The sequence below is a fragment of the Panicum virgatum genome, chromosome 3N, assembly GCF_016808335.1.
Source record: "Panicum virgatum strain AP13 chromosome 3N, P.virgatum_v5, whole genome shotgun sequence".
Taxonomy (NCBI): domain Eukaryota; kingdom Viridiplantae; phylum Streptophyta; class Magnoliopsida; order Poales; family Poaceae; genus Panicum; species Panicum virgatum.
Window position 1 is genome coordinate 58,605,958 of NC_053147.1, and position 71,565 is coordinate 58,677,522.

Consider the following 71,565-nt stretch of genomic DNA (forward strand, 5'->3'; position numbering starts at 1 on the left):
GGCCTCCCCCTAAAATCATGATTCCCCCTTTGATTCTCTCCCTTTTTCGCTACTTCTCCCTCATGACTTGATTCACTTGGCATGTCTCCTTCTTTAGAATATAATTTTCCTTCTTGGGAAAATATCTCTCCCCCTTTGTTGGAAAACATGCCTTGCTTTGATCCACATTTCTCCCTCTTTGGAATCAAATCACCTAAAAAGTCTTGCAAAACAATATAGCTCAAGAGAAGAGTAGTAGCCTAGGGAGTTAGTTCCATGACTCATGATCCAATGATATGATATCAATGAAGATACCAATTGAAAAATTCACTACGGTGGATCACAAAATCACGAAACTAGCATGACATGAGATAAGCTCTCCATAAGTATGTGCACAAAATGATAATGTGAAAATCAAGTGCACAACTAGATGTTATAACTAGAGAGTTTAGATCATATCCTGCACGGAGGTAGCTCTAAAATAAATAGAATATGACAAAAATACCAATTGAATGAATTTAGAACCTTGCATACCTACGGGAGTAATTTGTTTACCTTGCATGTATCAATTTGAAAGTGACTTGCAAATGATACCAAATGAAGTTGAATACCAATTGAAAGTCTTTGAGGTCAAGGAAACTTGATACACCAAGGTTAAGCAAATGTATGAGCACATAGCCTATGAACTTAGATATGAGCATTTAAATTCAATAGAGCATGGCTCAATATACATGAAAGCACAATTTATCTAATCACTCTTATAGAGTTGTTTGTTCACATTGATTGTGAGAAACATTCTCTTAGAGTGTTAACTCCATCGTGAGACTACAAAAGATAAACTTGGAAACATGATAGTCTCACAATCACAAACCATAGGATGAACTCCCCCTAAATATGTGCATTTAGTGTTTGAATCACCAAGCAAATGTATGGACATTGATTTTGACACAATTAGGAAGTTTACCCTATAGCTTGTATTCATGGTACACATATGAAATACATACCTCATGAGATGCATGTACCATGAAGGGTAATCTTGTGTAGCTTTCTACACACTTATCAAACCATGTAGATTGCTCATGGGTTAGAATCTTGACACAAGCAACCCACCATATATAGCACTAGGAGATGCAATGTATGCAAACAACCTAGCAAAAAAAACAATGGAGCTACATGATACTTGAATTGAAATCTAGCTACCATTACCTTATGGGGGACTTGGGCAACAAATATCCAAGTTGTGAGCTTAGCTTCTTTGGCTTGAACCTTCACTTCAACTTGTAAGCTAAGCATCCAAATCCCCGCAGCCGTTATTGGCTTTAAGTTTTCTTTGGTACCCACACCATTTGAGGCCCCTTCATGTTGGTGATGATATCCTTTGGCACTCAAATGGAGTGGTTTCAACTTCTTTCCTTCTTCCCAACCTTGTGAGCAACCACCTTGTCATTGGTCTTCTTTTTTATCACATAGGAGGTGCTATTGCTTTTGTTCCTCCAGTTGGGCTTGGTGTAGATGAGAAAACTCTTGATTGTGAGCTTCTTTTTGTTCCTCTCATCCGGAAGCTTCTTCCTTGGTTGAGGACACTAGTTGGACTTGTGGCCTTCTTTGTGGCACTTTGAGCAAGTCACGGTGGACCCCTTCTCAAACTTCTTCACCATGTCTTCACGGTTATCTTGAGAAGGTTGGACATTGCTCTCTATGCCTTTGCCCTTCAATCTATACAAATCCTTCATGAGCATTTCCACTTCTTGCTTGAGCTCATCATTTTCCTTGGCAATGAGATCATCACATGATTCTACAACAACATTCTCATAGCATTTCTCATTGCAAGGGTTAGAGCAAGAATCATCAATCACTACATTCGGCAGGCTGGAGCTGGAGTGCTGTGAGAAAAAACATTGTTACCTGGCTGGTGGCTGGAAGCTGGAGCTGGAGGGATGTGAGAGTACTTCACTGTAGCGCTGGAGGCCTCACCACCAGCCGAACGCAGTGAATTAAATCAATGCAAGAAGTTGAAGCATCTATTCTAGAGATAGGAATTGCACAAGGGATAGTTTGCTTTATTTCCAAAGAGTCATTAGTATCATTAATGCTCTCAAATTTTAATTTGAGCTCTTCATGCTCCTCGCTAAGCAATTTGAATTTGCATATCAAATCTTCAAAATTTGTAGCAAGAGAAGCATTTAGTTCTTTGAGAGCATTAAGGTTTTAATTTCTTTTGATTGCTTCTTAATGACTTTTTGGTGCTAATGAACAAGGTCAAGAAGTTCATCAATTGAAGGAGAGTCGGGGTCATCATCACTTACATCGCTAACCATACCTTTGGGCATAAAGCAAGTGTTGGATGATAATCCCATGCGGGTGGTGAATTTCTTGTTTGATTCATCACTTGAACTTGCACTTAATTCTTCACCACCGCTAACCCATTCACCAAATATGGCAAAAGATTCATGCTTGGGCTTCTTCTCCTTCTTTTGCTTGTTCTTCTTGAACTTCTTCTCAACCTTCATAAGTTGATGGTGAGGACCATCTTTGAGGAAGACCACATACCCCATGGAGTTGATTTCCTTCAAGCATTTGTTCATTTTCTTTACTTGCTTGTAAAGGTAGGGGTTCATTGGCTTTTGATCATCACTTGAGGAGCTTTGGCATGCCTCCTCTTCTTCCTCTTCACTTGAGCTACCTTTAATGACCATGATATATTTCATTTGCAACATCTTTCGTGCCTTCATGGTTCTCACTAATAGTTTTCCATAAAACCTTAGCATTTTCACAAGCAAACACACGGTTGAACACATTTTCACCAAGAGAGTTTAAAATAGCACACTTGGCTATAGAATCATATTTCTTCTCTTGTTGACCATTGCTTTTAGATTCTTCACTCGTTAATCTCCAAACGTTTAGGCCCTTTGCTTGGAGGTGTGATTGCATCAAAATCATCCATCGTTGGAAGCCCGTGCCATCGAAACGTGGAGGAGGTCCTAGAGAATCCATCTCTTCCCCTAAAAGAGCTAACTCACTAGGCGGTGAAACCTAACTGATCAAGTGAGCCGGTAAACACAAATTAATCAATAGAATTGGCTTTCTTTGTGAGAGAAGTGAGTCCCGGCTCTGATACCACTTGTAAGGATCGGGTGCTCTAGCCTGAGAGGGGGAGGGGTGAATTAGGCACTCTAAAAAACTTAGACCTATGGCTCCAACTAGTTTGCACAAGCTATCTAGATGTGCAACTATGATTGTTCTAGTGTGAAACCCCTATCCCAAAAGAGTTTAGCAACCTATAGCCTTTCCTATCAAGAAACTACTCTATGAAAGTAAAGGCATACAAAATGCTAGTATGAAATACGGAAGCTTAATGAGCGGGATAGGAGATAGCAAACTCTTGACGCGGGTGTTTAACCCGTGGTTCGGTTGGCCACAAAGGCACACCTACATCCACGTTGTTGTAGCACTCACTAAGAGTATTGCTACTCGGCCACCAAATCTCTTCTGTGAACACAATCACGGTCACCTTGGCCCCGGGTTCCAATAAGGAGCTTCTCCACAAAGGATGGGGGTCTCCACGTCCCCCGCACAAAGTGTCGTCGCCGCTCCACACCAAGTCGGAGGGTCGATGACGTTGCCAGCGAGTTTCACAGCTCCAAGGGGCCGGCGCACCAAGCTCTTCTTTTGGTTCACTAAAGAACCACAGCACAAAGGCTCAAGGCCTTGCAATTTCACTCACTAAGAGCTAATCTAGCACTCACACTTTACAAGGCTAGTGCTAAAGGATAAGGATATGATCAATGGGCTCTTGTATGGCTTGGAGATGATCTTGGGTGTGTGTGTGACTTCTAGCAACTCCAGCAACCTTCAAATGGCCGGGGAATACCATATATATAGGCATCCAAGTCGTGGAGCCGTTGCTCCAACAGTTAGCAAAAAACTGCGTACCATCGGATGAACCGATGCCTCTGCCTGGGGTAGCGTCGGTTCATCCGGTCACTCTCAGACCCGAAGTAGCCGTTGAGCTTCTGACGCACTGTCTGCGACCCCACCGGTTTAACCGATGACATGGCGTCGGTTCAACCGGTCACACACAGCACTCAACTAGCCATTAGCCTTTTTCTCTCCTGCTGACGTCATTACACCGGTGATTTGCTCCGATGCATCACCGGTTCAACCGGTGCTGAAGGATTTTCTCCTGGGCGCTTGACATCGTCTCTGGAACATAGTATGCCCAATGCACCGATGCCTGTCGTGATGCCGTCGGTTCAATCGGTGACTCACATGATCTTCATTTGAGCTTCAGAGATGCTCAGACTTGCATCAAACACCAGGGCATCGGATCTTCCGACAACCATCGGATGCACCGATGCTTAGGCATCGGTTCTTCCAGTGCTACTGATTTCTGCAGAACTCGTCCAATTCAGCATTTCTTTGAGTTCTTTCTTCGTGTTTTGCTTTGCATGGCCTTTTTACTTCATCCCTGGGATCTAGAAATGTTCTCTTAACAAAACCATTAGTCCCATTAATTGCGTTGTCATTCGATCACCAAAATCACTCGAAATGGCATAAATGGTGCCATGTTCGTTACAGAGTGCCGCGACATTAGTTGATTCAATTTCAATATTTGTTGATTCAATTTCTTGCACCACGGCGGCTCGCCCTACCGGCGGTGAGGTAGGCCCCGCTGCCACCCCAAGTGCCGGCCTCTGCCTCCTGCCCTCCTCCTCCGCCGCCGCCACGCGTTGGATCCGTCCTCCACGCCGCCTCACGGCGTGGCGGGCGGAGGTTGAGGAGGTGCTGATCGAGGCGCAGATGCTGGTGAGATCGCTGCTGATCGCCCGCAGCAGGAGCTGGAGGTGGAGCAGGAGCCCAAACTGCACCTCCTTGTGTCCAGCAGTCCAGCTCTAGATCAAGTTGCCTGTAAGCTTTGCGTTCTTCCTTGTGATGGCAGAGGCGTGATGAGGATGAGGATGTACGAAGCAAATGCGATGGCGACGTCGAGCACATCGAAGACGTCATCACCGGCAATGTCGCTGGGTGCCAATTCATCGACGTGGTGATGTGCAATCAGGTACGCGTACGCTTCTCATCACCTCTCACAGATGCATTCATGCATGCCAGATGCTTGATAAAAATACGGATTGATAGAATTGTGCTTGATGAAATCATTACTAACACTGTTTGGTGGTAATCTACAAACACTCAAACAATAATACACTTTTTAGTTTTGATACTCTACTTACATAATGGGCTTCATAAAGGAGCAGTAGCATGTTTGATTTTTGCATGTTGTCATTTACAAAAGAAAATCAAATTCTTGAATTCGTAATAACACTGCAACGTGGGTTGGAGACAATGTTAATTAAAGATTTTCATCCTTTATAGTATAGATTAGATGTTTAGGACGGTGCAACTCACGCATGGAGGGTTCTAAGGGCACGTTTAGTTCCCAAAATATTTTGGGCAAAACTTTTTAGGAGCATTTACAACACTATTTAGGAGTATTAAATATAGACTAATTATAAAACTAATTACACGGATGGACGGGAAATCGCGAGGCGAATATATTAAACCTAATTAATCCATCATTAGAGATTATTTACTGTAACATGGCATTGTCTAATCATTGTATAATTAGGTTTATTAGATTCATCTTGCGATTTTGCCCCGGGGTTATGGAATGAGTTTTGTCAGTTATCCACATTTAATACTCCTAATTAGTGGTCAAATTTCAAAGTTACTGTAGCACAGAAAGATTTGGGGAACTAAACATGCCCTACTTGCTGTTATAATTTATCACTAATTGATTGTGGTTTACTATTTGCTGTTAATAGGTTCTAAGTTTATTTTGGTATGTTTTATAGTTCTGGGTTTTATTCAGAACAACAAAATGCATAATGTTCAGAATGAGGACCGAACTGACACCAAGTAAGATGATGAGGCACGCCAAAGCAAACAGGATGATGAGGTAAGTGGAGACCTCTATTCCTTAAGTGTTAATGTGAAATGTTGATGTTGCTATCTCGTAATTGCACTATTTAGGGGTATCTTTCATTTTGCTATCATTTCATGGAAAATATCTATAACAATTCAACAAGATGTGTTGAATTCAGACATAGTGACATGAGAGAAAGGAAGTGACAGTCAAGCAATGCTTTAGCCATTAAGTTATTCCTTAACTCTATTTTTTCTTGACACCTCTTTGATTATTTCACCATTTATCTCACAGGAAACTCCATTTAACATCATCGTTGGTTCTGATATTTGGGTAGAAGACCCTACTCTAGCTTGCATAGATGGGGAGGTTGTTAGATAAAAAACAATGAAGTACATGTGCAAATGGGAAAAAGATACCATTTGCCTTTTCTTCCCATGCTTTATGCATAAGATCTGCATATTCCTCATGCTATGACAAATTCAAATTATGTTGGTTTTTTTGTACTCGGGATTTCCTAAGGAATATTGGTGTTATTCTAAAAAGGTAATTTACAAATGTGTTGCCAATATTTTGTTTTCTTCTGGACTCAAGATATAGGCTGTATCTTTTTGACAGAATGTGGATTCTGAATTTCATCGCACGTAATGCTTTTGCACAGGATATGGAAGCTCCACCTGGAGGAGTTGATGATATGACAAGAATGCCATACTTACATGAACCTGGTGTTCTTCAGAATCTTGCTACCAGCTATGAACTGAATGAAAAATATGTGAGCTCCTTACCACCTTTGCCTAAAATCTTACACCAAATAAATTGCATAAGTTGCTCATGATAACAATTCTCTTGTAGACAAACTGACAGCATTTTGATTGCTATTGCGGATGTTGCTTACAGGTGAATTCTTCTTGTATAAATATTTATATATATATATATATATATATATATGGCAATATGGCATTTGTCAGCTAGTTTACATGACTGCTCTACTCTGATGTAACATGTGTCAATGTGAGAAACTAGGTCAAGATAAATGAAGGGAAAAGCAACTCTATATTGGTCAGTGGTGAAAGTGGTGCTGGAAAGAGTGAAAGAATCAGACAAAAAAGATGCTTATGAGATATCTAGCACACTTTGGTGGCGATCCGGAGTAGAATGACGTACAATAGAACAAGAAGTCTTAGAGGCAAGGCTGTTTAACCTTTTTCAATCATCTCCTTTCCATATGTATCTTTTAAATCGAAAATATTTGTGTTGGTTGTCAGTCTTATAGTGCTATAACGTACACAATTTCAGTCCAATCCAGTTCTTGAAGCTTTTGGTAATGCAAAAAATGTGCGAAACAACAACCCAAGCTTTTGGTAACGCAAGGTGGCTTTTGATGTACTTTAACTGCCATTCTCGGCGTGTAAAGGTGGCTTTCATTTACTTTAAATGCCATTCTCATCTGGACAATTTGGAACATTTTTTTGGTCAGTATATCATCCAGTGTGTTCAAAATTCACCAGTTTGGAACCCTCTTTTTTTTGTTAATATTCCATTCTTGTGTTAAACTTAGAACTTTTTTTTTGCAAGATTTTGAAATTTATTCTGACTCTGGTAGCAAATTTAGACATCCGTGATTTGAGTTATTTTATTTAAAATGACAGGGAGCATATGCTTTGCTCTCTCTCTCTCTCCATATATCATTATTGAAAAATTGGGGACTTATCATTTGTATTGCAGGGTGATTAGGGAAAGCACAAGAAAGGCGCGAAGATTGTACTCATTCAGGTAAATTTATATGTGACAAATAAAATATTTAGCTAAAAATTGTCATGACTTAACTGCAATGCTTCTTTCAAAATAAAGCAGAAAGACATAGGAGTTCGTGTAGACATTCTTGTTTTTGTATTACTTGAGTTTATAATTCTCTGTATATGTATTTTATTTATGTCATAGGAATTGTTTGAGGGGCACTATTTCTGTCAAGCTCAAAGCATGGATTTCTTTCGTCGCGCTAAGCCGACAACCCAACTATCATAAGGTAGATTTTGTTGTTCCTTTAAGCAGTCAATAATAATGCATTCATTCAACTTCTGTAACATTTAGGGCCTGCTTGGTTTGGAGGCACGCTGTAGCGAAAATGGCCTCTCATGCCATATTCCAATATATTGTTTTGCCGATTGATGACACACAAACACTTGGACTAATATGATTGTTAAGATGATCATTCTCAGGCTTTTAGGTTCAAGTGATGACAAAGAGAAGATAACCAAAGTTAGGCCCGAAGGGCCGCCCCTAGGGGGTTCCGCTGGTAGCACCGGAAGAACCGACGCATGAGCATCGGTGCATCCGATGGTTGTCGAAAGAACCGATGCCATGGTATTTTGATGCAGAAGGAAATCGAAGCCAAGTCAGCTTATAGGCACCGGTTGAACCGATGGTTCAAAAAGGGCATCGGTGCATTGGGCGTACTGTGTTCCAGAGACGATGCAAGTCGCGCAAGAGCCAAGTCTTTAGCACCGGTTGAACCGGTGAAGCATCGGTGCATGTCATCGGTGTAATGACGTCAGCAGTCAGGAGTTCAACGGCTACTTCGGGTTATGAGTGACCGGATGAACCGAAGCTACCCCAGCCAGAGGCATCGGTTCATCCGATGATACGCAGATTTTCTGCTAACCGTTGGAGCAACGGCTACAAGACTTGGTGGCCTATATATACGCCTCACCCCGACCATTTGAAGTTTTGCTGGAGTTGCTGGACATCCCACACACACACCCAAGAACATCTCCAAGCCATACAAGAGCATCAAGATCATATCCTTAGCCCTTAGCACACTTTGAGAGTGTTGTGTAAAGGTTAGCTCTTAGTGAGTGTGATTGCAAGGCCTTGAGTCTTTGTGCTGTGGTTCTCTAGTGAACCAAAACAAGAGCTTGGTGCACCGGCACCTTGGAGCTTTGAAGCTCGCCGGCAACGTCATCGACCCTCCGACTTGGTGTGGAGCAGCGACGACATCTTTGTGCGGGGGACATGGACACCCCCATCCTTTGTGGATAAGCTCCTTAGTGGAACTCGGGGCCAAGGTGACCGTGATTGTGTTCACGGAAAAGACTTGGTGGCCGAGTAGCAATACTCTTAGTGAGTGCTACAACAACGTGGATGTAGGTGTGCCTTTGTGGCGAACCGAACCACGGGATAAACACCCGCGTCAAGAGTTTGCTATCTCCTATCCCGCTCTTTAAGCTTCCGCATTTAATACTTGCAATCTTTGTGCCTTTACTTTCATAGAATAGTTTCTTGTTAGGAAAGGCTATAGGGTGCATAACTCTTTTGGGATAGGGGTTTCACACTAGAACAACCTAGTTGCACATCTAGATAGCTTGTATTAGTTTAAGTTTTGTGCAAACTAGTTGGAGCCTTAGGTCAAGTTTTTTTTATACCTAATTCACCCCCCTCTTACGTTAGAGCACCCGATCACTTTCACACGCTCCGCCACACCACAACTGTGGCTGCCACATGCATAAAGCTGCTGCTTGGGTCCTGCCCAGACACTGTTTCGCCGTATAAATGAAAGGCAAATCTCGCCACAGACCGTGACGGCCAAAAACAGCGCCACGAAGTGTGGCGGAGGCGTGCATGGCGTGGCGAGGTATGGCCTTCAACCAAGCCCGTACACTTACACCTTTGCACCTCCACACCCCCCCTGGTCTACAGGATGCAGCAGTTTGCAAAGGAGTTGGAAATTGTGATACCTGTCAGTTTTTTTGAAGAAGCAAACAATGCCTATTACAATTCAGTTGACAATTACTTTGCAATGCTATTACTATTTATTATTTTGTACTCTAATATAATAAATGATACACAATGATATTTTTAAATATAATTATACCTTAAACATGTGATATTTTTAAAATATAATTGTTCTTTAAATACGTGCCACAGGCACGTGCACCTCCATCAGTATCAGGTAAAAAAATGTAAGAAAACTGCAGGAATCAATTGCTCTGTTGAAGCTACGCAAGAAACTGGGCCACCAATTCCTCTGTTTACCCACACGCCCCTCTCTGTTCTGTTGCGGCCACCAGGCGGGCAGCCGGGAGCCCAGGCGGCGCCGCGGCACCCGCCTTCCTCTCCTCCCCAACCTCCTTCCCCTTCCCGACCTGCTCCCCTTTCCCACCCTCTTCACGACGCCGAGCCATGCCGAGCGGCCGGGCGCGCCTCCCTCGACGTCGACCCCTCCCCTGCCACGCAAGACCGCTGTTCCCTGCCCCCGCGCGGGCAGGGGCTCGGCGCGCGCAGATCCGCGTGCGGAGCGTGGGGCCAGCACTGCTCCAACCGCTGGGGCCACAGCGGCTCGGGCCGCTCGATTCAGCCGGGACATCCATGACCAAGGGGACGTTGATCTGTCTCTGCTTCCAAGTTTTCAACACATCACAGCCGGGTTAACATCATAAACGAGTCCTTTAAGAAATTAGTCTGTGTTCTGTGATCATCCAAGCTGACAGGTTCCGATCTACACACATATCACAAACGCACGTCTAAATAAGTTCTGTATGAGATGTATCTTTTCTATTTTTATTGTTCTATGTTAGTGACCATCTTAATTACGGACTGAAAATATGCATGGTTTAAAAGAGAAACATAATCTGGTTATATGTCTTTGGTAGGTTGTTTGCTGCGTGGCTAGGTACAAACCTACTTGGCCTTTTGCATTTCACAAATCTGAGCTATATCTAAATCGCATTGTGTGTGGAATGAAGTCAAATGATTGTCCCAACGGCACCCATTATGTGTATTTTTTCTTGAGTAATATACATGTAAGAGTGTACTAATTATATTATGTTCAAACGAGTGCCCAAACCACCTTCTTCGTTTCTCTCGTCATTACTTTTTTCGGTCACATTGTACTATAAAATGTTTACATGATGCTCTATTGAATGAGAACTCCCATTAAGATTAGTCTTGATGAAGTGTAGCTGGTTACATTAATTTGTTACAACTTGAGCTGCCCTGACAAGTGTACATAAAAATTGTCAGCTTGCTTGTTCGGTCTTCCAGGAGTCCCTATTTTTATTTGTTACGACTTGAGCTGCCCTGACAAATGTGGATAAAAAATATAATGTCAACTTGCTTGGTACTCTTCCAGACGAGTTCCTCTTGTTCTTTAATTCAACGTTGGCTTTTGGACCAGCGCACCAGCCATTAGCAGCATCAGCTCACATCCACAGATCGAAGCACACAGCACAACAGAGAGCGGATAGCTACTAGCCATGGAGTCCACGGCGCTGAGCTTGGGCAAGTCCGTGCTGGATGGAGCTCTCGGCTACGCCAAATCCGCTGTAGCGGAGGAGGTGGCCTTGCAACTCGGCGTCCAGCGCGACCATGCTTTCATCAGGGAAGAGCTCGAGATGATGCAGGCTTTCCTGAGGGCTGCGCACGAGGAGCGAGACGACCACAAGGTGCTCATGATCTGGGTGAAGCAAGTTCGTGATGTGGCCTATGATGCTGAGGACTGCCTCCAGGATTGTTTCGTTCATCTCAAGAAGCCGTCGTGGTGGCGCCTCCCGAGCACGCTGCGGGAGCGGCACCGCATCGCCAAGAAGATGAAGGAGCTGAGAGCCAGAGTCGAGGACGTGAGCCAGAGAAACCTGCGCTACCAACTCGTCAAGAGCGCTGCTGGCTCCAAGTATGCATACAGCGCTGAGCTGTCTGGATCTGCCGGTGCAACAACAATGTCAGGCATCGAGGAAGCACAGCGGCAACAGAACAAATCCACATCGGATCTCATTCAACTAATCCGCAAGAAAGACGAGGGGCTTAGAGTGATCGGTGTATGGGGAACAACTGATGTTCTCGGGGAGAAATCCATCATCAAGAGAGTATATGATGCTCTCAAAAGGAACAAGAAGTTCCAGTGCCACGCCTGGATCAGTATGGTGCGTCCTCTCAATACAGCAGATATTCTGCAAGATATTGTGATGCAATTCGTTGAAGATTCTCTAAAGGAAGAAACAAAGACACATACACCAACATATGAAGCTGAAGATCTGAGGAGGTTGTGGACCACCAAGGAAGATGATTTGGCTGATGAGTTCAGGAAATTCCTGAATGAGAAGAGTTACCTGATTGTGGTCAATGGCCTGTCCACTGTGGATGAGTGGAACCAGATCAGGCCATGCTTTCCGACTAACAACAAAGGGAGTCGACTCCTAGTGTGCACAGAGCATGTTAAAGTTGCAAGCTTGTGTGTTGAGCCATCAACTTTGATACCAGAGCACAAGCTCTTTGCTGATAAAACTCTCTATGCTTTCTACGCCAAGGTAATATTCTTCCCTAAAAGTATCTTGTTTTCTAGTTCAACTTCTCACATAACTAAATTAATAATAAATGAAATGAACTTATCTTCCTACCAACCCTCTTGCATGTCTTAATCAACAAATTGCTGCATATCGACCTGGTATGGTTGAACAAAGGAATTTGCTTGCATAGAATAGAAACTCAGTACATAAACATTTCTATGATAAAAAAAAATACTCAATGAAATAGAGAGCAACATCTAACTTGTGTGTTTATGTTGTAGGGTTCACAAGATACATCATATTCTATGGATCCGGGGCCTAGCTCAACCATAGACACTCTTGATGACAGTAACTCCGGGGATGGAAAGTGTCTCACTCGTGTGGAGACAAATTTCAGTGGTTTTAAGGAATCTAAGCTCATCGGGCGACAGACAGAGAAATCTAAGATTTTAAACTTGATTTCAAATGAGGTTAGCAAAGATTTTGAGGTTATCTCGGTATGGGGAATGGGTGGTCTTGGAAAAACCGCACTGGTTAAAGATGTCTACCAAAGCCAAGAGCTCAATGCCATTTTCGACAAGTGTGCTTGTGTTGCAGTAAAGCGTCCATTCAATACTACAGATGTTCTTAATAGTTTAGCTGAGCAACTGAGTGGTCAGAAGCAATGGGAGCATGGCATTTTAGATGGGAAAAAATACTTGATTGTTCTTGATGATTTATATTCCATCAAAGAATGGACTGATGTAGAGGGTTATTTTCCTAGAATGGTAAGAGAAAGCCGGATCATAGTTACGACAAGGGTAAAAGAAATTGCCCGGCATTGTTCGTCAAAGATGACACATATCTTGGAGCTCAAAATCTTAGAGGAAAAGGACACACTTGACCTCTTCACGGAGAAGGTATTTTTAGCTTAAATATAATTAGTCATAGAGAATGGTCGGAAAATTGCTATTTGTGAATCCTCGCACTGGTTCTCTCTATCTCTATAGTCATATTTATACAGTATTTGCTCCAAGTTATTTATATATGTATACTAAAATAACAAGGTTTCCTTGGTTCCAAAATGTTAAGGTGTTTACTTTTGTCCTGAGTCAAACTTGAGTAATCTTATAGAAATACACCAACATCTAAAAAATCAAATTACCTTCATTGGATCTATCATGCATGAAAATATATGTTTTAGTAGTTATTCGTATAAAGTTTGATTTGAGTTTGATATGGGACAAAACTAATAGGTTACATTTCAAAATGTAAGTAGTATTTACATACAAGAAGAGCAGCAAGAAAAAGAGAAAAATTAACTAGAAAGTCTAGCCGAAGACCTTTCTTTGTTTCTTGTTGGGGGTGGGGAATATCTTGCGTATAGTAGTATTATTTTCAATACTACCCTGCAAAATTTGAAAGTAAAATTCAACTTGCCTATGAAGAAACAAAAAGACAAATTGTATTATGGGGTGAAATGAACGAAATAGCATAGTTTAGGGGGTAAACTGAACCCCAGTTATAGTTTAGGGGGTTATTCAGACTTAAGCTATACTTGAAGAGAGTAAATTGAACTTTTTCCTATAAGAAAAAATTAGTCTCAGAGAATGGTCAGGAAATTGCTATTTGTGAATCCTCGGACTGGTTCTCTCCATCTGTACAGTCATATACAGTACATGCTCCAAGTTATTTATGTATGTATACTAAAATAACAAAGTTTCCTTGGTTCCAAAATGTTAAGGTGTTTACCTTTGTCCTGAGTCAAACTTGAGTAATTTTATAGAAATGCACGAACATCTAAAAAAAATTAAATTAGCTCCATTGAATCCATCATGCATGAACATATGTCTTGATCATATATATTTTATTTGTATAACTTAGTTAAAGTTTGATACGGGACAAAACTAATAGGTTGCATTTCAAAATGTAAGTAGTTACATACAAGAAGAGCAGCAAGAAAAAGAGAAAATTTTAACTAGAAAGTCTAGCTGAAGACCTTCTTTTGTTTCTTGTTGGGGGTGGGGAATATCTTGCGTATAGTAGTATTGTTTCCAATGTTTTTTTATAAAATCATGTATCTAGAGTCGATGGTAACTTGTGTTGTTTACTCTTTTTTGTTTAAATCTTTCTGAAACCTTCTTAGTCATCATCGCGCTTATTTTTTCCCCATACAAAGCACATAAAACAACAGTTCATCTTGTAATCTAAACTTTACAGACTTTGGACTATTTAATCCTTTTGCCAATTAATATTACTAGATAAAAGTTCATAACTGTTGGCTCATAATCAGCACCACTGCTGATTTTTGAACTGAACATGATTAAATGAAATCATCACTATTGATTCTAGAACCAACAGGGATTCTATATCCCTACTGGTTGATCACAACATAAACTGAAAGGTATAGACGTTTAGTCCACAAACTATCTAAGTAAAACCGCTTTCTTAGTAGGTCTAAAGCAATTTACAGACAGTGGTACTAATATATTGTTTTAGTGTAAGACAAGGCCTTGTAAAACAAACTGTACCAACTGCTAAATAGCATAGCCCTAAAAAACTGCTAATTAGCATATATTTTTTTAGAAAAACATGAACCTGACTTGAAAGAACCTAAAATATCTTATTTTCAAGTCCATACGTACATGCAAATAATTATGCAGTTTAACTATGTTCAGATATTTTTGGAACAATTATAATGCCTCAACTAATATAATATAAACATTTACCATTAAGGGCATAGGTCTGCATTGTACTGTAATCACTTCAAGAAATAAATTGGAAATACTAGTATGCGTCCCTAATGATTCTTTTAATCTGAATCAACTTCAGGTATTCGGGAAGATTACAAATTTAAATGAGGAGTTCCCTGAGTTGTCCGAGGAGGCTGAATTGATTATGAAGAAGTGTAGAGGACTTCCTCTTGCAATAGTGACCATTGGTGGCTTCTTGGCAAAGCAACCAAAAACTCCCATGGAGTGGAAAAAATTAAATTCACATATTAGTGCTGAGTTGGAGATGAATCAAGGGCTTGGAAATATTAAAAATGTCCTTAATAAGAGCTACGATGGTTTACCTTATCATCTGAAGCCTTGTTTCTTATATCTATCTATCTTTCCTGAAGATCAAGATATCAAACTAGGCCGCTTGGTGCGCCGGTGGATTGCAGAGGGTTACTCAACTGAGGTGCATGGCAAGTCTTCCACAGATATAGCTGAGGGTCAGTTCATGGAACTCATTGATAGGAGCATGATACTACCAAATAAAAAAACATATTTCAGTAAAAATGCAATTGACTCCTGCCAAGTCCATGATCTGATGCGTGATATCAGCATCTCAAAAGCGGCAGAGGAAAATCTTGTTTTCAGGCTGGAAGAAGGTTGCAGCTCAAACACAAATGGGACCGTACGACACCTTGCTGTAAGTGCCAACTGGAAGGGTGATAAGGATGACTTTGAGAGCATGGTGGATCTATCTCGTATACGATCATTAACTGTGTTTGGGGAATGGAAGCTATTTTTCATTTCTGACAAGATCAGGTTCCTGCGAGTTTTGGACCTGCAAGATACCTGGGGTCTATGTAACCATCACCTTGAGCATATTGGGAAGCTTCTTCACCTAAGATACCTTTCTCTAAAGAACTGTGATGGTATCTATCACCTTCCAGACTCAGTGGGTAACATGAGGCAACTCCAGACACTAGACATTAGAGGGACAAGTATCATCATGCTGCCAAAGACCATAGTCAAACTTAAGCAGCTGCAGTATCTTGACGTTGGTGGCTTTTACAGTGGTCCTTGTTCCTTACTTCGTAGTTTCCTAAAAAAATGTGTAGCATTTTGCGCACATCAGCCTACTACGGAGACCTGGTGTGCTAGGTGCGCTGAATGTTGGTGTGACACAATGCCTGCCTTAGCAAGGCCTTTTTCAGGTGGTGTTTCTTTGCCGAGAGGTGCGAGGAATCTGAAGGCCTTGCGCAGACTAGGTGAAGTTGACATCAGTGGTGGGAACACCCTAAAGGAAATAAAAAGTCTTACGCGGTTGACCAAGTTGAAGGTCCGAGGTATCAACAAGAAAAATTGCAATGAGTTTTGTTCCACTCTTGAGGTTCTCCACGGCCTGGAATCATTGGCAGTGTCTGCATTTAATCGAGGTGGTTTGCTTAGCTGTTTGGATGACGTATCCTCACCTCCCAATAACCTCCGCAGCCTCGGGCTGTGCGGCAATCTGGTCAAATTGCCGGCATGGATCATGGGCCTCCGGAATCTTGTGAAGGTGAGCCTAGAGAGTACGAGACTATTGGATTCTGATGACACCATGCAATTCCTTGGCAACCTACCATACCTAGCCATCCTAGAACTATGGATTGGTACATTTGACGTTGAAGGGCTCCATCTCGATTTCCTACCGCAGGCATTCCCTAGTCTAGTGGCGCTCAAGCTGACCAGGGCACAGAGATGCACAGACGACGGAGGTGAGATCAACGTCAAATCTGTGCAGTTTAAAGAAGGAGCAGCACCTAAGCTTGAGATGTTGTGCTTTGTTGATTTTGGCGATGGAACAATCAATGCTGGGTTGTTTTCTGGGCTAGCATCCCTACCAAGCCTCAAGAAATTCGAGCTGAGGAACAGCAGCTTCGAGGGCAAGGAAGCGTTCGTGGAAGACGTGCGGGGCCAGCTTGCCCAGAATCCAAACCGGCCTGCTTTGATAAAATGGTGATAATCTCTCTGGTGCCACTGCAAATACTGCAAGTCTTTGATTTATCTACCCCCTCCATGCAATTGTATCTGAACAATTGATGTGCCTCTGTCAGTTTTCCATTTCTTTACTCATGTAATGAACCGTTGATGTCTTTAGTTGTCAGAACAATTCTGAATCTGTCCAGTTAATGTCATGTCATCAGTAGCCTGAGCGGCAAATGTGTCCGCCCCGTTTGCGTCTATGTATGCACACCTTTTTTTTTTGGTGTGTGTGTGTGTGTCAAAATAACAGTTTAATTGACGAGTTTCAACCTCGATCTATTGTATTGCCTTCGGTTTAGCTAGTAGGTTTGCCAGTTAGGATTTTAGTGTGAAGCGGTGATGTATTAATATATTATATCTTTCTTTTACGCTGATTTGATGAATTAGGCATTGAGTGCCAAACGTTTTGGCTACATGCATGGCAATGTTCAGTGTCTACGTTGCATGCTCTAGGAAGCAAGAACCCTTGAAATCGATATGCATGCCAAATCGATATTTAGCCGCAATACTCCAAAAGTTTGACCACTTTCAAGAACTTAATAGCCAGATGAAAACTCCACCTTACAGAGTCTTGGAGAGACTATACTGTAATATGCAACAATTAATACTTTTATCCTTAAAAAACAAAAAAAAGGTTAGAACACAGCAATATACTTTTAAATTTAAAATAGAGAAGAAAGTATTTAGTGTGAAAACAACAAAAAGTTAAAAATATAAAAGAAGGAAATTGCTTTGGTGTAGAAAATTTGAAAGAGAAGGATTTTAGTGAGGACACAGAAAAAAAATAAATAAAAAACAGAGAAGAGAAGGGTATTATAATGAGAAAACAGAAAACGTTAAAAAAATTGTAGCTGTGGGGTTCGAACCCACGCGCACTTCATCAGTGCAGAAGATCTTAAGTCTTCCCCCTTAACCACTCGGGCAAACCAGCCCGTGACAATCCACGTTTTACACTTAGGATATTAAAACTTTCTCTGTTCTTTGCCTACTAGCCGACTATCTGGTTTGTCAATCACTATATATTTGGTACAAATTAAACCTATCTTGACTCCTTTGAATAGGTGGGAATACACTTTTGTTAATTAAACTTACAACTAGAATGCTGTATAACCTGAGAAGAATGAGGTTTATCAGAGGACTGACAAATAATATGGACTGCTTAATGTTAAGCCACCTTTGAACGAAACACGCCTTGTGTCTGATGCCAATAAAACTGACTAGCTAGTGGATCGTATCCGGTCCCACCATAATGTAGCCAAAAGATTAGGCCTCACACCACCCCTGTCACAAAGCACGGTCATTCAGGTAATCAGGTGGGTTTAAAGTTGTAAATTTCATCAAGGTCTCCAATTTAGTATAGAAAGTTTCTCCATCCAACTAAGTATGATTCTTTTTATAAATTTCTAAATATTTCACTACGAACACTCATAAACACTTTTTGTTACTACCTTTAGAGTTGATCTTATATGGTTATACCTAACCTCTGTTACTTCCATTAGAGTTACATTTTACTAAACAACTATTTTATTCTTACCACAACTAGTGTTGACCCTACTTAAGGATCATCTGGACATTATTATTATTATTTCAATAAGCGTCTATTGCAATGGATGTTATATAGTATATTTTAACCTATTTAGTTTTAAAATATTTTTGTTGAAAGTTATCAATACCAAAATTATTTTTGGACTATATTAATATTATCACTCATAGCCTGATAATCGTCTAAGATATTCGTGTTGAACCTTAGGTCTAAAAGGTTATCACTCACAGCCTGATACTTACATTTTTGTAGTTATTAGTAATTAGGTTCGGGCCGCAAGGTAGCACCCATGTAGCAAAAATTTTCACTGGCCATAGATTTTGCGAAGTATTCCTTTGTTGTGTGCTATGCTATTGGCTCTGGTAGATTAGGAATTTCTTTGGAGTTATAGGGATTAACCCTGGTCTTATGACAATCAAAAGATGGTCAAATGACTATAGCACTCCCCTCACTTCACTATTCACTATCCATTATAAAAGACGACCAATAATGAATTTAAAAATGTTCTAGTCAAGGTTTCGGTGCACATTGTTAGTATGACACATTTAGGACAGATACATCGGTCCATATTAACCATTTTATAGGTTGTGTTATGCATTGGCATGCATGAATTTAGATTATGGGGGCAGAGAAACGAGGTCATTTTCTTGCAAAACAAATGTTTCACAAGTTGCAATTTATCGTTACAAGGCAAAGTCATTGGCCATTGTACCCTATTGTGATGCGATGAAGTCTTACTAGTATGACTGTATAAAGGGAAAAAGGAAAATCTATTATAGTAAGTTGGTTTATTAGTCTTTGAAACTAAGTTTTTTTTTTGAACTAAGTAGTATAGGACACCAGAAAAGAGAATTTGGGCCGCACGGGGCTTGGATGCCTGGTTCGAAGAGAATTTGGGCCGCAAAGCCTCCCACACGGCCCATCAAAGTCGTCTTCCACCTCCGTCCAGCAAGTCCGCAACGCAGCAGCAGCGTCAGCGGCGCGGGCGCACGGCTCCTCCCCCTCCTCCTTCCCACCCATTCCCCGGCGAGCCATGTCCGGCGGCGGGTGCAGCGTGCGCGCCATCTGGATCCTCACGCCGCACGACGCCGTAGCCTTCTCCAGGTGCCCATCCGAACTTTTCCGGTCAGGATTTGGCCCTTCTGATCCCTTGGGGCTCACCTCTTTCTTCCTTCCTTCCGTCAGGCGGTTCGCGGTTGTGGAGAAGCGGTGGCGCGCCTCCTGGGAAGCGGAGGGCGGAGGTGGCAGCGAGGGGGACGGGCGGGGCGCTGGGGCGCCGACGCCACCGCAGCTGCCGGACGACCACGAGGTCGCTGCCGCCTTCACCGACCGGCGGAGAAGGTTAGCCGTGGTTCCCTTGGTTCTTCGGTCAGCTTATGGTGTGCGGATGCGTGCAGATTAGTCACTGGACTGTACTTGTGAGTAGAAGTGAATTGGGTCAGAGGATATGATCCATATAATATGGCAGAGACATAATGATACAGAATTTTTTTTTCTTGAAAACACCACAGACTGATTAAAGTGAAACCCTAATACATGTAGCACAGAAAACAAATAAACATTAAGAGTAGAAACCATACAGTTTATGATTCGATATCTGCTGATCACATTTCAGTTGCTGAAACCATGAGCCTATGCTGTTGTAGCATAATGCAGCAATGCTGTAGGAAGTAGGAACGATGTAATACTTAATTGACATATCTTTGTCACTCTGTAGGGAAGGCACTGCACGAGGTTCTGGTATTCGTACAAGCCTATCATCTGTGGGATCAGATTCCTGGGTCGATGATCCAATCACTCGCCAAGTTATATCGCTTCACATTAATAAAGAGGAATCGGATGACTTCATGATCTGGCCGGTGGTTCTGCAGAAGCGCGGAGGGTATTATGTCCTAGTGTTGCCTCTGGTGGATCCTCAGTCATTTAGAGCGTATGAGAATCTCTTAAAAAGGTCTGATTGTGGGAGTTCGGCCAAGGAGAATGGCAACCTTTCTTCCATCCTGCTCAATCTTCCATGCATAACAGGGTAATGTAAGTTTGCTCACCTATTACGTGTTGTGTTTCTTTAAGTGTCTAAGTTTCTTTTTTATTTCACCACCAACCCCACCATCACTTAATATGAAAATGCTTCCTAGTGATATGATGCCATCTTCAGCATCCAATTAAGGATTATGTTCATTACATGAACATCTGATGTTGTGCAAGCAACAACTTGATTAGCTTTCACGTTTACACCTCATTTTTAATGATAGGGCATTTATGGTTGCGCATGTTATTGGAGACATAATTACTGGTGATATTGCTGAACCTGAGGTGATTGTTAGCTCTGGGCCCTCTGTTGGTGGACTTTTGGATTCATTGACTGGAAGTATAGGTATTTCAGCACGATCAAAGCCTATTGTTGCACCTGTGGCTGCACCGACTGCTTCAGTCTCTTCACCTGTTGGTGCTGCTCAGTCGGACTCCTTAAAAGGTGGTGTTAGACCTTTTGACAAGGATTTACTGAGGAACTTCATCATCGGTGCAATGCCTTTTGGTTAGTATTAACAAAGCCTCCTATGATAGCATATAATACTTCATATTGTTAATACTTCACATTGTTTTATTGTAAAGCTTCTTCAGGGATGTACACTGTAATGAACCAAACTTTTTTTTTTTGCAGGCACACCTCAGGATCTCAATTATACCAATGTTACTTCGATAAGGACTACTGGATTTTCTGGTGATCCTCTTCCGACAGACCAGAAGCAACCGGCCTGGAAGCCCTACCTGTACAAAGGGAGGCAAAGGATTCTCTTTTCTAGCCTGGAGACTATAAATGCTGCACTGTATGACCGCGATGATGTGCCAGATTTCCTTTCTGTTTCAGGACAAGTAACCTGTAGGGCTGAACTAGAAGGACTACCTGATGTTTCTTTGCCACTGACTGGGTTAAAAACTGCTCATGTTGAGGTCTCATCATTCCATCATTGTGTTCAAGCTTCAGATCCCACTGATAATAAACAAACCCTCGTTTTTCAGCCACCATTAGGAAATTTTGTATTAATGCATTATCAAGCACCATGTAACATTGCTCCTCCTGTTAAAGGGTTCTACCAGTTGTCCATGGTTTCTGAAAATGAAGGCGCGTTTCTATTTAAGCTGACATTGATGGAGGGTTACAAATCTCCCTTCATTATGGAGTTCTGCATGATTACAATGCCATTCCCTCGAAGAAGAGTTGCATCATATGAGGGAAATCCATCAATTGGGACAGTTTCAATGACAGAGCACTCAATCGAATGGAGAATTGTTTCAAGTGGACGGGGGCTCAGTGGTAGGAGCATTGAGGCTACCTTCCCTGGTACTGTTAAATTTTTACCTAGAACAACACAGAGAACAAATTCATCATTTCGATTAGTTACAAGCACTGCATATACTGAAGACAGTGACAGTGAGCAAGATAATGTTAAGAATGGAGCTAGCTTGGATGACTACATCATGGAAAAAATAAATAAGGATCTTCAGGCAGTTGATTTAGAAGAGCCATTGTCTTGGCAAGCCTATAATTATGCTAAGGTATGTCTCTAACAAAGGGTGTTACTAGAAGACCTTCAGAAACCTTCTTGTCATCTCTGTTGTCTTCTCTTTTCAGCTTGCTTAGTTTTTGCTATTATATTGGTTCATGTAGGATTTTCAAAAATTTGACTTCTGTATTGTTTCATCGTATAATATCTATGTCCAAAACGGATAAAACTATTACTGGCAATCAGTATTACACTTAAGATTTATAGGTGCTGTCGATTGAGTATGAGGGACCTATTAATTTTTCTGCACATTCATGAAGTTTTCTAGTGCCCAAAGACTATTCTTATATTCTTTTGTCTGTGTTTTCTATGGGCATCATTTTTTTTTCTTGTTGGGTTTGCTTCTGCTCCATTTATTGATTATGAATCATTTTTCTAGGTTTCCTTTAAGATCACTGGAGGCACGCTATCTGGTCTTACCATTGATCCAAAATCTGTAAGTTAAACATTACTTTTCTCACTCACTATAGTGAGGTTTGATCAATAAATCCATTCGTTCGTGAAATCTTATTATCGACATAATTTAATTGGCTTAGATATTCAAATGAAATGTTGTTGATAACCACTTTTGTATGTTAAAGTTGGAGAACGACAATCACACGGCAACATGTCACATGTACTGGCATAGGTGTTCAAGTTGCATTTTGCTCTTGTAATACTGTCATTATAAATGTTTTGTGCGATACTTTACCAAAATGCATCTATCAGACTATCACAAATTTACCTCATGTTTTTATTCTTTAATGACCTCCTGCAGGTAAATATCTACCCTTCTGTTAAAGCCCCAGCTGAATACACGATGCAGGTACCGATTTGATCTTGATAGCTGCTCTGCTCTATTTAATCATTAAATTGTGATGAACCCTCTGAAATAGGATATCTGGTTTGCACCAGTTTTGTATTTAGTACTAGAGGATTAGTTTCTTTCAGGCTACAGTTGTGTAAGCATGCATCTAAGTGGGCTTTGTTATGTAAGTGCTGAGATAGTAACAAGCTAATACAGATTTAATATACCACCACACTGCTTCAGAGCTTATCTTACGTAAACATCTCATGCTTGATTAGTTTCCTCTTCTTCGGAAAGCAGACTTGATCTTTTCATTAGTCGACTCACAATGAAATGCTTGATATTTCTCTAATCTGTTTGAATAATGTGCGTGTGTGTGTGTTCCCCCCCTTTTACAGGCTTCTTCCGGAGATTATATACTGTGGAACACCTTGGGAAAATGTCCTACAGCGGCTTTGCCTAGAGATCTTTGAATTTCAGAATGCTTCAGCATACAGTGTCATATGCTGGCGTAGTTTATTTTCTGTACAGACTTAAGAGGCGTTGACTATGCCCCTCCACATTGTTTCTCCTGTTTCATTTGTTCCTACCAGACGTGCTGGAAAGTTTTTGGTCCTCTTTGTTTCAACTTTCAAGGAGGAAAATTACAAACCTGCAGATTTTGTTGTTTCAAGCGGTCGAGCCCCATGAACCTATCCAATCTTGGCATGGCCTTTTTATGGGCAAATGGATTTTCCGTCTCTAGCGACCGTGGTCGTTCTGTTGATTGTTGGGTTACATGCTGGTGTACCAATGCCTTCTGACTTGTAGAGTATCAGAGTATGATCACAGGTGGATGTGTTGTGTGTTGAGCAGCAGCACCATCTACGTCTTCTTTAGTTTGCTATGATATACTGTACTTTCATTTGAGATGGATATATGCTTCTGGAGTTTTAGTGCTACTGCTATACTTGCTGGTTCATTGAAACAGAACATTATTTGCCATGACAAGCTTGATGCCACTGAGATGGAATCACAGAATTGCCTTTTTGAGTATTTTTCACAAAAGAATTGCTTTTGAGTGAGGAATGCTCCTAGCCGCCTATAGCCTGCACACAATAGGCAGATGGACCTGGTCCTAAAAGCAAGCACTGGAAGGATCAGGAAAATCATATGCTGACTTTTCATGAACGTTTTCGCCGAAGCTCATACCAGGGGAAAAAAACAAAATGGTTCCATGACATTTATCTTTGTTTCTAATATTATTTAAACCTTCTCCTGTAGGCCTTTTTTTGTTTTCCCATTCTATTCATTCTATAAAAGAATCTCGTATGCATGGTGTACTAAATGAAATCTATTTGTAAAACTTTTTCAGGGATAGGTGTAACTTTTCACGATGAATCTAAATGACGGTAATTAATCGATGATTTGGTAAAATAATGCTACAGTAACCATCCTCTAATAGCACAGTCAAAGACCTCATTAGATTCTTCAGAGTCACTAGCGCGGGGGTTCTAAAGTTGGTTTTGTAAACTGGTTTTGTTTGACACCGTAATTAGCGATCAAAATATCACTATTTATTATCACAGCACAAACCAAATTGGACCAGATCTTTTTGCAAAGTTAGTTCGTGCTGCCTCAAGGAGAGAAGGTGATTGGCACACTTCACAAAAAGCAGGATTGACCTTGCCACTTTCGCGCAGCCCCCTCGGCTTTCCGCGAAATTTCAACCCCCGCCGCGGCTATCCTATAAAGCCATCTCTCCACTGACTCGTGGCGTTTATCCACAGAGATCAGGTTGTCTTACAGTTGCAGATACCCCCTCAAGGAACGTTAGAAATTCTGAGCGGGACCTCGTCCAACAACCTGCGATGAGCGCCGCCGTGCCCGTGCCCGCGCCGCCGCAGGTGGATCCCGCCGCGGCGAGGGAGATGGCGCGGGAGGCCGCCGCGTGGTGCGCGCTGCACGGCCTCGTCGTCGGGGACCGCGCCGACCCGGTGAGCTACTTCTTCTTAGGCGGCTTCTTGCCCCTCCCCTTGTCTTGCGCATCGAGAGCGCGCTGAGTTACTTCAGCATACTGTTGCTGAATTGAGCCAAGGTCGCGGACTATAGAATGGCGATACGCGGTCTCTGTATCTTCTCTTCTGTTTTGCTGTCTGAATGAGGCAAGGCAAATCAGGTTCTGGTTCTGGTTCTTGACTCCTTGGTATATATGGAAGACATTTAGTTCACTTCTTCACTCGTGCACCGGAGCTAATAGTTCAGCTCCATCATTTTTTTTGTCACTCAGCGGTTGAGCATTGTTAGATCCTGTGATGTACTCTTGTCTCCTTAAGCTTGTACTGAATTATGGATAGAGGGTCTAGTATGTACTGTTTGCCTCTGCTTAGGATCATGACTCATGACCAGACTTTTATGCGCGAGAAATTGCTCTCGAGTGATACTATAACGAAATCTTCTTTTGAAGTTTGGTGGAACAGGGAACGAATACTAGTTAGCTACTTAGCTAGCTGCTGTCTTCCTGATGAAGCATTGTGATTGAACTCTTGCAGAGATCAGCAACAGTCCCTGGCGTTGGTTTGGTTCATGCTCCATTCTCCCTGCTCCCAGCACATCTCCCAGAATCCGTTTGGAGGCAGGCGTGTGAGTTGGCTCCCATTTTTAACAAGCTTGTGGATCGTGTTAGCCTCGATGGGAAGTTCTTGCAAGATTCTTTGTCCAAGTAAGTTTCTTTTACATATTAATTTCTCACCATGTCATAAATTATCATTCAGAGTTCTGTTTGCAGCTTGGATTAATTAATTAACCAAGAGTTTATTTCATCGAATCCTTCGAAATTCTTTTGTGCATTGCCAGAGCGCACTATGTGCTGACTGATAGATTGTTGAAAATTTGAAACGACCCATCAAATTTTGAGTAAACAAAATGACCATCCAGGTCACAAATTCAAAATCTGTCTATGGAACTGTTGGACTGATGATAGTGGTTGATCATGTTGTAATTTCAGAACAAGGCAGGTTGATGATTTCACATCTAGGCTCTTAGAGATTCACAGGAAAATGGTGGAAATAAATAAGGAGGAGGTAATTTTCTAAGTGCTCCTACTCAGTTCAATCCTGAACCTGAGTATTAATAAGCACATCTTATCTATAACTTCTCTGTGTCAACTTCTTAACCTGAACATTAAATATTAGTATAATTTAAGTTATCTCAAAGTTCTCTTTTCTTATCCTTTATTGGGGTGTGTTGGTAATGTTTTTGCTATGGTGTTACTGATCGGCGCTCCAATATTTACCAGAATATTCGCTTGGGGTTGCACCGATCAGATTATATGCTGGATTTAGAAACAAATTCTCTTCTTCAAATAGAGCTCAACACCATTTCAACATCATTTCCTGGGCTTGGATCCTTAGTAAGTAATCTTCACAGGTAAAGTCTGGCATATCATTTCTATAAGAGTTAATTTCGGTAACTGAAATATCCTGCTGTGGATGAAGATAATGTTTCTTTTTTAAGAAAGAGAAAAAACTGTTTCAATGATAGAAAGATATTGTACTGAACACTTTGGTTGTGAAAATTCTGCTATTTTCTTAAATGGCAGATAAGTAGCATTTGCTAAATTACACGTGATAGAACAGTAGGCTTTAGTTATGGCTACTTCATATGTTTATTTTTGCTTTGATATGGAGAATGAATATTGGGGTCCAGTATAGTAGCATACTAAGTAACAATACTAAGTTACAAATATATTTCTCATTTTAGAAGTAATGAAAAGCTAGCGAATAATGTACCTACTGCATTCTTTTCTAGTAGGGCTATAGTTCTCTGGAGAGTGAAGGCATAGTATTGACGAGTTTCTGCTCCAAGTTCTGAAAATAAAAGTGGATAGGGAAAATGCACTCTTAGTTGTATTTGTGCGTGAGTTTTCTCCTTTTATTGGTGGTGCCGTGGTGGTTCTTATTTGTTCAACTGATCAGCATTATTTTTGTGTCTTCAACACAATTGAATTCAATTGAACATTCGTTAATTGTATGCAGGACCTTAATTAATCAGTATGGACATCTATTAAGTCTGGAACCAAAGAGGGTTCCTGGAAATGTGGCTAGCAGTAAATTTGCTGAAGCATTGGCCAGAGCATGGGCTGAGTTCAATGTTGACAGGTTTGGTATGCTCTAGTAGAACGTGCATATTTTTATATGTTACTCCATATACTATACTATCCAAATGAGTATTAACTGACATTCTTTTCCATGAATTTCTCAGTGCTGTAGTTATGATGATTGTTCAGCCTGAAGAAAGAAATATGTATGATCAATACTGGCTTACTAACCATTTGAAGGAATCATATCCTTTTATATTCTGCTTTCTAATTTTCTGTAATGATTGAAACTACAGTTTCCTCTGTTTGATTCCTGCATAGTGACTCGACCGCTTGGTTGACTTTATTAAATTATCACCCATATAACTGTCACTATTTTACTTTCCCATCTATAATCTTGAGTTCAATCTTGTCACTGCCTTTTCACCAATATCTTTCTATTGCTCACGTGTTTGGTAATTTTGAAACACTGTTATATTTGAATTTTAGGAAATATCAAATTTATAAGATCAAATTTGTGACCCTTGACAACTTTTCACACATGGCATAACAACTATTAGGAAAACATTGTCACAGGTGGAGGCTGAAGGGCAGGTTCTCCCAGAAGGAACTCTTCTGGTGTATGTATCCATAATTCCATGTCAAAAATAAATTATGCATGAGTTGCTCTAGGCATTTGAGAAATTAACCTTGCAGTATGTTCATTAGAATTCTATGTTTTGAAATGAAAAATGCAGAGATGGCAAGAAAGTTGCTGTGGTGTACTATAGAGCTGGATATACACCAAATGATTACCCTTCAGAAGCTGTATGAGTACATAGCTTTTGCTTTTTCACACAGCCTTTTCTTTTCAGACACTGAGTCCCACAGTTTTTTTCATTTAAGCTATTTCATTTTTAGCCGAACATGTTTGAATGCTTCTACAGTCCCACATGATTTGGATGCATTCTGGTTGGTTTTGTTATATTAATATTTTCAAATTACCATGATAAGCTTCCTGTATATTCTAGGAATGGAGTGCAAGACTTTTGATTGAACAATCATGCGCTGTGAAGTGTCCTTCAATATCGTATCATTTAGTGGGAACCAAAAAGATTCAACAAGAACTAGCAAAGCCCAATGTGCTTGAAAGGTAATAAGATTTCTTCAGTAACAAAATAGCACACATTTGAACATTCATATGTTGTGCATATGACACTGGATCTTCATGCTTTCGTAGACAAATGTGATGCTTGTAGGCTGCCTGTACTGTTGTTCCAATACTACTCAGCTCCTACTATAATGATCAGATCAATTATTAGCCTTTTATGTAGGCTAAAAACTTCCAAGGTTTCATAACCATTGTTTGTTCTTTCGATAGGTTTCTTGAAAATAAGGAGGAAATTGCTAAGCTTCGTAAATGCTTTGCTGGTCTATGGAGTTTGGATGATGAAGAGATTGTTAAAACTGCAATTGAAAAGCCTGAGTTGTTTGTGTTGAAGCCTCAACGTGAAGGCGGAGGTTTGTATTTACATCAGCATATGCATATAATTCTTTCTTTTTCTTGAATATGCTTTCTATATACAGGGAACAACATTTATGGCCTTGATTTGAGAGAAACACTTACCAGACTCCAGAAGGAAGGAGGGGATGCACTTGCAGCCTATATACTTATGCAAAGAATCTTCCCAAAAGCTTCTCCTGCTTATCTAGTTCGTGGTGGTATTTGCCATGAGGGTCTTGTGATTTCTGAGCTTGGAATATATGGCGCTTACTTGAGGTATGATTTCTTCAAAAACAAACACAATTGTGGCTACTTGATGCGGGCGAAAATGATGGTGTTTTTTTTCCAAATGATAAGTACTACCCTGTTCAATTCTGATCAGGAATAAAGATAAGGTGGTAATCAATGACCAAAGTGGCTACTTGATGCGGACGAAAGTTTCTTCATCGGATGAAGGCGGCGTTGCAGCAGGGTTTGCTGTTTTGGATAGCTTATACCTGACTGACAAGGTGATATGCAATTGATCAAAGTTTTTCACCCACTAATTTTCCTTAAGTAGATGAAAAAATTCTTGAGTGTTAGGCTTTTGCTCAGCAGCCTCAAAATTATATTGACTCTTATTAGCACATTCGAAAACCCTGAATGTAAATTTTGTTAGTGACCAGGTCAAATTGCATTCTAGAGTCATTAAGAAAAATATCCACATTTTGTTAATCAGATCATTAATTTTTACTTTTTTCACATTGCCTTCTTGACATGTACTTCTGTAACCAGTAAAAGAGTTTCCCTATTACGAATTAAATGTGAAATACTGGAATCTTCTGCTAGATTGCCTATGCTTTTCAAGTTTGACTACAAATTTCTGCGTCGCCATTTCATTTTCATTTTCTGTGGGAAAATTACGCTCATGTTCTTGTTTCGTGCAGTGAGGTAACAAAAGGAGTGTCAGCTACAGCTTTCAGCGAGCTCACATCGATAACCGATCCAACATCATGCTCTCCATTAAGCATAGGCAGAGAAGTTGCTGCAGGCTACAGCCATATCATCTGTCATATTGTTTGATGATTTCCTACTCCCCGTTCCTAGGGAGGGAATAAAACGTGTTACGTGTAGATTACATGTACGTGAAATCTATGAAAATAATGATGAATAATCATATCATGTGTCTATCATGCCAATGATATCTGTGGGTGTGCTTCTGTTGAAGACACTTGTGCTGTGCCTGTGTATCACCATGTGCGGAACACAGAAACACTGTGACCTGGTGGTCTTTTTTGTTTGGTGTCACCTTCCTTGCTCACCACACATGGAGAATCTCGGCCGTTTGTTCGGCCCATAGACAGGCGTCCTACTAAAGCGGCCCATAACCAAAACAGACGAAATGGCCGTTGGGCCCATTGGGTTTGTCGGCCTGTTGTCGCCTCAGCGACCAACTCCTGCACCTCCCGACCGCCACCGCTCGGCGCACCGCCACCACTACGGGCCGGCGTTCTAGTTTCTTAGAAGAACCCAACAGGAAGAAAGGGTTCGAAGTACCGGATCTTCCTCTCAAACAATTCGGCCTCTTCCGATGAGCAATCACCGCAACCCTTGACATACAGGACGCTAGACTTGACAGCCTTGTTCATCACGTCGACAGCAACCAGCCAAAATTCCCCGGGATCATACGTCCCATCCTCCTCCTTCAGCACGAACCTGATGAAATCAGGGTTTCCCAAGTCGAAAGTAGGGTACATGAGCAGCTCGCGAGGAAGATGATGAAATCCATCAAGATCCCTAAGTTGATCTGCTGTAACAAAACTTTCTTCCTGCCAAACCATGGTGTTCCCAAATGCCAGCCTCAGTGACAAGCTGTGACGGCTCTAGGGGTAGGCCATCATGTGCGACGACCGAGGGCCCAAGCCAGAAGGGGACCCAAGCTCATGTATGTATTATGTACATACAATACGGCTACTAACCAGTCTATGTAATCGCAGTCTAAGAGGCCAAGAGCTAAGCATTAAAGATGCTGCAAGTAACTTTGCCCGATTCTTTGATGTCATCGCTTGAGATTCTGAAATTTGTTATGGCTGCAGATTGCTATCCAAATATGTTGGTTACTTATCGAAACCTCTTAACTGTACCTATGACTATAGCTTTAGCTTAACAAAGTTTCTTAAAACCAAAGTTATTGAACAACTATTTGAGATCAACTATATCACAAGAAAGATTAGATGACTTTGCAATGTGCAACATCGAGAAGGCTATATTGGACACTATTGATGTCAATACAGTCTTATGATTTTGCATCAAGAAACGCCAGAAGAAGTATCTTTTTTGAGTCAATGGATATTATGGAGTGCAAATATATGGTAATCAAATTAATTCTAGAAGTACAAATAAACTATTATTTTAGTCTACAATGTTTCCCGATAATTATCAAACATGTTAAATGTTGAAAGAATGCAAGGCAACCTTTTAGAGTATTTTCTACAAGACAATGAGAAGATATTTTCGTGGAGTACTCTAGAATTAGTAATAAATAAATTATAAATCTTGTAATATTTAGGAATTCTCTAGAAGGGGGGACACATGTCACCACTTTATTATCCGTCTTGGCCTATAAATAGAGGAGCCCCTCCTTGACATGCCATCTATCTAAGAGCATGGTAGATGAGAAGGGTGAATACTAGAATAGCCACAAAGAGAAGGTGTGTTGTGAACTCTTGTGTAATAATATTGTGTTGTTTTGTAAGTGTTAGTCTCCCATTTTCTGAGTACTTAGTGTATAATTGTACTCTATCGTAGGCTAGCTCTGCCGTCTGGGATCACAAAGGGTCTGGGCTTTATCGTACGAAGGCTTTGCCTCCCGGAAGCCAGTTTCATCTGTTGGCAGGCTCTGCCCCATCTGCCGTCGAGAAAACTAACCGACTCAGTATATTTGTTTTCACTTTACAAGGAAATAATATATATAATAAGATTTTATATAAGGTCTAGACTAGGGCCGGCACTGATGACCAGGTGGTGATAGTGAAACGATTTCGGAATGGATGATATATAGGTCTGATAATGCCATACGGTGAGGGAGATCATCCACTAGAACTCGTGCAAACTTAAGACATCGCTGCCCTTGGTTGCGCCAAGGGCATGATATGCCTCCAACCGTCCTCTACCAACCATATCACGATTGATGCTAGGGTGCTTGATAGGCAATTCCAGGAACAAGATCTCAAAGTTTCCATCGAACACATTGCAGAGCATGACGCCAATGGTGTAATCCACCCAGCACAACCAGGTGCCGAACGGGACGACGGCGTCAGTGTCCCAGTACCACAAGATATGGTCCATGTCGAGGTCGCCGCGGGGATGCACTGGGACAACACGCGGGCGCTTGAGCACCCACTGGTCGGAGGCGGAGTGGTTGAACACGTGCAGCTCGAGCCGTGTGGTCGTCCCCATGTCGTTAGTGATCTGGAGCTTTGCCACGGCGAAGTCCCTTGAGCCGCGGTGGATGATGCTGATGTCTGAGGACTCCATCCTGCGCGCCGTCTGCTTGGAGATGTGGAGGCCCTCGGCCTCGGCCCAGACCACGACCTCGCCGATGGCGCCGGCGAGGGGAGGGAGCCAGTGCAGGGACGGGCCGACGGAGTCTTGACGAAGTAGTCGATCATTGGGAAGGGGAGACCGCCGCAGCCGCGCACGGGGATGGAGTAGGGCATCAGCAGGAGGACCGCGCCGTCGTGGGCCGCAGTAGAATCAACAGGCTCGCCCTCCGCCGGGCCGTCCGGCCACCGTTGGTAGAGGGTGGAAGGCTCCGGCGGCGGCTTCAAGCTGAGGCAGACGTCAAACGGGTCGCCGCGGGAGTTGGTGAGGGAGGCGACGGTCAGGTTGCCCGCGTGGAAGGACTCGTCGTTGCGGCGCCGCACGAAGTGGTCGAGCATCATCCATCCAGCCCACGAGTGCGCCGCGATGAGCCATGGCGGGCGGCGGCGGCAAGGAAGGAGAGGGAAAATTTTTGCCCTCTTCGAATCTTTTTTGTTTTTAGTGGACTTCGATTTTTTGTGTGGAGGGTTTGTTTTTTTTGTTCCGAGTCGGACTAGAGTTGGGCTTTTTGTTTTTCTTTGAGGGCGGACTGGAGTTGCAGAATCTGTTCGTGTCACGGCTGTTTCTTTCCCTTTTTCTTCCCACTCTTTTCTTTCACATACTCCTTCCATCCAAAAAATTATTATTATGGAATTCAAAATTTATTCTAAAAAATAAGTTACTTTATTCTATTTTGAAAGTGTTTGTGCACGTGAGAATTAATTAGTGTTAAATAGGGTTATAAATAAGGGCAAACATTGTCGTTTTTGCCCTTCTTAATCTGTCATAAAAATTTTAGGATGGCGAGAAACTCCACTATAATCCAACAGTATTTTTTTTCACATTTTCATTAACGATGAGAAACTCGATCGTTCAAGAAGAGTCTCAATGTTTTAACACTGTATTTCCAAAAAAAAACCACGTAGTATGTTTCACATGCTAGTGGAAACTATTGAGTCAGGTTCGGTCTGGAAAAATCTTTTGTAGATCTCTAAACTAGAAACCCTAGTTTTAAGTTTAGCTCCTAATATATGAAAATGTTTGCTTGCGATAACATGTCTAGGGTATCGTATAGGTTCTCACAGTACAAACTTTTAGTTTCATATCCCATAACTGATACTAACTCTGTTTCAAATTATAATTCATTTGACATTTTTAACCTCAAGTTTGACAATTCGTCTTATTCAAAAAATTTGGAAATTTAGAAAACACCAAAAATATTTTACTTGCTTTCTTATATGTGTAGTAAGCATGTGTGCTTTTTCCTTATTGAGATGATGAATAGTTGCTCTATTAATTCCGTTCATATGCCTAGTTATAACTTGGTCTTCTACCTAGTTTTGAGTTTACTGGCCAATTTTCAAACCTTAAGCTTGGAACTTGTGAGTAGCAAAAAGCAAAATTTGAATTTGGGTTGTCGTGGGTTATGAAATGGTTGAGTAAAATTGTTATGATCTTCTCCTACGGGATGCTTGATATCCGGAATATTTATTTTTGACAAAACAAAAATATAATAAAGTAAGGTGAAAGGCAAGAACAAGACCAAATTATTCAAAATCATGATAAGAAAACTCGGTTGTGCCTATGGTATAAGTTAGGAATGCAACATTGCAACAACTCCTAATCAACAATCTAAGTCTAAAAATATTGCTTGGGAGGAGCAAAGGGCTAGCTAAGAGGAGTTATTGACGGTTCTTAAATGCAAAATCTGACTGTCCACTATACTCATATAAATAAAGGAAAACTAGACACCACCATTACTTATGTGCCGTGCACTGTAATAGACTAATTCTTGCTTCTTTGTTCCACCGTGAGATTTGTAATATAAAACATGTGGATGGCCTGGCAATGTGTTGGCGAGAGGGCTGCTTAAAGCTGGTTCCCGTGTTTTAATTGCCTACTTTCTCCTGTGAGGATTTGTCATTCTTCTGATAGTCTAGATTATTACAAAGATTCTATCATACTTTATGTTGTCCCCTAGACAAAGATTAGAGGCAAGGTTTCTCACCGTATTCTTTATTGCTGCTTCCAGTCGATCTGACGCATTTTCCATTCAGGTGTTGCTAAATCTGGATTATTATTACTCCATCGTGTACTGGTGGAAGATTATGTAGACTATGACTTGTCAAATTAACGATATGTTTTGTTTTTCTTACCGTTCATCAGGAGATGATCTGTTGCCCTGCTCATTTTCGGCTATTTATAGTCATGCATGCGCTGATGTCCTTTTAATCCCAAAACTGCACCTTCAGTTAGCAGCATATAGGTCGATCTGAATTGTCTGCTTAGGTCTGCATTACAAGGGATTGTATGGGGCTCTACTCGCCACCGCCGGCAATGGCATTTCCCAATAGCGGACCGCGGTGTTGTTCTGTTCTGGAAGGTGAGCTACATTTCTGTCATATCATTTACTGTTGGTATACTTAGCTTTCTATGGTGGATCATGCTCAAAACTTTTTTTCAGAAAAAGAAAATTGTTTCCAGCCTCTGCGAGACTGCGACCACACACAACCAAATCCTTATTACGTCATTCTCAGCTCAAAGATTGATCACAAATAAAATAAAACGAGCACACAAGGAATATATAAAAAAATCAGAACTATACTAACATTAGTACCTATAGATGCTTTACACCACATTAGACTTGCTTTGGGTCGTCATACCATCATTAGCCACAGAAACATTGTTTTTTCCGCATCATGTCGAGAACACCTCAAAAGTGACTCGATATTAGAAATCCATTAATCACCATTAACATTTAGAGAAGTCATGAAACATAATTATTGAAAAGTTGACATGACCATTTGGATACATAATAAAACACCCATAGGATGAAACAAGTACTTTGCATAAAAAAATTGTAGTGCTTCACGAGTTCTATACCTTTTTATTTGAAGACCATTTCATTTCAAGTGGTATATTTTGATTTCAAAGTAGTTATCAAAAGGTTCAGACGATAAGAGGGGTAAGGAATATATTTGTAACTCCAGTCTGGACTAATAAGTGTGATATTCAAGTCCTAAGAATCACGATTTTTTTAAAAAAATACAAATTAAGTTTCAAGTGAATTTGAGTAATGTTATTCGTATCTGAGAAACAAAGTATAGGCTTAAACAAAAACTAAACCAATGCAAGCAAGCAATATATGGCGATGAACCACTGCTTAAAAATGATCGACCGCCTCACTTTTGGGGCACAAAATAAAGCCCAAGGACAATCCTTTTCGTAGTATTGAACACAAAGCTAATCGTCAAAAAGAAACATACAAAACAGCATCAATATCAGTAAAATTCATTGATTCTCAGGTTTCCTTGCTTTGCAATTCAATTAGGTCCATGGAATTTCCGGGGCAAAGGTGGAGTCTATACTGGATCAAAGCTTCAAAGCACGCATCTCGCTGGGTGGAGGGTTCAGGCCAAGAAGAAAGAGAGAAGCAGCTCAATTGCTAACGGTATATTGGCTTAACTTGTGTAGGCACCTGGTCATTTGTGGCCTGCCTTATTATGCTTCATTAAGACAATCCATTCATATGTCATATTTAAAGTTATGAAAAAAACAAGTATGATCAAGCCGCTACAAAAAAAACACTTTAAAACCCCCTAGATCTCTCATCTTTGTGAATACTACCAAAGTTGATCATGTTAGAATGAGAGGAGAAGGATGAAGATGGCTGAATGAATGCCAGTCTATTGGACATCCTCAAATAGGTATATACTAGAAACCTTGGCGTGGCTTTGCCACGCCCTTTTGAGTGTTGGGCCATTGTTTATGTGTCAATATGGCTTGATAGCCTTTATTAGATACTGTTTTTAAGTAGAAAAATGATAGCATATATAAATAGTAGTAAGACTTAGATGTAAGAGTATATTAATTGCTTTCTAATGTGATTATTAGGTGCTCACATTATTGCTTTAAGGAATAGATGAAAACTATAAAAGGGGGTAGTTTAGATCCAGAATTGCTCCCAAGTTTTTGAAACTACTCATTTTGAAGTTTTGTTTCAAAATGCTGATTAACATATACATCATTTTGAGGTGTATACAGTAGTGGACACTTGTAGCAAGTTTTAACCCCGAAAGATGTTAATATCTCTTTTTTAACCTTTCTCCAAAAATGCTTAAGTGACCACACTTTTTCGTATACATAACAGTCGTATCTAGCTAGTTTGAAGTCGTATCTAGCTAGTTTGAAGTCATAAACAAATTCACCAATACATTTGGAGTGCAGCAGCTCACCAGTTGCTCTCTGTTTTGTGGCCACCTGCATGCCGGCCTCTTCTTGGTAACAGCCACGAGTGGATAGCAACTGGCACCTGAGTGCCTTCATCTCTGTTGCTATCTCGCTCTCCATCACGATAGCACATGTGACTCCAGCTCTGCCCAATGAATCTGCTAATACTGCATGCGTCCTTGTGTTGCTCGTGCGATGAGCGATGTGTGTGTTCTGGCCACGGGTTGTTGTGGCTGCTGTGGTTGAGCCTCTGCCTGTCGTCGGGTGTATGTAATAGGTTGATCAGCGAGAACGTATTTGGTGTTACCTGTCCTTACGGTGTTACTGTGTTACCAATTTTACTTACACTTAAATTTGTACATCTAAAATTCCAACAAAAATATGAATGGATAAAGCACACAAACATCTATCATCATGCAAAGTTTGATTGTGCAAGAAGAAACAAAAAAGAGAAACTGCACAAATTTTTGTTCAACCTCAAATTTTGCGTGATGGTAGATGCTTGCATGCTCTACCCATTCATATTTTTATTAGAATTTTAGATGCACAAATTTATGTGTAATTAAAGTTAGTAATATAATAACACCGTAAGGGCCGGTAACACCGGAGATATTCTCGTTGATCAGCACCTTAGGGACAGGCTGCAATCCCAATCGATCTGCTTTTGGTCGTCTCTTTGGCTCAAGGCTGCCGTGGTTATTGCCATGCCCGTGGGCACGTAAGAGGAAAGCAGAGTAGAGGGAGCGGATGCGGTCAGTTGTGCAGCATGGCGAAAGGAGGCCTGGAGTTTGCTGGACCAGACGTCAGGGCCAGCGCAAATCAACTGCTCGCTGACGGCCCGTGTGCTGCTATAGTCTATAGAGTGATGTGGAAGTGGCGGCGGTCGCCTGACCCGTGGGGCGAGGACTTGCTGGGACCTGGGAGCCCACATCGAGCCCACGCGAAGGATCGAGACGACCTAGCGCTTACCCTATCAACCGTTGGCTCGAGATCTAAGGGTCAGGAAAAACAAATGATGTGGCCCAATAAGAGTTGAGAAAGTTCACCGATTTTAGATCTTTAGAGATACTATATGAGAGCCCAAACGCTAGACTATAGTACAATGATAATAATACCCTTAATAGATGCGCCATGCCAGAACCTAGCTATGCCAAGATTAGCATAGGGATTTCTATAGATTTTTCAGAAAAACTAACTAAATGCAGATTTTGAATGCAAGGTCCAAAACTATATCATCTTCGTATCACCTAGTACTATCATGGAAAAGGGAATAGAAAACATAAACAGGATTTATCGACCAACATATAAGTTTGATTTGGTATATTTTATGGCTATATATTTTTGTCACTAGTGGATGATTCCTACCAAGAGGACAGTAAATTTAAGACTGCAAATTGATACTAGATAATGACGGGGTCCTAGTCACTGCTTCATTGACGAAAGAATGGCAATAAATTGAGCTAAATTAATATAAAATAGGGAAAACATACCAAGGGAACTCTCTCTCATGAACCACACCCTAATTAAGCTCATGATCAAGGTGAGAAGCGTATAAAAGAGTGTACGAATGACATAAACTCACCTTAGAGAGTCACCTCCTCCAAGTAAATCAAGAACAAAACCTCCCCCTTTTATTTTTCATTTTTCACCTCACCACGAGCTCCTCTCGGGAAAGAACGGCAAGCTTGCGGGAGGACGATGAAGGCTCGGCTTGCTTTATACTGTGCTTACGGGCCACTTAAATGACCGCCATGCATCCGTGCTTGCAGTCTCTTAAGTGACCCACCAGCACAATCACAAATGGATATGTGCTAGCAGTTAACCACCTGCTAGTTTGTGCTGGTGGTACTCAATACTGACCGCCGTCGCTGTAAATGGGAGGCACCAGCACAAGTCATTTTTGGTCTGATGTATAAGCATAACATATTATGGTCACCAAGGGATACCTAGGTATTATCTATAATCAAACTCTTGTTTCAAGGACATCAGTCAAAATGTGTTGCTTGTGCGCTTTTGTAGGTGCCATTTCTTTGGTAACTAATTAAGTGTTAGCATATTTGTAGGGGCCACAAAACCACACATAAATCAGAGTGAGGAAGTTCATGATCTTGGTGACTACCATGTGATTGCTCAGGTGATTTTATTTGTTTTTATTGATTAATTTGTTTATCATGACCTTATAACATGTGTGCAACATAGAGATTTGAGTAATTTGTTGAATTGCCATTGGCTCATTCCATTCAATGTTCATCAGAGTCATGGCACAAGCATGGAGCCCCTCATTGATGAAATCAGGGCAATGCTTAGGTCAATGAATGATGGGGAGCTCAGCATATCAGCGTACGACACTGCCTGGGTTGCTTTAGTTTCAAGGCTGGACGGTGGCAAGGGTCCCCAGTTTCCATCCACTGTGCAATGGATCCTCAACAACCAGCTGTCTGATGGTTCCTGGGGTGACTCAGCCATTTTCTCTGCATATGATCGTATCATAAACACACTTGCCAGTGTTGTCGCATTGACCAAATAAATGGTCTCTTGGGTCTGAAAATTGCAAAAAAGGTAATGTAAATACTCTACTCATAGCTCCAACCTTAATCAATGCATAAGTATGAGCCAGTTGTGCTTTGTAACTGGCTTAATTACCATTTGGGTGTGAACAAGTGTTGGGTGTAACTCAATTTGCTATGAGAGCCGTGATGTCTAAAGCTTAAGACTTTCAGTCATGTTCAGTGAAGTTTTAAATTGAAGAATTGTATCCTTGGTGCAACTCATTAGTACGTGTGTCTTTGCTAAATATGTTTGGTTTGTCTAATTTGCTTTTAGGATTCTCTTATCTCCATCAGAACATGTGGAGGATATCAGAGGAAGATCAGGAGTGGATGCCCATTGGCTTTGAGATTGCATTTCCTTCTCTCATTGAGATAGCAAAGAGTCTGGATCTTGACTTCCCGTATGACCACCATGCTTTACAGGAGATATGCTACAATAGAGAAATCAAGTTGAAGAGGTATATACTCCCTCGTCCCAAATTATTAGATGTTTTGCCTTTTCTTGGTACATAGATTTTTCTATGCACCTAGTATATTGTATCTACGTACATAGCAAAATATATGTATCTAGAAAAGTAAAAAATACATAGAGTTATTCGAGAAAGTTCCCTTTTTTCTAATTTTGTTATGTCGTTTTGTAGGATTCCAAAGGATATGATGCATAGAGTTCCGACAACCAATGTTCGGCTAGGCGCTAGGCGGTGACCCTCCGCCTAGAGCCGAGGCGGGCCTAGGCGTTTTTCAGTTTTTGCATATGTGCAATTTACTATATAATATATGAGTGAAACATCAAGATGGCTGCATACATACCTTACTTTAATGCCTTGATTTTCCTAGTACAACATTGCTCTTAGTACAAATTCTTGTTCCTGCAGCAGCACTAGAGAGAAGGTTGTGAGAACTATCAAATAAAATTCACTATTGACATATTTACATTTTAGCGAGGAAGTAGGTACTTATCTGAATGATTTCATAGCCATCCATATGCCCATATTAGCAACAAAAAACAGCAGCTCATAGCTCCAGCAAATAACAGATTTTAAATCATTGAGACAAGTGAGATAGCACATACAGTGATATAGCACATGAATAATTCATAAATAGAGTTCTAGTTCAGACTTCAGAGTTCAGGTCACAATGCAAAAGGAACAGGAACAGACACAACACAAGTTCATAAATAAAAACATGACATGATGACAAGACAAAGCAAAGCCCACTGCCATAGCCCACATCATCTCTAGTCTTCAATAATCATCATCATCTTCATCAAACTCTTCTTCAGATTCAAATTCTTCTTCTTCATAAAGCTGTCTCACTCTTGTACTTCTACGTAGCTCAAGTTGTTCTTCTGCTCCCATAGCATCTCCAAGAACAGACCATTGTATTCCAGTACCGGGCATCACATCCTCTTCATCCTCATCCCTATAGACAATTAATGCACAAGAATCTCCATCCTCATGCAGGAAACCTTGAGCTTCAGATGTGTCGCTGGACAGGAGGACATCATCAATTTTCTTTGATTTTATTTTTTGTTTCTTACTCATCATCTTAGAATTGAATTGAATGAAGACTAGCTTGTTGAGGCGGGTTGTAGTAAGCCTATTTCTTTTCTTAGTGTGTACCTGCAAATTAATCATGAGAACATTGCATAAAAAATTCTGCACTTGTCTAAATAAATGCTGAATTTTGTAGATGAAAGATGAGCATAGGGACAACACCAGTTCGAAAGTACTCCAATTTCTTTCACAAGCAAATGAGCTTGATGTCAAAGAAAGGATTCTTGTGGCCAACCTTTGCAAAGCTGGTGTTTCAATTTCATAGAGTCTCCACAAAGATGCTGAAATGAATGTCAATTACTCCATTAGTACTTGTGAAGCGAAAAAATAGTTGGAATCTATGCTGAAATGAACAATTAGTTACCTGGGTTGTAGTCAAAGTTTTGACAAGTCTTTGCAAGCTTTTTACTGAATGATCCTTCTCTACTCTGAAATTTCTTTAATTCCACATTTACAGCCTGTTCTTGCATATTCTCATCATGATGGTAAAAAACCTCCACACAATTGATAAAGCCTACTGTTATTGTGGGATCATCAAAGATGGCTTGGTTTGCATAACTATAGTATGGATTCAGCAAATACGCAGTCAAATGCAATGGAGAATCAAGTCTTTCTTTCATCTTCTTGTCAATGATAGCAATGATCTCCTTGTAGCGAGATTCAACATTGCCACATGCCTCCTTGATCTCTCTCTTTGCCTTGATTAATTCTCCAAACAAGAAACCCATGGATGGCTTCACATCTCCATCAACCAAACGTAGAACTTTGAATAATAGCTCAAAAACACTCAAACATATCTTCACATCTTTCCAAAAGGCTAGACTCAATATTGTTGCTGTTGCATCCTTTCCTTTCTTTGATTTCACATCCTTCAATTGGTCCCACCTACTGTGAACCACCATTTGTTTCAGCTGATTCTTCTTCTCTAGCATGCTATTCAAAGTAAGAAAGACTGAAGCAAACCTAGTTACTCCTGGCCTTATGATTTCTTTACCCTCTGTAAAGTGTCTCATGCATTTCAATGTTCTTGTGTGCCCATAAACAAATATGGTGAATGCTTTAGATTGATCAATCACCTTCTTAAACTTTGTCAAGCTGGCAATTCCTTGGAGCATTAAGTTAATAGTATGAGTTGCACAAGAGGTCCAAAAGATGTGTGGCCTCTTCTCCACTAAGAGTTTTTTTGCTCCCATATTGTTAGAAGCATTGTCTGTCACTACTTGCACCACATCATCTGGACCAAGTTCTTCAATTGCTTTGTCCACCAATTCAAAGATGACTTCACTTGTATGTGACACATCTGACATCTCTTTTGAGCTAATAAAACTTGATCCCTCAGCACAATTTGTGCACAAGTTCATTATGCTTCTTCTCTTCGTATCTGACCAAGCATCTGTCATGATAGAGCACCCACTTTTCATCTTTTCAGCATCACGTTCTTCAAGCAAACTCTTGGTTCTTGCATACTCCTCTTCCAGCAAAGTCTCACGTAGATCACGTTGAGAAGGAGGTTGAAATCCAGCACCAAACTGACCAATTGCTTCACACATTTGCTTGAATTCATCATTGTCACAAGCATTAAATGGTATGGCTGCAAAAAGGGTATGAATAAAGGCCATTAGTATTCAGTTTCAAAATGTTCTTAAATTGGAAAAATAAAAACAGAACAATAGATGGCATCATGGCAGTAAGGGTGACTAGATAATTACCATGTGTATAGACTCATCTTGCAATATATTTCTGCACCTCACGTGTTCTTTCCTTCCAAAGCTCCTTGTTCAACTTTTGTTGCTTCAAAGATTCAGTTTTTGTTGCTTTAGGATCAATAGCACGAGTCCACTTATCAATGGGTCCTAATTTGTGAGGCTCAGAGCTTCCAACACAATTTACTTCATCATCATCCTCTCCTCCAACCCGAGAAACATTGACCTCTTCTCTAAGCTCTAGCTCACGGACAGTCTTTTCCTCCCTCTTACTTTTTGACTCATCTAGTGATTTCTTGCACTTTTCTTTAGCTTCCTGAGTGCTCTCCCTACATTTCTTCACATTTTTTCCAACATTGGCCACATGTTGCTTCAATCGATAAACCCCTCCAGTGCTTTGGTGACCACAAAACTTGCACTTCACTTTATCCTTATTCTGAGCATCAATTAGAACCCCATACTCCCATCCCACATCATTTGAATTCCTCTTCAAGAGATTCTCTACAGCAGTCACATTGGTCTCATTGGTTCTATTCTCAGGTGTCGACATCCTACATGTGCATGTTGATTATTAAATTGATGCACAGATTCAGTAATTATACTTAAACTACACAGCTGCAGAGGCAATAAGACATATATTACAAAAAGAATCCAGCAATCTAGTTGCACATGTATATTTTACACAAAACAATCTGCAATCCATAGGCACTATCCACACTCAACCAATAATAAAATGCACATGACCACTATAAGAGCCATGGTAACAGAGGGAGAACTAGAGGAGGGAGGAGTCGAGCAGCAACAAGCAGAGGAGGGAGGACCAGAGCAGAGTCTAGCTGCAGATCTGTAGAAGGATGAGTCGGGCACCAGCCAGTAGAGGAGGAAGGAGCAGAGCTGCAGACGAGGAGCAGAGTCGCAGAGAAGGGAGGAGCAGAGCAGAGGACGTACCTTGGGCGTCGCTGCGTCGTGGCAGCCGGAAGCAAGCAGCTCGGGCCTCCGGACCACGGGCTCGCTGGAGCGTGGCGAGGGACGAGCCCGGGGTCAGGTCGCCTGGGAGTCGAGGGAGCAGCTCAGGGAGTGGGGATCCGGCAGGTGGCAGGGAGATGGAGGCAAGGACGGGGACGACGAGCTCCAACTCCAATGGCGGCGGCGGCGGGCACCAGCTCCTCTGTTTCCCTCTCTTTCATTTTCCCTGTCCCTCCTCCTTATCCTTCCGTGCTGCTCCCGCTGGCGCCAATTTTTCCCGCCCGTGCGCTCCTGCCTGCACGCGCTCCCGCCTCACGAAAATCAGTCAACCCTACAGCTCGCCCGCCTCCGCGCCACCTCGCTCGCCTCCGCGCCGCTTCCTCGCCGCCTCAGCGCTGCCTTTTCCCGCCTAGGCGCCGCCTCCGCCGCCGCCTAGGTGCCCACTTACCCCATAGGCCCCGCGGTCACCCTCCGCCTAGCGATTAGGCGCGCCTAGGTGGCCGCGGAACAGCGCCTTGTCGAACATTGCCGACAACAATGTTGCATAACCTCGAAGGACTATCTGAGCTGGACTGGACAATGCTTCTAAAGCTCCAGTCAAGTGATGGATCCTTCTTGTTCTCTCCTTCAGCTACTGCATATGCTTTTATGCAAACTGGCGACAGGAAATGTTTCGAATATATCGACAGGATAGTCAAGAAATTCAATGGTGGCGGTAAGACCAATTACTAAGCAAGAAATGACTATATACCCATAAGATTACAAGGCTTTTTGTGTCGCCCCTTCATCATTAATTGTTTGTGTCCACCATTTTCAGTTCCTGGTGTTTATCCTGTCGACCTTTTTGAGCACCTCTGGGTAGTTGATCGATTACAACATCTCGGGATTTCTCATCACTTCAAGAGGGAGATCGAACAATCCATGGACTATGTGAACAGGTTTTTATTTTGCATGTGCTTATACAACAATTTTATTGTTTAAACTAAGATATAGCTTGGCAATTCTCGAATATCTCTGGGGAAACACTTTGTTCTACTGCCACCTTGCTGAAAATTCTTTCTTTACTACTTCTTATTGCTAGGCACTGGACTGAAGAAGGGATCTGTTGGGCTAGGAACTCTAACGTCAAAGATGTGGATGACACAGCAATGGCTTTCCGACTACTACGGTTGCATGGATATAATGTCTCTCCAAGTATGTCTAGCACTCAGCTATCTTCGTGTTTAAACATTGTTCTTCATCGTCTGCAATTAGTCATCAGCAATATCGCTTTTCATGCTTGTATAATTATATAATATTATTAACAATTATATACATGTGTATGAGCGTCTTGAATATTTCCTTTTCGTCTCCCTTAATCAACATCTATAGCCCGTAAATATTGCATTATATTGTTGATCACTTATGTATGTGACGTTGCTTGTAGATGTGTTTAAAATTTTTGAGAAGGATGGACAGTTCTTTTGTTTTGTCGGGCAATCATCTCAAGCACTTACAGGGATGTATAACCTCAATAGGGCCTCTCAGATAAGTTTTCCAGGGGAGGATGTTTTGCACCATACTAGGACTTTCTCATATGAGTTTCTCAGGAATAGGCAAGCGAAAGGAATGCTGCATGACAAATGGATTGTCTCCAAGGATCTAGCTGGCGAGGTAATACAGCAATCCATGCATTGCCCTATCCCATAGCTTGTAAAGCGATTAGAAATCAAAAGGAAGTATTGTTTATTTTCGTTTGGGTTTTGTGTTTCACTTATCTTGGTTGTAGCGATGTCTACTATATATATGTCACTACTTAACATACCTCTATGTTGGAGGTACTAGTATTGTTCATGTTGTAGCAACCAAAAAAATTATATGAACTTCTGGACATTCCTTAGGGTGTGAACGGTTGGGTATGGACAAAATACCTACAGATATGAATGCATCTAGTTCTCTTTTTACGGATTTGGATTTGGGTATAGATAGTGTCGGATACTCGGATGTTTCGGATAAAATTTGAATGGATATTGTCATATCGACGTCAAATATATATGACTTTAAGTATTCAGAATCGAATAAGGGTGGGACACCGAATATCCCTATTAGTGGATCCGAATATGGAACTAAACCCCTTTTAGCGGGTCTGAATTCATATATGAATATGTGTACCATTTACATCCTTTATTCCTATAAAGGCTTCTTTAGTATGTAAGATTCTGAAAGAAATTTAGCGAGCGTTCTTTTGAGCATTGGTACCCAATTTTTGTGAAATCATATAGCCTATTTAATTTGGATAACAAATATGAGCTAGCTTGAACCTCTTGTAACGATGCAGTTGTTAAAAGAATGATGCAGTTGGTAAATCTGGTGCAATCTCCCTCTTACACCTGCACTACCCCTTTTTGAGATATTTAATACTATAATTTTTCACGATGTGAGATTCAGCACGAGGCTTTCAGGTTTGAAACTTATATATATATAGTTCTATAACAATAAAATATTTATCAACAGGTACAATATACACTAGACTTTCCTTGGTTTGCAAGCTTGCCACGCGTAGAGGCAAGAACCTATCTAGATCAATATGGTGGTGGTGATGATATCTGGATTGCAAAGTCCTTCTACAGGTAATTTTCAAAACTACTATAGAACAGGTCCACATAATTTCGTACATGTTAATAATGCTACATATACTTTGAAGCAAATAAGAATAAAGTACTCAATGCAATGTCTGGACTTGGACAGGATGCCCCTTGTTAATAACAATGTATATCTTGAGTTTGCAAGAAAGGACTTCAATCGTTGCCAAGTTCTACATCAGCATGAGTGGCAATGGCTTCAAAAGTATGTATACAAGGAAACTTTTGCTATATGATAACATTTTTTCCTTACAAAATAGAGGCGCTAATGCACAAGTGTGGCAACATTGAGATGTATTTTGTCAATTTTTGACTTGGAGAAAAAAAAGATAGAAATGACCGCTCAACACCACTACAGAAAAGGTCATTGCAAATGGGCCATCACCACTAGTTGAACCTCAACCCGATAGTGATTGGTTTTCATCAATGGTTTGTAAGTACCTGGACGGCGTAGTGGTCATTAGAACTGGTGATAACGGGTTGGTGGTGATAGGTGGCTTTTTACTCCATGATCTATTCACGACCCGACAATGAAAACCCACAATTCTCACAAAAAAGTTTATAATTTTTTCAGAAGAAATTAGATGAAAATAAGATTTTATGTCAAAATTATAAAGCTCAATGAGATCAAAGACTTTGTAGCTATATTCATTTAAAATTCTTTATATACCCAAATATTCAATATAAAATTTAAAGCCTATCAAACGACCCTAGATGGAAAAAAGATCGATATCAAAGTTGTAGTGATCGATTAGATCTGAAATCTTGCAATTGATAACTTTTTCATTTGAGATGTTTTTGCTATCCAAAAATTTTATTATAAGATTTAGAGAAGCTAATATAAAAGAACAATGTTGCTTCTCTTGACACAAGTAATTGTGAAACATAGTGGTAAGGAGAGGTCACGTGACTTATGAGGTCACTAGTTTGAACCCGCGGATGCATCTTTTACACATAAATGTTATCACCGCCGGGTGATAATGTATTTTTACCACTAGTGTAAAACTGGCAGTGATAATCAACACTATCACCACCGACCCAAATCCAAAACACCCACAAAACTGGTGGTGAAGGGGGTTTTCGGACCGGGCATGATAGGCCCTCCAGGCTCCAGTAGTGCAGAATTAGTTGAACTCGCTTTCAAGATTCTCAATTCTCAAGATAGATTATATATATCCAATAGACTATGTTCCATCAAATTTGATATGATTTCTGGCATTGTATGTGACTAGGTGGTATATAGAGAATGGCCTTGTGGATTTTGGAGTCGCACACCAAGATGTTTTGAGAGCTTATTTCTTGGCTGCCGCTTCTATTTTTGAATCAAGCCGGGCCACAGAGCGACTTGCATGGGCAAGAGTCTCAATACTTGCAAACACTATCTCCACACATATCCGTAAGGATTCATCATTCAGAGACAGGTTGGAATGCTTCTTGCGAAGTCAAGATTTCAGTGAAGAAAGTGTCATGTCATGGTGAGTACGGTAACATTGCTATCCAGGCCATGATATCCAGCTATGGGTCATTAATGACATAGTATGCCCTACAATGATAATATATGTGTTATCTCCATGGAAGAGTTATAGAATACTAGTGACTAATAGAACAAAATGTTTCCGGTAGCTGATAGACTAAAATATCACGACATTTCTATTCAGATTATATTAAACTTTATGTTATACACCTTGTTATTCATTGTACGTGGCTTCTAAAGCTACAAGTACACATTCTCTTGACATTATGAATGTTGTCATGTTACATGTTTTGGTATCGAAAAAAATGAATTGTTCTCACTTCAGCTCATATAATCAATCTTCACATTGCTTTTGTTCCTTGCATAACTGATATTTAAACATTAATTACTTACATATTTTAGAATATATATACACCTAAGATATCATATATAGTTGCGTTTGTGTGTGCAACACGGATTAAAATTTTATCTTTAAATAAGGCACAACAAGTGGACTGCTTTACTTATTTATAGAGTGTACAGGACAAAACTTAGCCTCTTATAGCAAGTTTAAATATGTCATAAGGGTTGCAGCTTATCGAACCTAACTGTCGACTTGTACAGGAGCAGTGTTAATTCATCAATTGTATATAAGCATATACTGATTAATGGTGATACAGGCTTGAACGAATGGGAAAAGATGCTATTCTTGTGAGGGTGATTCTACGACTTAATGATTCATTAGCAAAAGAAGCACAACAAATTCACGAAGGACATGAGTGCATAGAAAATCTCTTGAGAGTAGTTGTAAGTGAAACATGAATTATATACATATAATAAACATTGTTTTGTTCGCTAATCAAACTAATGTCATTCTCTGCACTTTCTAGTGGATTGAATGGATGAGGCGGGTGGTAAATATAAAAGATAATCTGAAACAAATGCTAGGCAACAAGATTCATTCAGGTTTTATGACAAACAAACATGTCTGCTTTTAGTTCAAATTATTGAGATTTCTGCTGGACAAATCGGTGAGGCTCTATATTTCGTGAACAACAATGGTGATCAGATTATTCAACTCATGTGCTCCATATGTTATTGTCTTAACCGCAAGCTGTCACTTTCAAAGGTATGCCGATGACATAATACTTTTTTCCTTGAAACTTTGCACGTACACAAGTGTGTGAGAAAGAGAGAGTTTTGTAACGTAACTGGCAGCTGTTTACTGTGGCACATTTAATTTACTGATGAACTAATGCAACACTGCACTTTAATTTATAGGAAACTGGGGACAATAAAGAAGTAATAAACCATATTGACCAGGAGGTTGACATGTATATGCAAGAATTTACTCAATACCTGCTTAGGAGATCCAATGAGAAAACAAGAAGTAACATTAAGACCAGGCAAAACATTTTGAATATTGTGAAGACTTGTTATTATGCTACTCATTGCCCACAAGATGTGCTGGATAGCCATATTTCCAGAGTTATTTTTGATCCTGTTATCTGAAATAAAGATTCAACTGTATGTATAATCAGTGGAGTTATGTGTATCGAGAGAATAGTTTAAATAATAATGATAGAGAAATGATGCAATGAAAGGGAATATGCTTAATGAAACAGAAATCAGTGTGCCACTGCTGCAATGTTCATGTATAAGTTGTCCTTATTTTGGATGAAGATTTAATTTATAATAAATAAAATTTATCTGGTAAGTGTACTTAGCTTGAAGTTGGAAACAAGATATCTTTGGTAATAGTTAATGTATGCAAATGTACAAAAACAAAGGAGAATGAATGATTTGCCATATTTTTATCAGATGACGTGACACTAGCTAGTGGAACATTGCACAAACCTAGATTGCATAAGGCACTATGTCAGAAATCCATTTTGGAGACGGGGCTCAAAGCTCATTGTGGAGACGGAAAAAATTCCATCTCCAAAATTTTGTGTCACTGATGTAAGGCACATTGGAGACATGGATTTCCGCATCTCTAATGACCCTTATCGGTGATGTGTTTTGCTAAAACACGTCTCCAATGACCCTCATTAGTGAGTCAGTGACACATTCTTTCAAAACATATCTCCAATGACCCCTCATCCAATGCGTCTCTAATGACCCTCATCGGTGACACATTTTGTCAAAACACGTCTCCAATGACCCCTCATCGGTGACACATTTTGGCAAAATGTATCTCCAATGACCACTCATTGGTGACATGTTCTCCAATGATGAATTAAAGAAACAAAAAAATAAAAAACGAAAATTGACATCAAATAGGCCACATATACATTAGAATGCCTCTGATCACACATACGTACATCTGCTCATACACACATCTGTGCATTAACTGAGTCATGTTACAATCTCAACGCTGAATCAAAATGTAAGTTAAAGGCATGTTCAATTCATTGATCCATATTATCAACTCATTAACTGAGTGCAAAGAAAATAATTGCAATCAAAGTATCTAATGGTGAATCCTAGATCCAACTAGACATTTAAAGTGAATGGTAATTGGTTCAGCCTTCTAGCTATAGAGACAATAGACCCCTTGACAGCCCAAATTTTCTCATACCTCTCTGATCAAAAGCTGAAACCTGCACAAAATGAATGGCATAATAGGTTCAGACTAATTATCCTTGGGATCCCAACATAATTTTCTGGAAACGAAAAAGGATGCTTTCATCTAGCCAAAGTGGAGAAAACAATAGGATAAGTCATAGCATAACAGTAGTACTTAAAGACTGCATGTGACTGCTTAACATGGCATGTTAGAAATCATGTCATGTAGAAACAAGATGATTCTCAGAGCCATGACAATTAAAGTGAGTCAATAGCAGGCAATGTAAAACATGGTTTGGCATACACAACAGGTGGCGGAAGAAATTTGATAAGAATTGTTTGCACAATTTACATGCAAGCGAATACGCAGCCAATGCACCTACAAATCTAAGGAGGCTATTTACCTGCGTTTCATGGTATTCAGAGAATAGCATTGCTTTATTAGACAAAATTCAAAGGCGAGTAACAAACAACAAGTGGATCCAGTTCATACAGATTATATTCAGACCAGTTAATTCAAGTTTGTTTAGCACCTATGGAACAACATACCCCAAAATTTGAACAACCAAAACCACCTAGGCATGAAGTAAATTTATAGGAATCCAGCAATGCTGCTTATAACCAGCAAACAACTTATTGTACGTGAAGATCCTTCCAGCACCATCAGAAATATATAGATTAGCCTCACAGCTCATGGAAAGGGATCACAGCCGCATTCTAAATTCAGTTTAAATTCTCTTGACAACTTATTGGCTACTAACTGATCGGAACAAAGAAGCCGGAAAAAGATCAAAGTACTTAAAACCTGACTCTATGTACATTGACTTTAACATGGGAACTCAGGTAACAGTTCGTACAGATGAATTTTGCAACAGATCATGGCACTATCAGAAAACAAGTCTGAATAAATACATAGTTGATTGATTACTGCAGGGTTTTATGTAGCATGCTGGTTCTAACATGCGCATAAAGGAGCTAGTACAGACCCTAAAAATTGTGACATCTGGCCCAATTTGGATATGGTCTAGTAGTGGCCCATTAGTGTTGTGTGCACATGTTTAGTATCACATTGCAAGTTGAGTAAGGGTGGAGCTAACTTACAAGCCTTTGACTTCCACCCATAGCACCTTCGGGTTAACCCTTTTACGCGAAGCGAGGACGAAAGCGTAAGTAAGGTGCTATGTGAAAGCGGGCTTGCCCCTCGAAAAGGCTGGGCTGTGCGGCGTTGGAGGCTGGGGTATTGCAAAAAGAAGGTCCCTAAATTTTTTTTTTGTCTCTACTTGTCCTATTACCTGGTGTTGACGCCTTTTACGGGTCAACACAGAAATGCGTCCTATTACCTGGTGTTGACGCCTTTTACATGTCAACACAGAAATGCGCTAGGTCGCGTGGCGCGAGAAGGAACTCAATGCAGCTACTTGTCCTATTACCTGGTGTTGACGCCTTTTACGGGTCAACAACACAGAAATGCGCTAGGTCGCATGGCGCGAGAAGGAACTTGATGTAGCTACTTGTCCTATTACCTGGTGTTGACGCCTTTTACGGGTCAACACATAAATGCGCTAGGTCGCGTGGCGCGAGAAGGAACTCGATGCAGCGCCTCCTGTGTGGAGCGGTCAGACCGGTCGCCAGGGTGAATCGGCAATGACCGACGAACGCTCGCCCGGGAGGGACCCCGTCAGGGCAGGTGCACGTAGGGTTGTTCTAGGATCGGTAGGTCACCTAGAACGCATTCAAACATCACAGAGACAAAGGAAGAACAGCAGATGGAGGTTGGAAAAGCTAGAGTTTGGAGAAAAAATAAAGACAATAAAAAGTAGAAGTTGTATTTGTTTTTGATTGATTGGATAACTCTCAATCGGTCGTGACCCTTTATATTTATAGGGTGGGATGGACTTATCCCTCAAAGAATCACTTTTACAGATCTAAATCCACAAAGAAGTCTAATTACAGTCGGACTCCTCCTAGACCGGTCAGACCCACCGGTCGGCCTCTGCCGGACTGGCCACAGTGTCCCGACTGGTTAGACCGCTCGGTCGGACCGGTCAGATCGGTTGATGCCAATTTTGGCTTTCAACATATGCCTCCCTTTTTTTTTTGGTAAAGCTTGCTTCCAAAAAACATTCTTCTGAGCCAAAATTGTCTAAGGGAGATTATTAACAATGCATCGGCCATTATTTGTGCTAAGAACGATAAATAACTATCAGCCATAACTTGCTCTATTTAAGTTGATGTTGAAACAACCTGTTTCGGCCGCCACACCTTCTTCGTAGTTGCTGATGTCTTTGGCATGGCCTCCACTTGTTGCTCCATTGCCTCCTTCTTGCGCATACATTGCAGCCTTCATTTCTGAGTGTGAGTCAAGTCTAAGGGACACCATCTCGGCTGTAAATATTTTGAGTCTTGCTTCTTGCTCTTCTCATCCTCCTTGCTGCAATCAACATCTTGTTTGACTAGATTATTACTAGCAACAATCGGTCTTTGTGGTAATGCATGATTTGGATACATATGAGGATATTGAATATAATATGATCGACTGCATATGCATCCTACTATAATCCATAGGTGTACAGAAGTAAGGATACTAGCAATACCAAGGAGCAATCGGTCAGCTAAATGAAGCATAGTTACCTTGACCTGATCGCTCTTGATGTTTCGACGATGGCTCCATATCCTCGACTTTGCTTGATTGCCCCTTCTTCCTCTGAGCAATCCCCTCCTTTTCATATTTGGCCAAGAGTTCATTAAAACTCGGCCCTATTTTGCTTTTGGAGGAGTTCCCAGATTTACTAGGCACACTGGTCAGACCGGCCTTAGCACCGGTCAGACCGGTCGGACCGGGCAGACCGCCGTTGGAGCCGGTCAGACTGGTCAACTTGCTGTCGGCCTTTTTCTTCTTGTCTTGCTCACTGAGTGTTGAAGTTGCGGCTTGAGGGGTGTCGGGTACCATGATTAGGGGCACCCTAACCAGGGGACTAAATCACCCTTAAAACGCAAAACATATGTTAGGCAATCGGGCCCACGAAGGCCTACAGCCTCCCTCCAATCCAAAGGAAAGGAAAGGACTCAAAGATGCCCAATCCACGGCCCAAGTATACAGTTCGGCCCATCCAAACCCCCTAGAACCCGCGGGGCAATCTCCGCCTCGCTCGAGGGCTCCCCGCGGAGACCCTCGACAGCGCTTCACGACTCCGCCTCGCTCAAGGGTAGCAAGCCTACCCTCGAGCAAGCAGATCGACTCCGCCTCGCTCGAGGCCACCCCTCGACGGAAAGGACAAATGGCCATCCGTTCACCCACTCGCCGTATAGGAGCATTAAATGCTAACCACTTCACCGCAGCACCCGGGTCAGATGGCGTCAGGCCACCACTCCGCACAGTGGCTGTGACCGGGGTCCTATCCACCAACTCCGGTCACTGCTCGGCCATGCCCGGTGTTGTGGTGGCACTGTGGGAACCTGCGACACAGTGCGGGACGTGCTCGGCGCTGCACCAGCCACTGTGCTGCACCTCGCTGCAGGCCCCTCGAACGGCATGGGCACGACCCTCGAACACGGCTTGGACCTTGACCAGGGCAAAACCCCGGCCTGCAGGACCCTCGGAACGCCGCCATGTCGAACGCAGAGGACGGTACCCTTTACAGCAACCACCACGCCGCCCGCTGGAGCTACAAGGACGCCGGCGCGATCTCCGCAAGGCCAAGGACAACACCCAGGATGACTGCACGCCCGGCGCCATGATCTCTAGTGCTTCCCCGCGTACTTTCTATAGTAATCGACCATTGCACGCCCCCGATTCGGGGAAGAACAACGACTTCTCCCCCCTTCTCGTACATGTACACCGCCCCTCCTTGTGTCTATAAAAAGGGGAGGCAGGCTCTGTCTTCTCCAACTCATCTGATCTCCTCAACACACTCAGCGCAACTCGTAGAGCACGCACGCTCTCCTGAACTCCGATATTGGCACTATTAGACCCGGGGCAGCGGGACTGCTCATAGGCGTAGAATCTTCTAGAGTAAGAGATAGTTCATGGATGTACCTTACCTCTTTTGTAACTACCCGAATAGGCATAAAACTAGCTACAGTACAAGGAAACTACCTGATCGTGTTGTAGTAGGACTCCAACCGTACTCAGCTAGGACTTTCCATGTAACCCTGTTCCCCTCGGATATATAAGGGCGGACAGGGACCCCCTCGAAACATCTACATCTAAGGCAATGCAAACCACCACATAGGACGTAGGGTATTACACAACTCATGGCCCGAACCTGTCTAAATCTTTGTGTTCCTTGCACCATCGAGTTCTAGAGCCGTCGATCCCTACCTACAAATCTTTCTGCTAAGGGTATCCCTGAGTAGGCTTGGTGGTAAACACCGACAGTTGGCGCGCCAGGTAGGGGACTCGGCGAGTTCATCGGCGAGTTCGATGGCCACCTTCGCTTTCAGCACCATGACGCCTCCTCAAGGCGCCACCTTCATCTTCGGCTCGTGGGTCTGCATCGCTAATGGTTCAGGCGGCTTCGATAGCCACCTAACCAACTCTCCCACACCGAAGAGCTCCACGTCGGAAGGCTCCAACAAGCTCGCTAGATCCCATGATTGTGGCGTTATGTTACTTCCCGACCTCGCCAAGGAGATCGAGTCAAAACTCGAAGACAACTCGAGTTCTACTCGGACTCAGATTGATCTCAAACCGAAATCCACTCGGATTGGGACTCCTTTTGCTCAACCCATTTTCGGATTGCGCAATTCATCATCTATTTACAGACAGATGATTAGATCCATCTATGAGAGCAGCTTGGATCGCCTACTCCATGTCGAAAACCAGTCGGTCACCGCTAGCCGGGTGGCACCCGTTTTCGATGAATACCCAGATCCAGTTGAGTCACCTCAAGACAGCCTGGATTTCATCACCAATGTATTGGCTAAGATGCAACTCAAATCTTGCCGAAGCCATACCCTCGCAGAACTACTCAACAACCTGCGAGAAGTCGCCAGCATCGATGATCTCCCGTTTCAGCACGACACTCCACTCGAAACTGAGAGGGAAACTGGCTCTGGCGGAACTGTTCTAGCTGATTACGAATCAGACCTGGAAAGCTTCTCTCACAAGCGTTTGGTTCCGGTAATCATCTAACCCGGAGGTGCTCCTAGTCATCACGATCCCAATGAAGCTTTGGATCAGATCTCAGCAGACAATCTGATCCAAGATGCTCCAGTAGATGAAGACGAAGCTACTCGTACAGCCCGCAGGAAAAGGAATCAACATAAAGAAGAGCGCGGGACTCGTGCGGCCGAGCGTGCTCGTATTCCACCGCGCAATCTCAACAATGAATTCAACAATGTTGCGGACACTGTCTTTAGAACACCAATCGCCGCGATGACAGAAGCAACCCTGCGACTCATGACGATGCCCCAAAATCTAGAGATTGAACGAGTTATAAATCTCTCCAAAAATGCTGTTGAACAACTTGAGAGATAGAGCCCACTGTCTTCACTCCATGGTACGCGATCAAGGGCTACTGCAACAATCATGCCACAAGCAAGCCATACCCCCGGAGGCCACCAGCGTCAACAATAACAGGAGCAGCAAAACCAGAGAAACCATGAAGATCAGGAGGTCGCAAGCAACCATCGCCCCAGGGGTGGCCAACAACCAGTAAACCAAGCCCCTGGGCCTCAGCCAAACCGTAACAATAACCGTAGAAACAACAGGGAAGAGGTAGTGTAACACCCTAATTCAAATTTTCAGCTTTAATAATAAATTTAATTGGTTTATTCGATTTTCTAAGGATTTTTGTGTTTAGACTCGCATTTAATCTAGTTTTTGGGTCATAAGTAATTAAAATTTACCATAGGTTTAAATTTTTGTTGTTGCATTCATGCTGGTGCATACTTTTATTTGAGTGTGGGTTGAATTCAAATGTGATTTTGAATTCAAACTTTGTTTGAATTAGGAATAGAAAAGAGAGGAAATAGAATAGAAAGGGAAAGGGAGTAGAAAAAAGAGCCCAAACCCAGAAAAACCCAAAACCCTCTCAGCCCGACCCAGCAAACCCCCATGCGCGGCCCAATCCTCCGGCCAGCCCGCTTCCCGGCCTGCCCCGCGTCACGCGGCCCGGTCCGCCCCGAGCTCCCGCTCGCGCAGCAGCCCGCGGAGCACGCGCCACGCCCCTGCCACCGGGCCCCACTCGCAGCAGCCCAGCGCCCAGCTTCTCCCACGCGCTCGTGGCCGCTCCCGCCGACGCCCCTGGCCCACCTGTCGGCGTTACTCGCCCGCTTCGCCAGCGCCCGCGTCCTCCCGCTGCAGCCCGGCCCCACACGCCAGCTCCACCCACTCGCTGCCAGCCCGGGCCCGCTCGCCAGGTCTGTCCTCCTCCTTCCCCGCTCGCACAACCGCCCGCCCGCAATCACGGCCGCGATTCCCGCCGGCCTCTCCCTGGGCGCGCCTCCCCAAGATGCCCGGGGCCTCCCTTTATTTGGCCCACAGCCCTGCGCCTCCACCATCCCTCCCACCCGCCGTCACCAGAGCCGCCCCCAAACCCTAGCTCGCTGCGCCACGCCCTGCTCCGCCGGGCCGACAATTTGCGCCGCCGTGAGCACGCCGCCCCGTCGCACCTCAGGCCGCCAGGACTCCCGCACCTGCTACACCTCGGCGCCCAGGATCTCACCGAGCTTCCGGTCCCACGAGTTCAGCCACGCCAGCGCCGGGATTTCGCCTAGCCTCCGCCGCAGGTGAACTCCGCCGCTGCCGAAATTTCTCGCCGCCACTGGTGCTCTGGCCGCCCTGAACCCCTCTACCCCTTTGCAGTGCCCCGCCCGGACTTCCTCGACTGCTCAGCAGGCCCGGAGACGCCCTGCCTCGACCCGTCCGCGAGCACGCCGCCGTCCTCGCCGAGATCCCTCCTGCGGTGCAACTCCGGCCGACCCAAGGATTCAGTGAGCACCCCAGAGCCCCCCTGGTACTTTTCGCTTAGTAGCTTGGCCTGTAGTCCACTCCGGGACTTAGAACACCGCTCGCCGGCGAGAGCCGCCGTGCAGGGCCGCCGCATCCCTCGCTCTCACCGCTCAGACCCTCCCCGAGACTTGCAAAGGCCTCAGGTGGACTACAAGCTCCGCGTAGATCACCCCAGACCCAAGAACGGGTCGATTTGACCCCCGGACGGCCAGATTTGGCCAAGTCCGGCGAGTTTCCCGCCGCGCCGCCGCGGAACAGAGCCGCCGGCGACCTACCGCCGCCGCTCGCGCGCCCAACCCCCCTGCGCCGTCCGATCCGGATTCAACGCGCGCGATTAGATCTTGGATCCATTAGATCTAGACCGCCAGATCTAAATCCAACGGTCTGGATCCAAGGATACCGGTTCGCCTGGCATTTTTGTTAAAGAACCCTCCAGTTTTCCTACAATCAACCCGCAGTCCACCTATTTTGAAAAATAATCGCAGATAGGCCCAAAACTTTGCTAGAACACCCCTGAGCTTCCTAGAATTTGAACCCGCAGTCCTGGCTTGAAGATTTTGCGCGTCAGCCCTTAGAATTAATGTTTATTTACGTGTTAGTCCCTCGGTTTTAGCAGAAAAGTCCCTGGAACCTTAGTTTTCTCGCAAATAAGCCCCTGAACCCTGTTTTTAGCCCAGAAAATGCGTTTTAGCTCCGTTTTTAGCGTTCTTTATATCCACGCGATCGTTGTAACGCGTAGAATAGTTTTAGCTTAGTTTTTCTTGCTGTTGTTATGTATTGATGTACTGTTCTTTAGCTTTTTGTTAGAGTTTGCTTGTATGCTTATTGTTGTGCATTGTTTTGGCCATGTGTTCGTGAGTAGACGCTGATCCAGTTGAGGAGCCCCAGTACCAGTACCCGGAGCAGCTGTCTTCCGAGCACTTTGAGCAGCAGTCAGAGCAGTACGAGGAAGGCAAGTATAACATGAACACCACCTATCACTTTAAATACAATTTCATACTGCATTTTAATACTGTATGCCTATAAGGACTTTTCTAGCCACTTTATATCCTTTATATATATCCTTTGGTTGCATTTTGGTTAGTTGTGCTAGGTGCCGCGCTATAACATATAATGGTCCTTTTTAATTAATTTGATTAATGGTATATGCAACTTAATTCTGAGAGTGGCCCTCTGTGTGGCTTGAGTGGCTCACTTCTCATTAAAATTGGTTTTGTTAGAAACATGGTTTAGGGGGCCAGCACGGTGCTTACTGCTGGGTTGGCCACTCTCCATAAGGACCGGTTCATAGAGCGACAACCTGGGACAACAGCGCTACCACAAGACTGGAATGGGACGGTCTTGGCTTACTAATTAGGCCATTTTGGTTTGGGAGTAACTTACCGACGGGGAATGGGGGTGGTGAGCTTCAATGGTGGCCAGGCTACGAGGCTGGTCTGTGTGTCTTGTACCCCCTCGAGGTGGTTACCATCGTTGCGGAGCCTGATTCCTTAGCGGTTACACCTTACCAACGTGTCCTTTGTAACGGCCTCGTAGTGGGTCGCTAGTCATCTCACCTAAGGAAGTGTGATGAACAACTGGCGTAGCTCACGACTTGTGGGTAAAGATGTGCAACCTCTGCAGAGTGTAAAACTGGTATACTAGCCGTGCTCACGGTTATGAGCGGCCCAGATCCTCCTTTTGATTAGTGAAGTTATCTCCTTCCGACGAGGGAGGTGCTTCTCGGGGTTACCTTGGTGGCTTGGTTTTGGTATGGTTCTCAGTAGTAGTATAATTAAACTTGATTAATTACTATGTGACTGGGTTAATGGTAATTCATCAACTCGTAGTAAATAGCTTTAATAAAATTTTGCCAACACTTAAAAGCTAATGCAGTTGAGTCAGCCAGCCTAGAGCCTCATAGTTTGTGTTATACTTGTTGAGTACAAGTTGTGTACTCACTCTTGCCTCTTCTCTACTTTTTCCTCTTGGCTACGCTACTGCTGCTCAGTTCCTGCCGACACGAGGGAGTTCGTCCAGCGCTACCAGGACTACGAGGACTTCTAGGTGTTCGTCTCCCAGTCGACGTCCCTGTGGCGCCCTACTTCAGCTTCGGAGAGTCTTTATCGTATTTTGTACTTCGCTTCCGCTGTATCAGACATTTTGTCATTAATGTAATAAATAACATTCGTATTCGCTTTATTATATCTTTTTACGTGATATGTGCTGTGATATACTGTTCATTCTGTTGTATATACGTGTGACTTGATCCTGGCACGTATATGATTGCTCGGTTTATGTTCTTTTATAAACCGGGTGTTACAGGTAGCCTATTCCATCGTGGATGCATGGGATATCATCAATGCAAGACTCAGAGCACAGCTTGCGAACAACTCCGACCGCTTCCAAGCCCTGAGCAAGGCTTTTGACAACATCAAGTACCCGAAGTACGACGGTAAGCAAGGCCCTGCTCAATGGTTACGCTTATACTCGGCCGCTATTAGTGTTGCAGGGGGAGATACCAACACCAAGGTCCTCTACCTCCCGATGGCCCTAGAGCCCGCACCCCTCACATGGCTCGAGAGCCTGGCGCGTGAGTCAATCCACTCGTGGGAGGACCTTAAGAAGGCGTTCATCGACAACTTCCAAGGGTCGCTACACCGAGTAGCTACTTGCCACGCCCTGTCCATGATCAAGCAGGAGCAAGGCGAGTCAATCATGTCCTACGCCAAGCGCTTCTTCGACACAAGAGCTACCATCCCCAATGTCGCCGACGACGACGTCATCGACTACTTCCAGAGCGGCATCACCATCCAATCCCTGTACCGCGACTTCGGGCGGAATCGCCCCAAAACAATGGTAGATCTGCAGGACATGATGCAGTGCTGGGCAGATGAAGAGGAGCAAGAACGCACTCGCTTTTCCCGCAACAACAACGACAACAACGGGAAGCGCCACAACGATTGTGGAGGGCCTAGCAACCAGCGGGATCCTACGCGTAAGCGTAAGCCTGACGATACAATCGGCACTATGGATGGCACACCGTGTGGTAAGAAGGGCAACAATCCGCAGGACCAGTTCGACAAGATTCTCCACAACAAGAGATGTCCGATCCACCCCAAGAGCAACCACTCGATGTGGGAATGCACGATCCTGCGCAAATACTTCCAGTCGGCACCTGCAGCCGCTCCTAAGAAAGAACAAGACAAAGATGACGAAGACGACAAGAAAGACCACGATGGTTTCCAACAGCAACAAAACATCGTCAACGTCATATTTGGAGGAGATCCCGGCTTCTCCAAGCGAGCTCAGAAGCTCCTACTCAGAGAGATCCTCTCAGTCGAACCAGCAATTCAGAGGCCACTCAAGTACAGCAAGGTCCCCATTACCTTCTCAAGGGAGGATCAATGGACTAGTTTCTCTGAATCTGGAAAGTTCCCACTAGTACTCGATCTAGTCTTCCAGGGCTCCGAGCTTACTCGAGTACTCATTGATGGCGGAAGTGGCCTCAACTTGATCTTTGCAAGCACATTGGCAAAGATGGGCCTCAATTACATGAGTCTGCTTACTCCAAGCAAGGCTCCGTTCTACGGCATCGTCCCCGAAAATTCTTCTACACCAATTGGCTCGGTCACCCTTCCAGTCACATTTGGTACAGAACAAAACTTCCGGACAGAGTACATCAAATTCGATGTAGCCGACTTCGAGTCCTCTTACCATGCTATCTTGGGAAGACCTGCACTAGCCAAGTTCATGGCAGTACCGCACTATGTCTACCTGCTCCTCAAGATGCCAGGCAACACAGGATTCCTTTCACTACGTGGAGACCTCCTCAAGTCTTTCGAATGTGACAAGGAAGTAATAGATCATGCGGCCACAATCCGGGTTCCTAGCTCTGTCAGCAAAATACTTGCTGCTGCTAAGGAACTCTCACTCAAGGAGCCGATGCTTTCCAAAAGGCCAAACCAATCATTGGTTAAACCAACCGGTGATGTGGGCACCAAGATTATCCAATTACAAGAGGGAGATGACTCCAAAACAGCCATCATCGGAGCAGGACTAGGTGAAAAATAGGAACTCAAGCTCATCAACTTCCTTAGGGCCAACCGAGATGTATTCGCGTGGAAACCAGCGGATATGCCAGGGGTGCCCAAGGAGTTGATCGAGCATGCCTTGAAGGTCGACTCCAAAGCCATACCGAAGAAGCAACGGTTACGGCGTTTCTCACCAGACAAGCGAGAAGCCATAAAGAAAGAGCTGGCAAAACTACTCGTAGTAGGGTTCATCAAGGAAGTCTATCATCCCGAATGGCTGGCTAACCCTGTGCTCGTCCAGAAGAAGAACAACAACGAGTGGAGGATGTTCGTCGACTACACCGATCTAAACAAGCATTGCCCAAAGGATCCTTTCGGGCTACCACGCATTGACCAAGTAATCGACTCGACAGCAGGATGTGTCCTGTTATCCTTCCTCGACTGCTACTCAGGGTATCATCAAATCGCCCTGAAAGAAGAAGTCCAGATCAAGACGGCGTTCATCACCCCTTACGGGGCATACGCCTATAAGACCATGTCCTTTGGGTTGAAGAACGCTAGTGCTACCTACCAGCGTGCGATACAGTTGTGCTTCGCCGACCAGCTACATCGCAATGTTGAAGCCTATGTTGACGATGTCGTTGTCAAAACCAAGACCCAGGATCAATTTATTACTGACCTAGAAGAGACCTTCAACAGTCTCCGGAAATTCCGCTGGAAGCTCAACCCAACTAAGTGCGTCTTTAGCGTACCCTCTAGAAAACTACTCGGATTCATCGTCAGTAATTGAGTAATGGAAGCCAATCCAGAGAAGATCAACGTCATCATGGCCATGGATGCTCCAGCTACCATCAAGGACGTCTAGAAGCTTACAGGCTGCATGGCAGCCTTGAATAGATTCTTGTCCAGGCTTGGCGAACGGGGCTTACCCTTCTTCAAGCTCTTGAAGCGACAAGATAAATTCGAGTGGACTGCAGAAGCCGCTGAAGCACTCGAGAACCTCAAGCATCACCTCCAGACACCGCTACCACTGCCTGGTGAGGAACTACTCCTCTATATCGCTGCAACTACTCATGTGGTCAGTACGGCGATACTAGTCGAACGCCCGGAGGAGGGTCATGCCTATGGCGTCCAGAGACCAGTTTACTTCATCAGCGAAGTACTCTCTGAATTAAAGGTTAGATATCCATCAATTCAGAAAACTTCTGTATGGAATTCTAATCACCTCCAGGAAACTTCGGCATTATTTCGACGAGTACAAGATTTCAGTGATAACTGACTTCCCATTGGGAGATATACTCCACAATCGGGATGCCACTGGACGAATTTCAAAGTGGGCAGTTGAACTGGGAGCCTTGGAAATCAACTTCAAGCTAAGAACAACAATCAAGTCACAGGCACTAGTCGCCTTCCTAGCTGAATGACGGGAAAATCAGATTCCAGCACCTCACAACGTTCCAGAGCATTGGGTAATGTACTTTGACGGCTCACTCAAGCTCGACGGAGGCGGCGCTGGAGTCCTATTTATCTCCCCCAAAGGAGAGCAACTGAAGTATGTGTTCCAAATCCTTTTCAAGGTCTCCAACAATGAAGCTGAACACGAGGCACTGCTACACGGTCTTCAACTAGCAGTATCTCTTGGAATCAAACGACTACTCGTTTACGACGATTCTCTACTCATCATCCAACAAGTCAATAAGGAGTGGGACATCAACAAGGATACCATGGACGCATACGTTGAAGAAATCAGAAAGCTCGAAAACAAGTTCTCAGGATTGGAAGTCCACCACGTCGATCGCGACAACAATGTGGGAGCCGATGTCCTTTCCAAACTTGGATCTACTCGAGCAGCTATTCCACCAGGAGTTTTTGTCCATGAACTTCATCAGCCATCAGTCAAAGTACAAAGCCAACAAGCCATTGACAAAGAGGCCCCGACCACAGTCAGAGAGGTACTGATGATCGAACAAGATTGGCGGACTCAGTTTATCGACTTCATCAAAGAGTTCAAGCTTCCACCATAGGTGGATCCTAAAAGCGCTGAAGCTGCCCGCATTATTAGGCGTAGCAAGGGTTTCGTCCTGGTTGGCGACAACCTATACAAGCGCTCTGCTTTAGGCATCCTCATGAAGTGTGTTACCCTCGAAGAGGGCAAAGACATCCTCCGAGAAATACATGAAGGAGTTTGCGGCAACCACGCCGCATCAAGAATACTAGTCGGCAAGGCATATAGGTCAGGTTTCTTCTGGCCAACAGCTATTTCAGATGCAGAGGATCTTGTCAGGCGATGTCCTGGCTGCCAATTTTTCGGCAAGAAGACTCATATCCCAGCACACAATTTGATCACAATCCCTCCATCATGGCCGTTCGCCTATTGGAGCTTGGACATGATCGGACCTTTAGCCGTAGCTCCATGAGGATTCAATCATGTACTTGTAGCAGTCGACAAGTTCACCAAGTGGATCGAGTACAAGCCCATTGTCAAGATTTCATCCGACAGAGCAGTGGATTTCATCTCTGATATTATTCACCGGTTCGGCTTTCCTCACACCATCATTACAGATCTTGGCTCCAACTTCACGTCACAATCTTTTTGGGATTTCTATGACAATTCTTGCATTGAGGTCAAATATACTTCAGTAGCTCATCCTCGGGCAAATGGACAAGTTGAGCGCATCAATGGTTTAGTACTCGATGCCTTGAAGAAAAGACACTATGATGCCAACACCAAGAAAGGTGGTAAGTGGATTCAAGAACTACCTCATGTAGTCTGGGGGCTGCGAACCCAGCCTAGCAAAGCAATGGGACAATCTCCTTTCTTCCTCACCTATGGATCAGAGGCTATACTACCCGCTGATATCATGTGGAAATCTCCAAGAATAGAAGCCTATCAAGAAGTAGAAGCAGATGAAGCTCGACAACTTGAGTTAGATTCAATCGAAGAGGCCAGAGTCAACGCTTTAACTCAATCGGCTAGATATCTTCAAGGAGTCAGATGCTATCGTGATCGCAATATCCAGCAAAGATCCTTCAACATTGGAGACCTAGTACTACGCAGGATTCAGGATGAGACAGGATTGCACAAGTTAAATTCCAGATGGGAAGGTCCATTCATCGTAACCAAGGTTACAGGGCCAGGACAATACAGAATCACTGATGCAGATGGCAATGACGTACCGAATTCCTGGAATATTGAGCACTTGCGTAAATTCTATCCTTGATTCAAGTAATCTGGTGATGTCAGTCGACTTCTTTAATAAAATGAGGGTCCTTACCGGTATGTCGAGTACATTAAAGGCAACTTCTCTATCTGACAACATCACCAGTCCAGGATAGCTTACACAGTTTTCCATCAGGATAACTACACAAGCCGCATCCTTGTCCTTAATATAAGGGCGTAACCTTCTCGCCTAGCTCGAGAAGATGTTTGGATACCTTTACTAGTGGTCTATCTTGGGTAACTCGACGGAGTTCATCCTAACAGGTCAGCTATAAGGAACTCTAGCCTTGTTATAAAGGCAAAACTACTCGCTCGCTCGAGTATGTTATGGATACTATTATATTTTGTCCATCTGGGGCAACCCGACGGGGTTCGCCCTAACAGGTCAATCTTAGTAGTTACTTCAGTCTATAAGTTAGACACCTTACTCGCCTCACTCGAGTAAGTTTTGGATATCTTTCTGGCATTTACGTCTTGGATAGCCTGATGGGGTTCATACCTAAGAGTTTTGCCTTAAGGATTACTCCAGTCCTTGGTTGCAGGACACTTTACTCGCCTTGCTCGAGTAATATTTGGATATCCCTTTGACATTTACGTCTTGGGCAACCCGACGGGGTTCATACCTAAAAGTTTTGTCTTACGGATTACTCCTGTCCTTGGGTAGGACACACTACTCGCTTGCTCGAGTAGTTTATGGATACCTTTACAAGTTTCTCAAACCGGGTAGTCTGACAGGACTCATCCTAAACGATTAACTTTCAGGATTACTCCATTCGAGTATTTTACTTGCTTGATCGATTAGTTCATATTTATCCTACGGTATCAGATCATGCTTCTGAAGACACACCAACAGGATACAAGTTATGAACAATGACAAGAACCCAATGAAGATTACAAGAGTTGTTACAAGCGGTCTACTCTGCCATATTTTTCAGAATTTCTTCAGCAATCACTTCTGATTCCTTACAATAGTCTCAGAATTTCTCATCAAAGCAATTGGGAGCTATTCCTTTAGCTATCGGAGCTAAATTAAAATGGGGAAAGTATGATTTCACAACTCCTATCATATGGGTGAGATAATTCTTGGAAGTAGCCGTCATAACATTAAAAATCTTTTGGGGAGCTTTCTCCAAATGCTCCACCAAGGACTTGTTATTTGATGACTCCTCTTCTGAATCAATCACATCCACAAGAGCTTGAGCTGCTGCTACTAGTCGAGTATGGTCTTCTGGAGAACCTGATGGGAGGATATCTCAGTAATTGTTTTTGACAAAGCAAAATCAAGGAAAAAGATCGGATACTTACAGGTTTGGGCAGTCTGCAATTGCTTCTGAAGCCTGGAATTTTCTTCCTGAAGCTTTAATTTATCTTCTTCGAGGTTCTTGATCTGGCGCTTCATATCACAAGCCTCCAGATGGTGCTGTCGATTTGCTTCATAGAGCTTATTACGAGCAGCAAGGGATTCATCTAGTCGTCTGGCAATCATCGCCTTTTGTTACTCTAAGATGTTCCGATTGTCTACAGTCTTATATAAAGCATGGGACTTCAGGAAAGATTGGTTGGCTACATCCTGAGACATACAAGGCAAGTCTGGTCAGACATCAATAACTACTCGACAAAGACAAGTAGCGGCAGAAGACTCACCTTGGTAAATTTGAAGCTCCATTGCATGCAATCAACAAGCTTCTTCATGTTGTCTAGAGACAACAGTGGATCATCAAACAGTTCTTTTCCCAACTCTTCTTGGGTTGACTGGGGCATAGACTAGAAGGGCACTAGTCGAATGGAAGAATCTTTCGACCCTCCAGCTCCACTACTTCCAAACCCACCAGCATTGGAAGCTCCTTCAGCAGCCGCAGGAGTATGATCATGTGCTTCAGGGCTTGGTTCGCTTGGTTTTTCAGCTGTGTCCGCACTAGGCAAACTGGCAGATGGGGTCTCGATTAACCCAATTATAGGTGACTCGGGGGCTGATCGACTAGTTCCCTCCGAACCACTCGACATCCAGTTGTGGATGTCTTGAACTTGATCTTTTTCATATATCGGAAGATATTGGATTCTAGCCAAGCAAGATTCTGAATAAGAAAGCTGAGGCAAACAGGATAAAATCAATAGAATGTTATATACTTACTGGCCGGCATCAAGACGAGGAACTTTTCTCTGCAACAAAGATCCGGGAGTCGCCTTCGCTTCTTGCTGTCACCAGAATCAGCATCTACAGAAGTCGAAGGCATACAATACCAGGACTTATAATTTTTCTGCAGAAAGAAGCCAAGAATTTGTCAGAAGATCAAAATAGTTAACCACGAGTACTCGACATGTTTCTCAAAACACATACCCAGGCATTCTCGGGAGGATTTTGTGCCCAGAAGAGAATTGGAAGTGTCAAAGACTTGTCAAAATTGTCGAGTACTTTGCAGCATCTCTTTACTACTTCAGATTGAGACATTGCTTCTGGAGACATCCTGGTGGGATCTTGTATGCCTTCATATCTAAAGACAGGATGCTTTCGCAGCTGGAGAGGTTGCGTCCGGCGACTGACAAATGAGAAGACAACATGATCTCCAGTGACTCCTTTGTTCTTAATAGTGGCAATCACTCGAAGAATGGCTTCAACTTGCTTGCCACTAGGTCCTCTACTCGACCAGCTTTCTTGGACTTGGGGGGGGGGGGGGGGGGGCGCCAGCAATCCTTTCTGGAAGGGGAGATTCAAAATTCCCGACATGGAACCAGAACTTCTTCCATTCGGCTCCTTTACCCGCTGGATCATAAGCTAAGTACTCGCCTCGGGTCTCCGGACGGAGTACTAATTCACATCCCCCGACGATGGCAAGATTGGTGGCATTAGGGACTGGAACAAGGAAGAAGAAATGTTGAAAAAGGTGGAAATGGGGAAGAATCCCAAGAAATGCTTCACAGAAATGAGTAAAAAGGGAAAGATGCAAGATGGATTGGGGAGTGAGATGGTGTAATTGGATTCCCCAAAACTGAAGCAGTCTATAGAAAAACTTTGACACGGGAAGAGCGAGACCACGTTCCACAAAATCGCGGAACATAACGGTCTCAAGGGTACCTTCCATGGGGTAATCTTCTCCTTCACCAGCGCACCATTGGATCACGCCTTGCGATTGATGTAGACCCATATTCTCCAACTCTCGGACCAATGATTCAGACATCTTGCTTTTACGCCAGCCCGTAGACATATTGGCGATGGTTTCCTCCTCAACCTTGGATTTGTTCTTCTTGGGAGCCATCTCAAAGTCACGAGTTTTGGCTCGGGGGCTACGAGAGGGGCTCTTGGAATCTGACTGAGAGGAGGCAAATGTGAATCTGAGTTTGACGGCGGCCAGGAGTTCAAAGGGGTAAAACCCTCGGAAGTTTTCAACCGGCTTTATATGGTATCTGATGGCAATTTCGTAAATATTTGGGATGCCAAAGGATTTTTTCCTTTTCAGGGAAGTTTTCATTTTTGCCACGAGTTTACCCTAATTCTTAAGTCTAAATAAAGAGATTTAAATTCAAGACTCAGGGGCTGTGGGATATATGTATCAGAGGTTTATTTTTCAAATTTTTTGGAAGACAAAGAAGGAAAAGACTGAAGTGACCCTCAGCCTGATTCTACGATTCAACCTAAGGCTCGGGGGCTACTCCATATGGAGCGAGAGTACTTCGCGCACCATATATGATTAAGATTACGGGGCTCAAGCACCTCACAGCCTCGATGCAACCAGAAGTACTTGGAAGACTATTCCAAGCACTCGATTGAAGACTCAGAAGCACTCGATGAGGTGTTCAGAGCACTAGAAGCACTCGAAGACGCATTCAGAAGTACTCGACACCTACAGGACTTGGCTACGAAGAGCTCGGGGGCTTGTCAGACCCGGGGCAGCGGGACTGCTCACAGGCATAGAATCTTCTAGAGTAAGGGATAGTTCATGGATGTACCTTACCTCTTTTGTAACTACCCGAATAGGCGTAAAACTAGCTGCAGTACAAGGAAACTACCCGATCGTATTGTAGTAGGACTCCAACCGTACTCAGCTAGGACTTTCCATGTAATCCTGTTCCCCCCGGATATATAAGGGCGGACAGGGACCCCCTCGAAACATCTACATCTAAGGCAATACAAACCACCACACAGGACGTAGGGTATTACGCAACTCGCGGCCCGAATCTGTCTAAATCTTTGTGTTCCTTGCACCATCGAGTTCCAGAACCGTCGATCCCTACCTACAAACCTTACTGCTAAGGGTATCCCTGAGCAGGCTTGGCGGTAAACACCGACAGGCACTTGCCTCAATCAACCTCTCCTCTAGCAGAGACTTGGGAGCTTCCCTCCCTCTCTCGCCTTGCTTGTACCCCCTACTACAGGCACACCCGGTGCAAGATAGTACAGTGCACTCGCACACCCCTTTGCTAGATGTACGGCCCCGTGGCCGGAACCAGGATAAACCCGTGCGTTCCTGTGTTACCTCTTGCATCAACCATCCAAGGTGAGGGATCACGCAGCTTTTTATAAGTTGGTGCCGGACCGCCGGGTCAGGACACCGACAGTTGGCACGCCAGGTAGGGGTTCTGCGCTGCGTGACTTTGTGTCTTCGTTCTCTCTTGTTTCCTGGATGGCAGACAAGCCGCGCCCACTCTCGATGGGCACGGTGATTCCGTTTGGGAGCCTCGACTTCGTCACGACCGGCAACGGTTACAACATGGAGCTTCTCCCGGCCGAGGCCAACCCAGACATTCGGACTCCACCGCCCCAGCGCAGGATGCGCTCAGGCCAATGCGCTCGACAAGCGCACATGGAGCGGCGTAGGGCGGCACGCCTCGGCTCCCCCGCGTGGGTTGAGGCTAATGTGTCACGGCCCAGCGTCGTGGCAAACGGCGTCACCACCTCGTCACCTCCTGCTCCGGCGCCTTCTGCACCGGCACCACCACCAAATGGAGCCCCGCAGCCTCCCAAGGAGGGCGTGACTGTGCCGTCACCCTTTCCCTTTGGGATGCGCAACGCGTCTGTGACCTATGCCTCGTCGGTTACCACTGACATGGGCACGTACGAGGATCTGCCGGGTCACCACCTCCTCTCGATCCGCAACCTCATCGCGTCATCTCCCGACAACTCCTACCCCGACATGGCGGGCTCGATCGCCGACGACATCAACTTCTTCATGGACAACTTCACAACCTCGGAGTGGGACTACTCCGAGATCCGTGACCTGGACGCCTTCCGGTCATTCCAGCTTGCGGCGGCTTACTACCTCACCTGCTCCGAAGACTCCAGCGAGGGGGATTACGATCCCACTCGGGAATGCTTTATGGTCGAGCTGGCGGACGGAGTCGTCGAGGAAGCATCAAGCGATGACGGGAACCACGGGGAGCCCCCACCTGTGAACCAAGTGGTGGCACCCCCACTAGCAAACCAGGTGGCGGCGCCTCCTCCAAACCCCGCCGCTTTGTCAAGCTCAGTGGCGCGGCGGGCGTAGCTGGCGCAACTCACTGAGCTTGAGAAAAAGCTCGAGGAGGAGCGCCGGCAGACACGACTGCTATGGACCATGCTTGAGCAGGAGCGCACCGCGCACGGTGAGCGGGCTCAAGCGGCGGGGCGCATCGCTCGGGAGCGGATCCTGGCCGACGACAATGTCCACAAACCGCTGGAACTGCAAAGGGCCAGCCAATAGCTCGTCACTGTGGCTTACCTACTCCAAGCCATGCCGGAGCCCTCTACGACCAAGGGACGCAACCTGCACGATGAAGCAAAGGTGCTCATCGAGCAGGCTGTAGTGCAGCAGGCTGAGAGCTCTGCATCTCGCATGCGCTCGGCAGCCTCAAAGGCCGGAGGAGGAGCACACCAGGGCCGCGAGGCCTCGGTGCCCGCTCCGCCGGAAGGAAAGGGCAAGGCGGCCACAGCCGACGACGCGAGAGTACCCTCGGTGCACGACCGCATCAAGAGGACTCCTGCGATGGAGCGCCGACGACGGCGACGCTCGCAACATCATCAACGGGAGGAAGTCCATCCCGCGACGGGGTGGCCGCTTCGATCCTGAACACGACAGGGGACTGTCACTGGAGCCTCCGGGCACCCGTGTGTTCAGTCGGGAGATTCGTTTGGCTCCCCTCCCCCCATGCTTTCGACAGCCCACCACCCTCGTTAAATACTCAGGAGAGATGGACCCCGCGGTAAAGCTCAACGACTACCGTCTAGCATGCCAGCTGGGTGGCACGACGGATGACGCTGTGATCATCCGCAACCTTCCTCTTCACCTTGCCGACGCCACACGAACGTGGCTCGAGCACCTGCCCGCAGATCAGATCCACTACTAGGCCGACCTAGTCAAGATCTTCGTGGGCAACTTCCAGGGCACTTATGTGTGCCCCGAAAACTCTTGGGATCTCAAGGGGTGTCGATAGAAGCCCAATGAGTCCCTACGCGACTACATGCAACGCTTCTCCAAGCAATGCACCGAGCTCCCCAGCGTCACCCACGTCGAAGTCATCAACGCCTTCCTCGAAGGCACGACGTGCAGGAACCTGGTGAATGAGCTTGCGCGAAGCCATCCCGTCAGCACCAACAAGTTGTTCGATGCTGCCACCAACTATGCCACCGGCGAGGAGGCAGTTGGCGCCATCTTCGATAACAAAACGAGCAAGCACAAGGAAGATGCGCCCGTAGAGGGCAGCAGCAGCAGGACTAAGGCCCCCTACCAAGAAACAAAAGCGGGGAAAGAAAGGAAAGAAGCTGGCCCCACCGAACCAGCACGGACAGGGGCAGACGGAGGACTCCGTCGAGGCCTTCATTGCTGCCCCGGACCGCAAAGGTCCTCGAGGTACCCCTCGTGGCGGTGGTGGCCTGTTTGACGACATGCTCAAGAAGTCGTGCCCTTATCACAAGGGCTCGGTCAACACACCCTGGAGCAGTGTGAAATGCTCCGCAAGTACTACAACTGCGTTGTGAACCACGATGGAGACAAGAAGAAAGACACTGGCGCCAAGGGTGAAGACGGCAAGTTCCCCTCGGTGGAGAATGCCTTCTTCATCTTTGGTGGGCCGACGACGAACATGACCTGCCGCCAGCGCAAGCGCGAGCGCCGAGAAGTTTTCTCCGTCACCAAGGCCACGCCATCTTACCTCGACTGGTCGGAGAACACCATCTCCTTCGGCCGCGAGGACCACCCCGACTACGTACCAAACCATGGACAGTACCCACTCGTTGTGGATCCCATCATCAGCAACACCCGCTTGTCCAAGGTGCTCATGGACGGGGGCAGCAGCCTTAACATCATGTACGCCCACACCTTGGAGCTCATGGGGATCGGCTCGGACAAGCTCCACCCCAGCAAATTGCCGTTCTGCGGTGTAGCACCGGGGAAGCGAGTCCAACCCCATGGTCAGATCGACCTGCCCGTCTGCTTTGGCACGGCGGCCAACTTTCGTAAGGAGGTGCTCACCTTCGAGGTTGTGGGGTTCCGGGGAGCCTACCACGCCATCCTCGGGCGTCCCTGCTACGCCAAGTTCATGGCGATCCCCAACTACACCTACCTCAAGATGAAGATGACGGGACCGAATGGCGTCATCACCATCGGCTCCTCGTTCAAGCATGCCAACGAGTGCGATGTCGAGTGCGTCGAGCACGCCGAGGCTCTGGCGCTCAATGAAGCCCTCGCCGAGCAGCTGCAAAGGAATGGCCGAGGAGGCCATGGACTCCAAGCAGCAGCACGCGGGCAACTTCGAGCCTGCCGAGTGTACCAAGGACGTCCCCCTCGACCCAAAGACCCCCGACGGCAAGACACTGAAGATCAGCGCCACCCTCTGTCG

General features: G+C 43.7%; 4 protein-coding genes, 1 long non-coding RNA gene and 1 pseudogene across 5 annotated transcripts; 4 read left to right on the plus strand and 2 right to left on the minus strand.

The window, feature by feature from the left end:
• The first annotated feature begins 9,921 nt into the window (after nucleotides 1–9,921).
• Nucleotides 9,922–17,176, plus strand: LOC120666351 (disease resistance protein Pik-2-like). Its single transcript, XM_039946180.1, has 3 exons — nucleotides 9,922–12,204; nucleotides 12,465–13,082; nucleotides 14,995–17,176. Exons 1-3 carry the CDS (start codon nucleotides 11,155–11,157, stop codon nucleotides 16,879–16,881), a joined length of 3,555 nt encoding a protein of 1,184 aa, XP_039802114.1. The 5' UTR covers nucleotides 9,922–11,154; the 3' UTR covers nucleotides 16,882–17,176.
• Nucleotides 17,177–19,382: 2,206 nt separating this feature from the next.
• On the plus strand, nucleotides 19,383–23,741 carry LOC120666352 (AP-5 complex subunit mu-like). The gene is made up of 8 exons (XM_039946181.1): nucleotides 19,383–19,551; nucleotides 19,633–19,788; nucleotides 20,165–20,473; nucleotides 20,700–20,983; nucleotides 21,110–22,005; nucleotides 22,393–22,449; nucleotides 22,771–22,818; nucleotides 23,199–23,741. The coding sequence occupies exons 1-8, from the start codon at nucleotides 19,481–19,483 to the stop codon at nucleotides 23,271–23,273; spliced, it is 1,896 nt and encodes a 631-aa protein (XP_039802115.1). The 5' UTR covers nucleotides 19,383–19,480; the 3' UTR covers nucleotides 23,274–23,741.
• Nucleotides 23,742–24,556: 815 nt separating this feature from the next.
• Nucleotides 24,557–29,567, plus strand: LOC120666353 (glutathione synthetase, chloroplastic-like). The gene is made up of 13 exons (XM_039946182.1): nucleotides 24,557–24,776; nucleotides 25,332–25,501; nucleotides 25,787–25,862; nucleotides 26,078–26,208; nucleotides 26,817–26,939; nucleotides 27,043–27,123; nucleotides 27,418–27,498; nucleotides 27,616–27,685; nucleotides 27,889–28,010; nucleotides 28,239–28,378; nucleotides 28,445–28,637; nucleotides 28,744–28,870; nucleotides 29,288–29,567. Exons 1-13 carry the CDS (start codon nucleotides 24,651–24,653, stop codon nucleotides 29,288–29,290), a joined length of 1,443 nt encoding a protein of 480 aa, XP_039802116.1. The 5' UTR covers nucleotides 24,557–24,650; the 3' UTR covers nucleotides 29,291–29,567.
• Nucleotides 29,568–34,232: 4,665 nt separating this feature from the next.
• On the plus strand, nucleotides 34,233–48,513 carry LOC120666354 (annotated as a pseudogene).
• Nucleotides 39,792–40,541, minus strand: LOC120666356. Its single transcript, XR_005671677.1, has 2 exons — nucleotides 40,420–40,541; nucleotides 39,792–40,323 (listed from the first exon to the last, which is right to left on the minus strand). It is a non-coding gene; the product is annotated as an uncharacterized LOC120666356 (long non-coding RNA).
• LOC120666355 lies at nucleotides 40,608–42,581 on the minus strand. Its single transcript, XM_039946183.1, has 2 exons — nucleotides 41,967–42,581; nucleotides 40,608–41,848 (listed from the first exon to the last, which is right to left on the minus strand). The coding sequence occupies exon 2, from the start codon at nucleotides 41,805–41,807 to the stop codon at nucleotides 40,614–40,616; it is 1,194 nt and encodes a 397-aa protein (XP_039802117.1). The 5' UTR covers nucleotides 41,808–41,848; nucleotides 41,967–42,581; the 3' UTR covers nucleotides 40,608–40,613.
• Nucleotides 48,514–71,565: the final 23,052 nt, after the last annotated feature.

Bases quoted from the DNA above. Each gene is read 5' to 3' on its own strand.
- LOC120666353 (XM_039946182.1), top strand. From the start codon at position 24,651: ATGAGCGCCGCCGTGCCCGTGCCCGCGCCGCCGCAGGTGGATCCCGCC. The intron at 26,940-27,042 runs GTTTGGTATGCT...TGAATTTCTCAG, and splicing joins GCTGAGTTCAATGTTGACAG to TGCTGTAGTTATGATGATTG. The intron at 27,124-27,417 runs ATATCCTTTTAT...ACAACTTTTCAC, and splicing joins ACTAACCATTTGAAGGAATC to ACATGGCATAACAACTATTA.
- LOC120666351 (XM_039946180.1), top strand. From the start codon at position 11,155: ATGGAGTCCACGGCGCTGAGCTTGGGCAAGTCCGTGCTGGATGGAGCT. The intron at 12,205-12,464 runs GTAATATTCTTC...TTTATGTTGTAG, and splicing joins TCTATGCTTTCTACGCCAAG to GGTTCACAAGATACATCATA. The intron at 13,083-14,994 runs GTATTTTTAGCT...AATCAACTTCAG, and splicing joins TTGACCTCTTCACGGAGAAG to GTATTCGGGAAGATTACAAA.
- LOC120666355 (XM_039946183.1), bottom strand. From the start codon at position 41,807: ATGTGTGAAGCAATTGGTCAGTTTGGTGCTGGATTTCAACCTCCTTCT.
- LOC120666352 (XM_039946181.1), top strand. From the start codon at position 19,481: ATGTCCGGCGGCGGGTGCAGCGTGCGCGCCATCTGGATCCTCACGCCG. The intron at 19,552-19,632 runs GTGCCCATCCGA...TCCTTCCGTCAG, and splicing joins GACGCCGTAGCCTTCTCCAG to GCGGTTCGCGGTTGTGGAGA. The intron at 20,474-20,699 runs GTAATGTAAGTT...TTTTAATGATAG, and splicing joins AATCTTCCATGCATAACAGG to GGCATTTATGGTTGCGCATG.